Here is a 72,089-nt window from a genome sequence, read left to right as displayed (position 1 = left end):
GACGACCTCTACACCAGAACGAAAACGTTGAAACCATCGTTTTGCGGTGGAAATGGAAACTGTATCGGGTCCATAAACTGCACAAATTTTATTGGCAGTTTGAGATGCAGATGCATTTGAGTAGTACTGTAAAATATGTCGGATTTTCTCTTTATTTTGCTCCATATTTGCGACACTATAACTCACGAACGACTTAACCAAACAAAACACTGTCAAGGACTATATTATAGCGCGCAAAAATACCTTTCCAACAAGCTATAGTATGACTCAACAATGAATACAACTAGAATTACGCGCTTACAACGACACCTCGCGGAAATACCGCAGGACTTTTTTGACAGCCTAATATAATTAAATATGTAGATTTGTAAGAAATTTCATCACACAATTTTATAAATCTTTGTTTTCCTGTGGACGTTTACGGTGAACATCCTCCATCGAATAAAACTCGCAAATATTGTTTAGAAAAGATAATTTTGACATGAAGGACAAAAATATTCAACACACACCCAAGAAATTTGAAGAAGCCGAATTCGAATAATTATTGATAGAAGATTGTAATCAAACCCAATCAAAATTAGGAACAATATGATAGGTCGATTGATTCAGTGAATCCCCATGTAATAAAAATTATTCTGAAAAGTTCAGAACTGTTCAGGATGATGTTCCAGATCCTGACGGAAGATCGATTCACTTTTGACGAAAGCCTCATAGCCTGGCGTGATAATTGGATCACCCCGAAAGAGTAGGATTTCAAGCAATGAATCCAAAATCTTTTCATTTTCTAAATGAACGAATGTGTTTGAAAAGAATAAATATATAGTGCAGGAACTTTCCTTCCAATCAATGGAATTGATACAAACAAAATTTGTAGCTCGCGACTATTTGTTGTTCGAGTAAATTCCGGAAAAAAAACCTAAGAACTTCCCTGATTACTGAATCCCCGTGTCCTTGAATATATGATGATTGAACTATTCCAACAAACTTTTTAGTTATTTGATGTATCTTTCAAAAATATTCATTCGCTTATTGCCCTTGCTGGCAATATAGAAGAGAAGAGTTGTTTTGAACTATGATGTATATTATTACCAGATGAATTGTGACTTTTAATGGAAGAGCTCACGTCTAGTCACACAAGTCTCACATACATACACACACAAACCCTGAAAAAATAGACCGTGTAAGATGCGATTAGCGGCGACAACAAAGAAGAACTCTCGACACCAGCGAAACTCCAACTCACCCTGCACAAATCGCGCTGCAATCAGAATCGATTTTGTGCACTTCTCCTATGCTCTTTGTATGATTTTCCCACTGTCAGCAAGATATAGTCAGAACTGAACAAGTGACAGGAAAATAAGACTAACGAAAAAGAAAACCAGCGAAAGAAAATATGGCTGGCCGACTGACTGTTCAAAAGAGCCCCTAGTGTTCCTGGTTGTTCGAGTCCGGTTCCGAACGGGGACATACTCAATGATTCCATACGTGACTTATTGGGTTGTTACAAATAGTGCCTGAAAAGGTGCACTTTACAAACCTACAGATAAATCGAAGCACTTACCACAACAGTGAATTAGTTGAAATCCCAGCTTTCGTTCCTAATCGAGAAAGGTTTTGGCACTTGGAATTAGGAGGGTAACAAACTTTCTAGACGTCGAGAAGGGCAGCAACCAAAACAAAAAATATATAAATCACTAGCAGCCATATGTAATATTTTTTTCGCTTTAATAATAATACTCTACCTTTCTGTAACTGCTCCTACTCGCTTTATTAGTCCTCCTACTCCTCTTCGCTGCTGCAGTTTCTAATGTATTAATAATACTACACTGACGGCAGAAGCAACTACGACAACGGTACACGATCAACTGCTAGAAAAAAAAAATACGCTCTACTACTTCACAGCTGATCAGGGTCAACAATGTATTGGTGAATACGTCAGGTCATCCACGCAAACATCTACGTAACAGCACTATTAGTTTCCGCTGGAATCACTCAGCCCATTCAACAATACAGTCCTTGTTTTTACAAGCCCAGCTCGTTCGCCTCCGTCTGTTTGTGTGTCGAAAATATTCACGACCTGTCAAATTCAAATAGTCGGCTCTGTGGCTAACAGATGTCACTTTCAATTCTTTGTCCACAATATTCTCACTCACACCAGCTAAATGCAATACACTCTTGTTGTGTTATTATTGCCAGCGCAAGTTTTTCATCTCCTTTGTGTTTCTATGAATTTTATGTTTTTGTTTACGTTCTTCGTTTACTTTCTCCTTATACCAGTTCCAGTCTTGGGGAGGCTTCTTTTTCTTCTCGCCACCAGTATGTCTGGCAATCAATGAACCTTTCGCCCTCTGGCAAACGAATTCTCTTAACAATATTTTTTTTTCTAGAGCGTGCAACCAATTTTCAATCTTGGATCGATAAAATCACTAATTAGAAGATGTTGTCATTATTCTCTCCTTGATTTTTACAGTGGGGCATCGGTCGAAGAAAAAAAAAACCAAAAACTACGCACTGTTCTCACTTGAAATGTACGAAATCTTGTTTCGTTCCACAGCACTTGGAAAAATGTTCAAGTATTTGAAATATATGTTCGATTTCACGACAAATCCCAAGGCTTATCCTGGTTTATGTGAAAAATTGTCCCGTCTTTCTCAACACTATAATACGACACCACAGTTGCTAGTTGTGGAAAGGCAGAAACAATAATGACGACGTATGAGCCGTGTCGACACTCATGAAACCAGTGCAGGTATTCAATGATGGAAGCGAGAAATAAAGCTTCAACCGTGATGGCGATGCCACACCACTACAGTTTAACGGGCCTGTAAGGATGACGAGAGAAGTGCATTTAATTGTAAATTATTCAGACCAAGGAACTCTAGCGAGAGGCCATGAATAGTTTCATTAGCAAGTATGCGTGCTCTGTAAGCTCAACGGTTCGTTTAGTGATTTATCAAAAATAATGAATAGATTGCAGTATTGACATTTTCGAGCTGACGCTATTGGCGTACTGTATCAATTGTCACATATGAATTACGGCAAATCACGGATCATCTAATGTGAAGTACTGAACGGTGGGACGTACTGTAGACGGAAGTTGGAAATGTTGCAAGTATTTTGGACATCTACACAAGGAGATCGATTATTCTAAATAATCCTAATGGCGCCAAGATAAAAGCACGACGTTCATTCAAATCAATTATTTTCATTGAGATTGAGAACAAACTTACAACTGTTAGTCTGAGAGGGGATACTCTTACATCACTACAAATCGAAATTATTATGACAAATTCATTAATTTGAAGACTCAACAACCGTTAGACTTGGTGGAGAAGTGCGTTGGGCTTTTATATATTCGAGGAAATTCCACATGTTCCTGCATCAGAAACGTATTTGGATAAGGACGATACTGCACAAAGAACACCGAACTTACTTCGTATGAGAACATCTTTAAACGCTGGAGATGTCGTTTCAACTACCTGGAAGATCAAAATTATCTGATTGCAACCTTTTTACCCGAGGTTCAGGTCAGACCATGTAGGTGTTCTCGAAAGCAGACAGACAAAAAATCATTAAAATCAAAATCATCTTACAAAAATATCTTGAGACGAATCTTCTGAGAACAACAGCTCATTGCCGTCTCCAACGAAACGTTAAGCGAAAGCTATGGAGTTGAATAAAACTTTGATCATATGAGATGATAATAATTCAATTTCAACATTGTGACATGTCAGTAACTACACCTTATTTTTAATCACGTGTGAATGTGTTATAATTTAATTTATGTTATTAAAAAATATATTTTTTTTTCAAATATCCGGTATCCGTCCTGATAGAACATGTTGGCCGGATGGGCCGGATACTGGATAGTTACCGGATATCCGTTTCATCTCTATGTGTACACAGTTTTATTTTCGATTTTTTTCTGAACATTTTTATGTCAAAGACCAACTTTGCTCTGGTCGGTCACTGAAACAGTCGAAGAAATTTTGGGAACGGTCGTGCTTGCATGTCAGAAGATAGCCAGTGTACTAAAAATCAACCATGTGATAGTTTGGATTCATTTGAGGATAGCTGGCTACGCAAGGTTACGAATCGTTCAGTTCGAGGATACGCATCGAATTTTGTAGTTACGGTACAGTTTGCGATGAAGTGTTCCTCTAATTTACTCCAAACTTAGATTGATCGGCTAAAAAATGGCCGAACGTATCAATATGAAACGTTCACAGGTGTTTAGGAGATACACTAGGCTAAACATTTACCTGCAGACATTAGAGCTTACTTCGTGCTCTATTTTCGCAAAACATGGGAGTTTTAAAAAATAGAGACGAAATAGTCTTTACTTTGGACGCGTCTTCATCTTTCATTTTCATCAATGACTCTCGAAAACAACTGAAAGTCGATCGCTCTCAGTTAATATACGCTATTCCCAGAATACACACTTAGGAAAGAAGTTCAATGATATGCAAAAAAGTCACAGAAGGGTTGTGTCCAAGACACGACCGCATATTTGACGTAGGATTCCGTTAGGCTATCTGTTGATTTTGGATATCTTTGAAGAATTACATCGTTAAACTCTCTGATAATGATTTGGTGGCCCTGAAAAGGGCCGTTTCGTTTGGTTGTTGGGTATTGTTTGTTCACTCCACCAGTGTTTACCGAGTGATGATGACAGAAAGATGATAAACATTCGTTGGATGGCGAGTATCAGATAAAAAAATACCGAAGTGGAACGAGATATGATGAAAACCGCCCTCTGTGATCCTAGACGAGATGCCCCCTGTGATATGTATGGATGAAATAAAGAAAGAAAAGCTCACCAATGTAATATAAGATAATTACCAATACCGAACAAAATTATTTGTTTTTCTCATCAGTAAAAACATGTTACTTTAATATAGAGAAAACATATTTCAAATGGAAAAGGTAATTTTATTTTATAATTTTTACTTTCTGAGTGTTTATTCAACCCAATATGAATTTTAATTGGACTAACAACACCTAATACTATATGTAGTTCATATGGGAAATCATTTTTTCTAATATTTCTTCGCTTGTCCAATTTTTCTCGCTGTATAAATTTTCCTTGGGTGAAATGAACACAAAAAAAAAACAGACAGCTTAAACCAAATGACCTGTTCTCGGGCGGGAACATACCTTGGTTTTTATTTATGAAAATTGAAATAAATCGTTTCATATATCAAGTCATTTTCAACACAACTGCTACCATATACAATTTTACATTTACACTTGTGCTAAATTTTTCAGAATACACGATCGATCATTGATATGAAATTTCACGAAGGAACCAACACTAAAGTTCCAAATTTAAATTTTATTTGCTAGAATTAACCGTATCACTCACCTTACTTGCAATGTAAAAATGCCCCCGACTTGCATATATTTACAATGCCGATTTCCCCCAGTCAGCTTGGTTTTGATGTCTCTGTTAGGGAACACATTTTGGCAGGAACGAAAGTTCCACCTTCTTTCATGTATTTGCAATGCCGATTTCCCTCAGGCAGCTTGGTTTTGATGTCTCTGCTAGGAACCCGCCGCACGTGTCTTCAATTTAGACCAATTAGAAGTGGGTATTTCCGTTAGGATAAGGGTTGAGATTTTTCAATTGTTCGATAGTTAGTTTCACGACATATATTATTTTCTTCAATATAAAAAATTGTTATGGAATGCCGAAATCGATTGACGCAAAAATTTCATCAATCCATCATGAAATGACTGAGCAATAAGCGTTTGAAATTGGACAATTTTCACGATGTACTCGATTTTCGATTTTCAATTTGTACCCCAATATGTTCCCGAAAGACGTAATCCTACGTCAAAAAATATGGATGTTCGACTATCAGAAGTTCAACCCTGTCATTGATAAATATGGCTTTTCTTGTAAAAAATTCAAGTATTGTTTAATACAGAAGTGATGTTTTTTAATATTCATTTAATGTGTCCACGTGGCCATTATTTATACCCCCTCCCCAATCAACATGGACAAGCGTGGACATTTTCGTAACCCCTACTCTCCCTAAACTGCCCATGTTTGTATAGGGGACGTAAACAAAATGAACAAAATCGTTCGCTCAACATGCAAACAAACATTTTTTGTTCGAAAACATTTGAGCAATTTTGAAAAAACGTTTCCGAAAAATCACTGTTTGTCCGCATAGCAGACGTAATTCCATACAGCTTTCATACATCGTTCGAAAATCAACAATTGTCAGTATTATGTGCTGTAAGCTAAATCCACATTTGAATCACATTATCTGTAGAGTCCAAACATGTCAGTCACGATAGTGTCTTATTACTTAATGTTTCCTAATAGATAAATATAAGAAACCATTGAAACGCTGCTCATATAAATACTATTTTCTGTACACAGCACTGCGATGAACAAAGAGAAACACTTATAAGACGCGACGCGAAACAAGACATAACACTTATTGTTCTTATTGCACAGCAATTAAAAATAATAAGTGAAAGAGAAGCAATTGTGTTTTTTCAATGTTATAATTACATAAATTTCTGCATTTGAATCGTCGAGTAGATAATGAAACAATCAGATCAGTAGTAAAATTAAAATAATATTGGTTCTTCGCATTATAACTCCTCGGATTCAACATTGAATTATTCCACATATTAAGCATTTACTCATACCGTTGAAGTAAGTCACTCCACCATCTTTATGCGGTTGATCGTGATATCGGTAAATCATATTGCTAAAATTACCAACATTGCAGATAACCTTTACAAATTCAATTAATTGGAAAAACACGAACCTGCTGTTCGTATTATATCCCAGAGTATTCTTCAGGAAAAAAGTACTATCATAAATAGAGATGGGCAAATCAGCTCATCATGGTGAGCGGCTCAGAGCCGTTCAGCTCATACAAGTGAGCTGCTCATTTGGAACAGCTCTTCAGCTCAATTGTCCACACAATTGCATATGAAACGTAACTACCATGGGACATTTTATAGTGTGCATTTTCTTAATAGACGGAAAGCAAAAAAAAAATAAACGAATTTAATTTGTAATTGTACACAAACTAAAACTAATATGAATTCTAATAATATAATATACAACAAATATTGAATGCTGAAATCCAACATAGAAAATGCTTAGAACCAGTAGTAGCCAAATAAAATGCCTTCAGAAATATTGGACAACGAGACAAAGTTAGAGATGAACCAGTCTTTGGCTGAAAATCTCTTTAATAAAGAAAGAAAAAAAAAACGAGACAACGTTTTTTGATAAAACTACCGATATATTGTTTTTGCATCCAAGGATATAAAAATGAATTCACTAATAGGCGCAACGAGAAATAATTATTCGCGATGACAAAGGTAACAAAGGGACCATTATCAATCATCAGCATTTATGCCGGGTGGTTTTCTGAATTGTTTTGATTCAGCAAGCGGAAATAAATTTATGTGTTTCTACAGTCATGTTTAAATATCAATGTTAGCTGGAACCCAACATCAATAGACAGCTATTAATTAATATCGTTGGATTGGATAGTGTACGTATGGGATTTATATTTTTGAAATTTAGTGGGGAAAGATAAGCTGCTTCTTCTTTAAAAGTCGCAAACTGTATGTGAAAATATGTTTATCGGTCGACAAAAGTTTATGTAATAATTTGATGTGCACAAAATATGTGCAATTTTTCATATTCTCTTTTTGGACAACACACAGGTTCCATGTAAGATCATATTTCATAATGTTCATTCAGGGGAAAAAATCAGCAGCGATTTTCACTAACAATCAATCATACAAACAATCACGATAACACGTATATGCAATAGGCCAAACAATGGATTGAAAGCAACGAAAAAACTTTGCCCTCACTATACGATTTTATGTTTACCTAATCCATGAATCGCCCCAGCTTCCCCCAGATTTTTTTTCTGATGATCAGGAAATATATGAATGTTACGCGGAATTGAAAGAATACATGTAATTGAAAATATAATTTTACTTTTAAAACTACGAAAAACTAATTTAATTTTTAACACAAAATTGAGTATACAAATACAAAATAAACCCTGCGTTAGATGCATTTTGCTCATCATGACAGTATCGTTTTATTTTCCTTACAAACGTTCTCGTTATATTTGTCCATTCCGTCCAGCGCAAATCAGTTCAGCTGCACTAGTTCGTTCTCAAACAGTTCGCCCACAAACACTTCATTCTCAAACAGTTCGTTCCCAAACAGTTCACTCTCAATCAGTTCTTTCCCATACAGTTCACTCGCAAACAGTTCGTTCTGAACCAGTTCGTTCACAAGCAGTTCACTCTCCATCGGTTCACTCTCATACAATTCACTCGCAAACCGTTCTTTCGGAATCAGTTCGTTCACAAACCGTTCGCTCGCAATCAGTTCGTGGGGAGAACTACCGTTCTTTGAAAAAGAACGACCGTTCGTTCACTCTTTTCGGCGAACTAGTTCGTTCGTACTGTTCGTGAACGGTTTGCCCATCTCTACTACAAACAGAGCAACCTGGTGATTACGTCTTTTTCCGATTTTCCAAATGGAAAAAATACGTTATAATCCGCAAAATCACCTAGGCCCTCTTTTTGCCGATAATATGCTTGAACTGGACAGATCACTACATCGAAAATTTGCATGGTTATGCTTGTAGCTCAAAAAACAACAAAAAATGCGTTTTCCCAACACTAATTGTTGTGCGGTCACAAATGAATCCTAAATTTGTCAATTTATTAGAACATCCGTGCAGTGTATTCAAAAATGGTAATTACAAATTTCCTGAGAAATACATAGGTTACTTCAGTAATCATACTATATAAATATAAAATAGAGGGAACTCACTTTTAGTGATTCGTTACCGCACTATTCTGTACAGCCAGTTTTTACTCGCTGAGATTTTAATCAATCTTCAAATAAACTTCAAATTATAATTCAATATTTTGATTACTAATTCTGAAAATCTACCTGGTAATCGCTCTATCAATAAATGAATAGTTTTAAGTTCTATTCAGCTTCAATTTATACCAATAAGAAATACAATATAAAATAGGTTCAATTTGATCACTCTCGCTATTCACAACCATCTATCCTTTTTATTGTTTATATTTACTACTGTTGACAACTCCATGTCCGGTACGCGGTTAACAGTAGTAGTTGGGGCAGTAGTAGCAGTGATAAACAGCAATTGGGCAGTAGTGGCAACAACACCAGTAGGAGAGTTGTGGTTTGACGGGTCCGTAGACGTGGCGGGATTAACACTAATGGTGTTGTCGATTTCGTCTCCTATGCAATCATGAGCAGTAAAGTTGTCCACGTGGTATGTGGACAGCCCCCTAATAGGAAAGCGCACTAGAATTGTGAATATGCTTTTTTTTCTTTATCTGAGAGGCTTTCAACCTTCTGCGCTGGTTCACCATATGTTATGAAGAGATTTTTTTTAAATCATTTATCTTACTTCACATTCAAATAAATCTCATATTTTCTTAATGGAAAACCATGAAGGTCACATTCATGTGATATTTATCAGCGACAAAAATGTATACAGATATGTTGCGTAAATTTTATGTGATTTCTCTCCTGATGCAGTTATCTCTATAAAACTTGTTTGACGGAGTAAAAATCGGGAGGCGTTTTGATGAGGTATTCGACACCTCACACCAAAAGCTTTTCAATTTTAGTTAACCTGTATTTGGTACCGTTGACCACCCACTAAACCTACAAAGCCAAATAAATAAATGCACAGATCCTTGATACATTCTGGGACAATGTTGCCAGTCCAGATAACAGTGTTATATTTTTCCTTAAATTTATTGTTTCGATACTAAATTATGTCTAAACTGATGCTATCATTATACTATTACTTTGAGATTGTTTTCAAAATCCGCAAACAAAAACCTTTTCCATTCCTTGAGGTCTATGGCTTTGGCATCCCGGTACATCTATGCTAGTCAAAATAAACATGTTTCACTGAATGCTGCACTAATACACTGTCATCCACGGTTAACTCAACTTGCGTGCAAACCTGATCGCTCTGACGAATAACCACACAATCTACCCTCTGCTGCATAGCACAAGAAGGTGAAAGGAGAGCACCAGTTGAACAAGTTGCACGATTTCGTACGCACGGTTGAGTGAAATCACTTCGGTCTATCGTATGTAGAAAGCTCTGTGACTGCTGCTGTGTCAAATAAACATGGTCGTATCGAAAGCCTTTACGTGGCATACGGCATGCGGCGCGTTCGTACTTTTCATCGTTTTTGGAAGCTATTTGCTGCAGCAGGTAGGAACACAGGATGTTGACACACGACCCTGGTACGAGAAGCTGCCAGCGGTCGCCATGGACTATAAGGTACACATCGAGGCTGGGAAGGAGGATTGTTACTTCCAGTATGTTCAGCCGGGGAGCACATTCTACGTTAGTTTTCAGGTGGGTGTATTTCTATAGAGATTGCTGGGCTGTTTTTCTGGAGAAGTGTATGTCGTCCCATTTCAGGTAATTCGCGGAGGTGATGGAATGGCCGGATTCGCAGTGAGAAACCCCCGAGGAGAGATCGTTCATCCATATCAGTGGCAAGCATCGAGTGATTACACCGATGCATCGTCGATGGGAGGTTATTATGCTGTCTGTGTGGACAATCAGTTCGCGAAGTTCGCCAGCAAAATGGTTAATCTGTATTTAACGGTGATCCGATACGACGAGTGGGAGAAATACACGAAAGAGATCGAGGAATTGAATGTCAACATGGATAATTTCACGGTAAGCTGCGTTTCCAATCGTTATTAACATACTGACTACTGCACGTTTTGGGGCGAGCTTGTACGCTTCATTTGTTCGGATTCCACGAATGGGATCGTTTCCTTCGGTGTGGATGAGACGAAGGCGAGCCATCGGTAGGCCTTGTTATATTCTTGGCAAACCAAGCATTTAACCATCAAGTGTAGAAAACACGGGTTATTTCGGGATCCATCCATAACAGACGGAATGCGGAACAAGAGAAAACTCGTGAGCCGTCCGTAATGTGTTAAGCTACGGCAAATATTTTCAAAACGATTCTCAAAGCTATATTTAATTTTGGGTGACTAGCGTGGATGGAATAATATCCTTTTGTCAGTGGCGTCTGGTCCATATGTGCATCTGGTGCACTGCACTGGTGCTTTTTAGCACAGACTATAGTTCAAATAAGAAATGTATGGAAAGTATGAAAATCATACGGCTCTCTCAGTCCGCGCACCCTGCAGAATTAGTATATTGGTTTCTATTTCTATTTTACGTAGGGTAGATAGGGGCAATATGGTCCCCCTAAGAACGAAACGTCCTATACCATGTAGGAACATTTATAAATTATGCTACATGTTAAAACCTCACGATTTGAAACCTTATTGATCGATGTACATTGTATGAATACGCTTTAAAAAAGATTTATGTGGAAAAATCACACTTTTAAAAATGTGTTCCATTTCCGTGGATCGAAAGCACTACGGGGCAAAATGAGCATTAGAGTGCCAATGAAAATGGCCATCTCGAATTTTCAAAGCGAACTTGATAAAAAATGTTGATTTCCACGAAAAACTGCCCTATGCAAAATATCAGCTCAATCGGACTTCATTTACTAGTGTCGCACAGTGGTCATAGTTTGCGTTTTTTTGAAAACCGAAAAATCACCCAAGTAAAGGTAACATAAAGGAAATCGGGGTTTTCGAAAAAAAAAAAGTTTGATGCCAAATGTCTAAAAATTGCATGAAACATCGAGATCTACTGTCATCTCGAAATTGTTTTTTGTCAAAAATCGACACTCTGGGTCGTTTTTTCGGAATACGAAGCAAAACGTATGGTATGGTATTTTTCATACCAGACTCCCTGTGAAATGTTGATTTGCACAATAAAATACCATCTGCAAAATATCAGCACAATCAGACTTCATTTACTAGTGTCGCAGATCTCAAAATTTTAGTTTATTGAAAATCGAAAAATCACGCAAGGAGCAAAGGAAAACGGGGTTTGAGAAAAAAATGGATGCCAAATGTCTTAAAATCGCATGAAACATCAGAATTTACTGTTATCTCGAAAAAAATTTCGTCAAAAATCGACTTTTCCGACAAAAGCGACCGAAAAGTCAATTTTTGACAAGAAATTTTTTTCGGGTTAACATTAAATCTCGACGTTTTATGCAATTCTAAAACATTTGGCATCAAAAATTTTTTTTGAAGACCCCGATTTTCCCCTTGGGTGATTTTTCGGTTTTCAAAAAACTCAAACTTTGACCGCTGTGCGACACTATTCAATGAAGTCCGATTGAGCTGATATTTTGCACAGGGTAGTTTTTCGTGGAAATCAACATTTTTAATCAAGTTCGCTTTGAAAATTCGAGGGTCAGTTTTTCCCATACATCTATTGGCACTCTAATGACCATGTTAGTTGATTCAATCACTTAAGCATGTTTTCGTTAGGAACGAACGTAATAAGCTCCTAAAACGAAAGTTTATTCTTTTTTGCAACTTTCACGTGTATCTCATTGGATTTCATCCAGTTCACATGTACAAAAATAACAATATGACCAAAGTGATCGGACTGCAATTTTACGTTACTCAAAGCAGGAACAGGGAATAGCATTGGTTCCATCCATCGCCGCCCGTAGAGAAACCGAATTGTGCCCCCACGGTAGCTACATAGGGTGTCCTGTGAAAGCTTCTATAATCCTTATTTCGGGCTCAGTACCCATCGCCATTTTCTCCGCATTGCTAGGATTTTGGAATTTTTGGTCTGCACCTGTTGAATGAAGATAGTAATTTTTAGTTTACCTGCTGCTCCTATGGAAAAAAGGTAGATACTGGAATCACTGATGTTTCCTCGACGTTGAATTGTCTTTCAGGTGGAATGTTGTATTTCTGCTGTACGTCCTCTAGTAAATCGTAGAATTTCCCAACTGTAACGCGATTGAACCCCTGGCGGCGGAGGATGCTTCCGGTGTCGGAAGTGAGAGTTGTGGGTCACACTTTCGAAAACCAGCCAGCCAATCTATTCCGGCTAATTACCTTTTGCTATTGAAAGGGTGAGAAATACCAATACCATTTCTTTAGGACAAATTATACGGCAGTTTTCGGATTTCTTTCGTCGTAACACCATAGAGAGATTCCATAGAGAGAATATAATCTACAAGCTCGTTCTCTTGCTCCGTCGTAAAAACATTACTAAATGATCCGAGCAGCTGGAGCTGCAAAGGATCTGCTCAACTGTAAATAACGTTTAAGTGTTTCTCGTGGGACACAATGCACTAAGACTGCATGTCACACTGATGTACCACTCTTCACTGCTTCGGTGGCCGCGTTCAAGCTGGTTTGTTACCTCTTTTTACAATCGGATGTTCTGGTATAATTTCGCACCATGATTCCACATCTTACTATTTCCAACAAATTTTGACAGCTGTATTTACAGGTTATGTTGGAAAAATGCCTGGTCATACTGTCCCAAGCAGGTATGACCATTCTGCCTCGTACATTTAAGTTCAATAAAAATGAACTGATCTTCTACATGAAACGGCAAAGAAGCGCAATAAATCAGTGGAAATTTGCAGGAATAATACCAGTACGAATTGATATAAAGAGCAGAGTCACAAATTTCAGTATGAAGCGTACAGAGCTTATTGTGTTGACTACTTTTTTATATGTTTTTCGTGATAATTAGTCAGTGTGAGATTTCTTTCAATATCTTTATAAAACAGTTGGGTTTGAATACGGGTTTCACTGAGATACTGAATAAGAATATTTTTAACACAATTGTTGGAAAATAAGTGTTATTGGTTCAATAACAAGCCCAAACGAAGGGTGGCCCATTTCGCCCCGCCTGGTAATATTGCTCCTATCTACTCTATATCTACACACAGATTGATAACAATGTGTTGGAGCTCCGGTTAACTAAACTGCTAATGGGCCTGATCACGAACGTCACTTCACGGTGAAAACGAAGTGAGTTGTATACAACGTTATTACGGCTGCCACCGTGTGTGTAGAATCCGGAAGAATTCATCCGTCGTGACAACTTTGATGAACTCGGTGTTATTATGAATACCACGATACTGTCACGTGACGGGGAAAAACAAGTATATTTGTCACTTGTGTTTTAGATGGTGAAAGCTAGTCACGCGGAATGGAGTAAGTTTTATTCCGGATTTATTTAGCTTTTTTGCTAACATTTTGAATCTTGTCTTGCTTTATAAGAAAGAAAAGATAAACAAACAGCAATTTACCTGCTTGGTGGGAAATTCTGACGAATCCAAAGGATGTAAATTTGTTTATTTGGCCTCGATAAATGAACTATGGGATGCAATTGAGGACTAAAAATGTAGCTCCCGTAGACCGATTGAAACATGGCGAAAGGTCTAATTTCGATTGTCCTAAATGAGTAGAATTTTTTTGTTTCTATTTTAAGGATTAGACTAACAGAGAGTTGCAACCCCATAAAATGGCAATGAAGGTCACTGGCCCAAAACGATCATTATGATTGATTATGTATAATATTGATTTGTTCATATTTTGAATACAAAATAATAACTGTAATGTTTTTCCAACATTGCAGAGCTGGTTTTTGTAATTCAAACATTCGCAATTGGTGGGCAAGGCCCGAATCAGGACGATAGCTAAATCGAATAAGGTCATTGATCTGTTGTTTTCCGTAATAGATATTTTCAACGATATTGTTTTGAAGACATACTTTGAATGAAAGAATATTTAAGTTTCAAATAAGGAAAATGTGAATCTATCATTGCAAAGCTTTCAAATTAATATTTTTAAAATTACTCTCTAGTTCTTTTTCCATAATTTTAATATCCTTCTAAAGAAAATCTGAATCGTTTTCTGCTTTTGGCAAATTCCTTGAAACTCATCAGATGTTTCATATGAAAATTATGCTTCTGACCGACGCTACTGACGAGTTTCTGTTTAAACAATTATATCAAACCGCATGTCACGTATATCAAATTACACGAGAATGGGAAGGATAAGAGGATTAAACATCAGAATACCAATAAAAATAAAAAATAAAATAGCTCAGATTATACTGATCATGAGATGGATAAATTCGGCTTTATTCTGAGATACAGAATATATTAGAAAATATAAATTGTAGAAATGGTTCTTAAAAAAGAATTCTAACGTTAACCTATACTCAATACTTCTCACTATTCAAACGAGTAAGACAAACGAGTTGAACCAGCGTTTGATTCAGCAAACTAACGCAACCAGCAAATGATTCATGGAATGAGTCCGAATAGTTGGATTGAAATGCCGATTCATTGAGGTATAATCGCAAACTTGTCATTCTAAAACATACGTTCAATTAAATGGAATATTATCTCATACACTTATTAATTTTACATACACAAAGTTCAAACGTCCGAAATTATGCCACCGACATAACGTTCAAACGCCCGATATTATGCAACCGACATGTCTGTTATAAATGGGAATGAACTCTTTCACTTCACGGAGTTTATTTTTACACGCAACTGTCCGTGACAATGATAATAGACACAAAAAGATTAAGTGAAGTGTAAGTGACGTGAAAGCGTTTGCGACAGTGATGTTCGTGATCAGGTCCAATGTGTTGGCAACGATTTCGTGCAGTGGACTTTGTGCACAAGAGAAGAGAACGGTTGTGGGTTCAATCAGATCTCCTCATCGTGAGTCTCTCTTAATTCTCTCCCGAACTTAGCTAACCATGCACGCTCCGGATTCGCCATCGATGCGCTTGTGCCGAATGTAAGGTGATATAGCAGTTCTCTGAAAGCTCACTTGGTGCCGATTATTTATCACGACATCGACATCAGTCTCTGTGCACTTTTTCGGTGGACAGATAGAGCAGCGCTCACACGCTCTAGTAAATTGTCAATGTTTTAGCGTATGTTTCGTGCATATTTTTCATTGCATGTGAGGAGATCCACGCTTTAGTTTCACAGTCGAATTGGCGCACTCCAGATGACTAAATTTCATCCAGTTTTTTCTGGTGTACCGATTGAGATTCGCGATATATCATAACAAATTTAAAGTAAATATAGTTACTGTTGGGCAGGATATGGTCGATGAGCTTTTGAAAAGGCCGTTTGCGAAAAGGACTGTGGGAGAGAAATTACTTTTTGCGCAAATGGATTTTCCGCGGCCAAAATTGGAAAAGTTGAAAACGACTTTTAAACGGTAAAATAGTTACACGGAACTTCAATGCTACTGCTTACAACGCGAAGTGGCTATGTGGTTCAGAGACAAGAGTAAAGCTATTTTGTCGGCCTTGTTTGCTGTTTCAGAACCCAGCAAAACAGATAACAGAAAAGGCATGCAGGCATGAGTTAGTTTCTCGGCTCACATGGGTTGAGCTTCCGAGGTCACGATGAAAGCCCAACGTCTGTAAGTAGAGAAACCTATAAGGACACTAGCTTGCCCGGCAAACTTCGTCCCGCCCAAAATTGGTTTTTTGTTATCAATACCTTTAAACATTCACGTTTTCTTACTAAGCGCAAGTTCATGAGTCCAATCGCAGAACTGTTCATTGATTGAACTTCTAATCGACCCCGTTGAATTTATCTTTTACTAAAAAAATCCTAGTACTTCTACCAAAACTCATCATTATAATATCAGATTATTTTCAGACACAATTCTCGTTCAAGATTTTTCAACCATTTGCAAATAACATGTTTCTCCGTTACATGGAATAAATGTTTGATACAGGAAATATGATAGAACAAAGATAGACCCCTCCCCTCTTCTCCCCTTAAAGAGGGGGGAGGAGTGTCTATTCACCATAGAAAAGTTTCGTGCCCCCTAAAATCTTCACATGTCAAATTTGGCTCCATTTGCTTGATTAGTTTTCGAGTTATGCAGAAGTTTGTTTTTCATTTGTATGACAGCCTACCCTAAGAGAGGGGGGAGGAGTGTCGAGCCACCATAGAAATGTTTCTTCTTCATAAAACCTCCACATGCCAAATTTGGTTTCGTTTGCTTGATTGGTTCTAGAGTTAGGCAGAAATTTGTGTTTCATTTGTATGGGAGACCCCCTCCCCCCTCAGAGAGACGGTGTTCCGTCTGCTGGGAACTAGGGGTGGACTGTATGTAGGATGTGTTGATCCACTCTTGGACACAACGGGTGCGTGGAAGGAACGCTCGTGTTCCTCACGCCTTAATCGCCGGGTGGGAGCCCCATTGGCTCCGCTCCGTGCATGGAAAACTCTCTACATGCTCTGAAAAGATGGATGGACTTTATGGATTTTGGGTTTGAGTAGTGCTAGATGGAGACATGGGTTATGCTTTATTTACACTGCTTTCATTGTAATTATTCTCACTGAATTGTTCAGATACGTTCAAATTCACTCGCTGCTGCTGCTGATGTTATATTTCTCCCGCTGCTGCTGATGCAGTATAGCCGCTGATGCAATGCTGCTTCTTCGTATTTTTCTTCTTCTGCCACTACTGCTGACGTAACACTGGATCTGATGTAATGCTGTTGCGACGCAATACAGCTGCTGACGCAATGCTGCTTCTTATTCTTCTTGCTCTGCCACTGCTGCTGACATCATAATGCTGCTGGTTCAATGCTGCTGCTATTTATTCCGCTACTGTTGATGGTGTTCACTTTTCCTTGTTGCTTGTCACACGGTCGAGATAAAACTGAATGAAGTTCGCGGTTAGTGCATCGCCTTATATACCCTCATTTGGGCAAGTGCATCTCGACAAAACTAAAGTGGGCGTGGCTTACGGAGCGAATACTTTTCAGTGCGTTTTTCGGACTGAACAGACGGAAGGAGTGTCTATTCGTCATGGCAGCTCCCTAAGAGAGGGAGGAGGAGTATCTAACCACCATAGAATCATTTATTGCACCCTGAACCCTCCACATGCCAAATTTGGTTTCGTTTGCTTGATTAATTCTCGAGTAATGCAGAAATTTGTGTTTCATTTGTATGGCCCCTGAGAGAGGGGGAGGAGTATCTAACCACCGTAAAAACATTTATTGCACCCTAAAACCTTCACATGCCAAATTTCGTTTCATTTGGTTAATTAATTCTAGAGTAATGTAGAAATTTGTGTTTCGTTTGTATGGCATAATAGATTGAACCTAGATAAATTTTCATTAAGACTTCGAAACTCTCGATTATTATAAGAGAAAAAAACTTATTTTTTTATCATTTCAGAACACAATTTCCACGGTGGAGCACAACCTGAACGCCATGTTCCAATACCAGTCGTACTCGAGGAACACGGAAGCGCGCGACTATGCGCTCATTCTGGACAACAACTCGTATGTGCAGAAGTGGTCCATCCTTCAGATAGTTGTCATCATGGTGACCACATCGATCCAGGTGTATTTCGTGCGGAAGCTGTTCGACGTGAAAACAAGCGGTAGCAGTAAGATGAGGATTTAGGCGGGCTGTTGCGTGTCATCTGGCAGCAAACGGGAGAATAAGAGACCGGTTGTGAAAGACGCATGTGAGAGAATCATGTATATCATTCCACCACCAGGAAGCAAGCATTATTTAGCATAATCAGAACATGGTATAGCATTTGGTCTGATTTGGTCGATAAAAATATTCCAAGTGATTCCAATTAGAGAAATTGTTTTCGTGATGACTCAAAGTCTATCAGTTTTTGTTCTTTTCATAGTATTCCAGTCTTTATCATTGAAATAATTTACTTATTGTATTTGATAAAGGCGTTCTCAACTGTCAAATTCAATAACGAAACATATAGTTTGTTATAATCAGTGTTCATTTTACCAATAAAATGATAATTATTAGTGAATGTGGTACATCTTTGTAATTTTTACACAACAAGTCATTAACCCTCATTTGGCCCACCTCAAATAAGATGGGATATGTCCATGGAGAGCCGTTTAAAAATCGACCATCAATACAAATCCTTGATCAGATCTGTTCGCACGACAATCCAGCAGCTCGCAGTGAGTATGATTTCACACGGTGTGATTATATAGGCTCGTTGGATTGGACAGAATTTCTTGACCTATCTGGCATGTATGCAGACGTCGCTGCCTTCCACGACGACATATAGCGAATAATACAAGGTACTTCTATATTCAGTGCGCAAATAACGTGAGATGGCTCAAGTTACGGTGTTCCCGCAGGCCAGCTATGCTCAACTTGCGGACCGCGGACACTTTTGGTTGGCCCATCTGGCGTTACTTTTTTACACTATTTTGTATGTGTAACAATAACGGAACCCTAAAACTTCATTACCTGTTTTTCATAAATAGCAAATGCAGCCTTCGTTGTGCGGACAGTGTGGATAGAGAAAATATTGCAATGTAAGCTCCGCCCGTTTTGAATCTATCGAGTATAAACAAAATTTCACAATATTCACCGTTCACCAGTCATCCAGCTAGCGATCAAACGGCAGCGAGGTTTTCCAAATGGCCTTTTCAAGACTAGAGGCAAATGAGCTGAGAAATTTTAAAGCCTCTATAATACAAACCATGATCATCATTATTCAAGTTACAGTCTCGGTCCATCCTGCAGACTTTTTGGAAGCTGCTGAATAGATATTGCACACAGTGATGCAATTTGGTTCGTTGGAGGCACCGCGTCGATTTTCATCCCGTCTGGTGGAGAATGGTTCTGTATTTTTGCACCACATCATTTCTGCACGTGTAACTTTAAAATTTTAGAAAACGAGAGCGTTACATTCGGAGTTCAAGGATTTGAGCGTTAATAGTTCTTTTTCGGCCCAGGTACGGTACGGTATGACGTACAGTGTCGAACAAAACATTAAGATCGTCCCGGTACTTTTTCAAGGCTTTGAGGGGATCTTTTTTGGAGGTTCGCTTTATGGCAGAGTCATCCTTCGCGGTCGTTTTCCTTGGGTGTCCAGTCGTTTCAAATTTTTTGCGTTCGGTGAGGGCATTTAACACGAAGGTTTTGGATTGTCCCAAGTACTCTGCGATTTCGTGTTGGCTGCTGCCTGTCTTGAACATTTTGCGGATGACCATCACTGTGTTTCCGTGCAATTATGCGCGCGACCCCTAATTCTTTGACTGCAACTAGAATTCAAAGTTTTGTCACTTTCTTAATCAATTGTTCGACACTGTAGATAACGGAGATAGGGAGAGGAACAAATATGTAATTGTCTCGGGCCGCACTGAGTTGAGCACGAGAAAATATTCACGATGCAAACTACATGCGCTACGTGCGTTGGCAGTAGGGACACAAATCTCGTATTGTTCTCGCGAAAACAAGAATCAATTAATATATTGTCCCTAAATCGGACAATTCCTTTCTCGAGTTTTGCTCTTATCAACACATTCGGTGATCCATTTTTGTTTATATAAATAGAAGAAGATATAGGAATTCCTTTTTATCACATTAAAAAAAAATCAATTGTCATGTTTGGTAGAAATGTGCGTATGATTTTTACGGGACCTCCTCTCCATTTTATAGGAGGGAGGGGTGTCATACCATCATCGAAACATTTCTCATATTCCAAAAACTTCACATGCCAAATTTGGCTCCATTTGATTGATTAGTTTTCGAGTTATGTAGAAATTTGTTTTTCATTTGTATGAAACGTTTATCGATCCCTAAAACCTCTATATGCTAAGTTTAATTCTATTTGTTTAATAAAAATATTTATTGCTCCCTAAAACCTCCATATGCTAAATTTGTTTCCAATTGCTTGATTAATTTCCGATTGATACAGAAATTTGTGTTTCATTTGTTTTGTATTTGAGAGGTGTCAAGTTGTAAATACAATGGTCTTTCATTGGGAATACTGACGCGCCATTAACACATTAAAATATAATTTATTATTGTAAAAGAACACGAGGTATTACATTGGCAGACCTTACAATTAACGATTGAAACGGAAGTGTCTAGACAATATGACAACTGTCATCACACACATCTATGCGCCATACAGCATCGTCAGAGTAACAGGCAACTGTCACTCGAGAGCCCCGCGTCGTAGGGAGCCGCTCATAGGTGGAGCCACTCCAACAGAATACAGTTGTCTCCAACAATTTGTATGGCAGCCCCCCGTTAGAGAGGGAAGTGGGGTATCTAACCACCATAGAAACATTCATTGCACCCTAAAACCTCCATATGCTTAATTTGATTTTATTTGCTTGATTAATTCTCGAGTAATGCAGAAATTTCTGTTTCTTCTGTATGGCAGACCCCCCCAAGAGAAGGGGGAGGAATATCATAGAATCATTTATTACACCCTGACACCTCCACAGGCCAAATTTGGTTTCATATGCTTGATTAATTCCCAAGTAATGCAGAAAATTGTGTTTCATTTGTACGACCCCAAAAACCCCTACATACCAATTTTCATGTCGATCGGTTCAATAGTTTTTGAGTCCTTAAGAATCAGACAGACAGAAAGACAGACAGACATCACTCCATTTCTATATATTGGGTTGGGGAAAAAGAAATGTCGTACATTGTCAATATATAGCAACACTTAAACATATCTTGTGTTGTACTTATTGCATCGGGTCATACTATACGGCTATTTAAAGATGTCTGTGCTACAAGTGTATTTTTGACAGTGTTGTGATTGTCCTTTTCAGTCTCGAGTTATAGCGCGTCAAAGATGGAGTCCACCAAGCAAGAAATTCTCCATATTTTACGTTTTTACTACCTGCGACGAAGGCGGCCGAAAAAATTAGTGTAGTTTATGGACCCGATACTGTAACGATTCGCACAGCACAGCGTTGTTTTGATCGATTTCGTTCTGGTGTAGTGGCTGACGAAGATACACCCCGTACTGGTAGGCCAATCGTCGTGGAAACCGGTAAAATCGCATAAAACCGTTTGGAACCATTTGCAGAAGACTGATTCCAAAAAAAAACTGGATGTATGGGTGCCACACGAGTTGACGCAATAAAAACTTTTAGACCGAATCAACGCCTGTGATGCACTGCTGAAACAGAACGAACTCGATCCATTTTTGAAAAAGAGTGACTGGTGATGAAAAGTGGACGTACAACAACATAAAGCGAAAAAAGTCGTGGTCGAAGCGCGGTGAGCCGGCCCAAACCATCGCCCAGCCGGGATTGAAGGCCAGGAAGGTTTTGCTGTGTGTTTGATGGGATTGGAAGGGAATCATCCACTATGAGCTGCTCAACTATGGCCAGACCTGAACTCGGTTCTCTACTGTGAGTAGCTTGACCGTTTGAAGCAGGCGATTGACCAGAAGCGGCCAGAAATGATCAATAGGAATGGTGTTGTTTTCCACCAGGACAACGCTCGGCCTCACACATCTTTGATGACCCGCCAGAAGCTACGGAAGTTCGGATGGGATGTCCTATTGCACGCACTGTATCCTGTCCGGACCTGGCTCCAAGTGATTATCATCTCTTCCGGTCCATACAAAACGCTCTTGGTGATACTAAGTGGGCCTCAAAAGAGGATTGCGAAAACTGGCTGTCTGAGTTTTTTGCAAATAAGGAGTAGGTGGGGGGAGTTTTATAAGGGGGGGATAATGAAGTTGCCTTCTAAATGGCAACAATTGGCGAAAAAACGGCGCATATTTGTCTTTAATTGGATAATTTTAAGTATGCTAAATAAAGCGTCAAATTTCGATCAGAAAAACGATATTTCTTTTTCCCCAACCCAATATATATATATATATATGTATATATATATATATATATATATATATATATATATATATATATATATATATATATATATATATATATATATATATATATATATATATATAGGTTTTAGGGAGCAATAAATATTTTTATTAAACAAATTGAATTAAACTTAGCATATAGAGGTTCTAGGGATCGATAAATGTTTCTATGGCGGTTCGACACTCCTCCCTCCTCTCTAAGGGGAGGCTACCATACAAATGAAAAAAAACAAATTTCTACATAATTCGAAAACTAATCAATCAAATGGAGCCAAATTTGGCATGTGAAGTTATTGGAATTTGTTTGAGTTTTTGGATATTTGTCTTTAATTGAATAATTTTAAGTATGCTAAATAAAGCGTCAAATTTCGATCAGAAATACGATATTTCTTTTTCCCCAACCCAATATATATATATATATATATATATATATATATATATATATATATATATATATATATATATATATATATAGATTGATTTACATAAATAAAAATGATTTGGTGTCCGTTCCACACAATTTAACCCAAGAACGAGAACGAAGCAACGGATTTGAACAGTCAGTATTAGGATTGAAGTGTGTCAGCTCGTGTCAGGTGTGCATGCCAAGAAAGAAATTATATACTGCGAATATAGATCGCGCACAGAAAAACGATTTTCGGGGAACGTGAGTGTTCGAAATTATTTAAATCAGAAAAGCAGTTGTGGGCGGGACGAAGTTTGCCGGGTCAGCTAGTAAGATTTTTTTTTTCAAATATCCGGTATCCGACCGGGTAGTAAATATTGGCCGGATAGGCCGGATCCCGGATAGTTACCGAATATCCGTTTCATCTCTAATAATTACCATCAGGTTTGCCAATATTATTTAGAAAATAATGGAAGATTGATCTTTAAAACAAACTGGAAGAAAACTGGATCCTGCGAAATCGTTTTATGTTGAGAATTTCGGCTTTCATTTATCTAAAATCATTTTTTAACTAATTCCAATGCCCGAGAAATAGTTTTTCCTTCGAAGCGTATACGGTTTATAAAAAAGCGAAATAACCCATAATTTACCATTCGAGCAGATCAAAATAACCATTCCCACCACTCAAACATTACTGTAAAACCATATTTCAGGATCTTTTCTTCTAGAATCTCTAGAAAATACGGTTTTATTTGGATAAAACTTGAAAATCTAATTTTTTTGCTCGACAATGTGATTAATTGACATACACGATTTCTGGTTATAGATCACTGCATAAAACCTAACTTCAATCCTCTGTTCTTTTCCTTCTCGAGTTTTGACATTTCTGTAGTGTTTTTCTATCATCTTCGTAGCTATCTGTTTCGCATTCACGAAGAATATGGAATAAAAAAAACTCCGACTGCGAATGATGGATCTCCATGTCCAAAAACTTGAAATTATTGAGAACCAGAGCAGAGGATCCAAAGCCCCTAAGGAGAACGGCTGCAAGTTGTTATTCGTGACTATTACCTAAAGAAAGATAACTCTCCTCAGTCGCGATTGAAGTTCGATACAGAGTACGCGCGATTGATAACGGAACAATCGGCGGGAATATTGGTTTTAGAGGTATTCTCTCGATTACCTTCTCAAGATAAAAGATAACTCCCCTCCGTCACGATGAAATTTCGAGAAAGAGTACGCGCGATGCATAATGGAACCTATCTTCGGGTTTCTAGAAGAGTTCTCTCGGCTTCTCAGATTTCCACTTCGAGATTGAAGTTCGAAATATCACCGGTCCGATTAGTTATATAGTACTTCCGGTTATCTTTCCAGGTTTCCCAATAATAACTCTCCGCCGTCACGAATGGAGTTTTATAGAGTGTATAAGCTACGAATAACATAAGATATCGCCGGGATGATTGATTTTAGAGGAGTTCTCTCAGTAAGTAACTTTTCAGGTTTACCACAGTTAACTTTCCATCGTTGCGATTGGATTTCGATTGGAATAGATGCGATAAATAATAGAATATATAGCCGGTTCAATTTATTCTACAGGTTTTCCTTCTCGGGTTACCTAAAAATAACCTTTCCCGCCATGTTGTGACACATGAATTTTTCGGATTTCCATTTCGTTGATTGGTCGATTGATGTAAACGAATGTAAACGGAAGAAAGTTTACTTGTTTTTAAATTCATATCAATTAAAGTCAATGGAGCACATTGACCCTATGATCTTCTGAGCTTTAGAATGGTTTAGAGCAGGGTTTCTTAAAGCGGTCGATATCGACCCCCTGGGGTCGATTTCGGTTTTTAAGGGGTCGACATAAACGAAAATTGATTTTGAGGGTCGACGAGGTTTGAAAATCGACCCTTATTAACAATAGGTTTACGGGACGCATCATTTTGACGCATTTCGAATTTTATAAGGAAAATTACCAAAATCGTCTGCATTTTTTTCCATCTCTTATAATGACTATAGATTATTCGAGGTAAATATATATTTTCTTTCAAAGCGTTGAAATATTGAATTTATCTATGTGGTATACCTATCTCGCATATCGTCGTCAATTTGACGCGATCTTAATGTAGACAAAATTTTTCGTAAACATGCAAACATCACAACAATAAAAAATAGGAATGTACCGACAATATTTCGATCCGTTGTCGTCGTTATGTCAAATGAAACATGCAGTAAACAACTGTTGCCGAGATGGCACAATAAAAAAACGAATATCAATATGAAGTCAGAGTGCGAAGAGAATGTAATTTGCTTAGTTCGAGTATTGGAAAATGAAATACTAGAATATTTTTTGAATCAGTATCACTCATTATGTTATTGTGAACCTCAATTATACAATTATTCATTTTTACTTATAGCATACTTAGTGTTGTTGTATGTATTCGTCCACGCGTCAAATTAAGATAGGTATACAGCCATTCCATGTCAAACCAATATGGTAGATCTCAAATTTTCGTGAAAACTGGTATATTTTTTCTTTATCGCGAAATATTACACCCGAATTTTTTACTTTTTCATTAGGGTGCTCATTTCCATTGTAGGGGCTAATCAATTTTTCCCTTTTTTTCCAAAAAAGCCTTTTTTGAAAAAAAAATTACAATCTATAGAAACATAAACATATGTACATGTACAAGATTAAAACCCGGCTCTGTTACAGATAAAATGCTAATGAGCCTAATAAATAAATAAATGGAATAAAAAAAATTCGGTTGACTTTGAAAAATCAAAACTTCAAAACGACGAACATTTTTGGATATGTTATGTGAAAACCTCAGTTTTTAAGAAAAAATATAAAAAAATATAGCGCCTGTCTAGCCATGAAAACTTCAAAAATCAAATACAATAAAAAATGACGGAAACAAAATACAATTTTTTGCAAGTCTAATTTTTTTCTAAAAATACGAACTAATTGTCTTTAATTTGATATGTCGATCATCCGAAATCGGTCCAGTAGTTCAAAAGTAGTTCGAAAAAAATTTAAAAAAAACGAAAAATTTAATTTTTCGGACCACCCAGAAACGCAAATGGGCACCCTAATGAAAAAATAAACAACATACGGGTCTAATATTTGGCGATAAAGAACAAATCTACCGCTTTTCACGAAAATATGAGAACCACCATATCGGTTTGACATGGAATGGTTGCATATAAGACACGTCCGTAAACCTAGTGTTAGAAAACACACGTTCTTATTTGAAACTTTTCTGATGCTGCATAAGTAGTTTGAACTACCCTGTTAGAAGAATGACTAATATTTTAGTAGAAAATATTATTGCTGTACATTTTAGAAATTGAACAAGACGATGATGTTTGAGCTTACAGATATTCCAGGCACGTTTTAAATTTCTCTGTTTTTTAAACATACACTATTTAACATGAAAAAAATCATTATCATATGTTACTCACTTGGACGTATTACACAATGATTTTACTAAGATCTTTTAGGATCTTTAATATTTTGAAATTCCTCAGAGGATAATGAATCCGTAATATATTACAGCCTTGGAATGAGCCAAGGTTCTAATGCAAGAAAAGTTGATTATCATCAGCACAGATGAGGAGCTCAAGCAGGAGTACAACCAAGGTTGTCATAAGTTCTAGTTACAACGCAATATTGAAACACAGTATCTTGCGTTGTGGGACATTCCTGAAAAATATCTTCTCATTTTTCCATCATGATACCTTGTCGAAAAGGCTTCATTATGGTTACAAACAACGCGAAACCAAAGGAACCATTTTGAAATCAACGAACGCTGGGATTTAAGGCTTTAACTAACCAATATAGAATCGTGTTTTTGATATTTTGCTAGTTGTGGATAGATTGGTTTGCGATTTGAATGTTTTTATAGTTTGTGAGTAATTTGTATTGGATAGCAATTTTATTTTTCCCTCGGGCACTCAGTTATCTTTTGTATTGTTGGTGCCTTGCTGTTTGCACTGTTTTGTAGTTTGGGATAGTTTGTATATGGGATTTACAGAAATACGTGTGAACGCCACTGGAGCTCCACATTACACGTCACGTTTAAGAGTAAAAATTAACTGTTGCGCCATTTTTTGCAAACAACTGAAGGATCATCTTCTATGTTTAAAACTAACCAGGCGGAGGGTCGGCGGTCGACTCGGATTGCGTCACCATGGCGGCTTGGGGCCGCCTCGGTTCCTTATCTTCGTTAGATGGATACTTCGTCACCATTACATTAACCTTGAATAAATTTCATTACGAAAAAGTAAATTCATTACGAACATTGTGCTCCGGTAGCGTTCAAACGTAAATACCGCAAATCCCAAAATACGCTTTTTCGTAGCACTTAAAAATAATAAACACTGCAAGCAACACGGCAACCACAATACAAAAAATAACTGAGTGTACGTACAAACAATAAAAGGCGAGTGGGTAATGTCGTGGACATAACCGGAGAGACGTGGGACCTTCTCATTCCCTTCCTCCACTTTTAATTCGGCGGAAATATCTCGATGCTAATGATGATGGGCACCATAGCCGCCGCCGGCAACTAGTTGCTAGCGGACTGACTATGGAATTGTTATTGATACTAAAAATTTGATCCACAGAACGGACAACGTATACATCTATTTCTCTCAATGCAACTTATTCTATTTCTAGTTCCCAGGCACATTGATTTGAAGTCCGTGTTAGGGAAACACAGCTCGGGGGAAACAAAAATACCCCCTACTTGCATGTATATTTGCAAAGCGGATTCCCACAGGTACATGATTTTGAAGTCTGTGTTGGGGAAACAGTAAGGCGGACCAATCAAAACTTGGCGGTTAGGGCGTTTAGATAACGCTTGACATTATTCAACTGTTTGTCTCATGGAAAATAACATTTTATCTATTGTGATAGACGCGTAGATATTTTTCCTATCAATTGATGGAAACATCTTTCCGATCTATTGAGAAATGTTCGTGTTATAAGCATTCGGAATCTTTCATTTTTTCCTGCTTGTTCTGTGTTTAGGTTTTCATTTCACCCCCATATACTCCGGTTAGACGTAGTCCCACGTCAAAATTGCTATCTATTGAATTTCGACTCCGGTGACGCTGATACGTAATCACCGAAATTTAGCTATAGGGGGTCTGAGGAAAAGGGGTCTCTTGCTCAAAATAGTTTGAGAACCCCTGGTTTAGAGGAACTATAACTGATGTTTATATAATTTCAAAGCCAGCATAGTACGCGGGCTCTAGGAACCATTCTGGGTAAAATTTCTTGTTATGAACATTGCACCAGTCGTGGTTGAAATGATAGATTAATTAGTCTGAACTTCAGAACGTTCTGGAGGAACTAGAACATATTATATTCATATAAACTCAAAGACATTGTAGCACGTTGCACTGCGCGCTAACCTATTGAAATTCGGCTGACACTTCCGAGTTCCGGAGAAAAATATCGATCCAAGGTAAATACACCTTGGATCGATTGAGAGAAAATGTCAACAAACAAAATTGGTCAAGGAATAGGAACAGTGAGAGAGGGATAATTACTATGCATCGTGAATTAATTTTACAAAAACTTGGTAAAATGAAGCAACTATATAACAAACAGGATAAAACTGGACTATATTCAAAAAGAACTGGAAGATTCTAGGGTTTAACTGTTTGACTGGATCGAGGGAAAAAATGGAAGAATCCAGTTTCAACTGGAACATTGGCAACGCTGGTTACCATCGTGTACTGACACGACTGCCTCTTTATATACATGTATTTTGTTCATTCGACCACGACAGTCTCGGTTGTTCAGTCATAATTCTGACGTAGATTCGGAATGTAATCGTTGTATGATCATTGCGTTGATGCTGTCGTTAATGATTTTTTCCTTGTACTGGTAATGTCGGGTATCTTCGTATATATCATATAATTCATACTCGATAGAAGTGTTGCCAGTGGAAGTAGCGTGTGTAGAAACACGCATTCCAATAGTACAGTCTTCTCCCACCAGTCGGTGTGAAGTTGAGCCGGCTGTCCCTGTGTGTGCGCGGTTGATATTTCACGCATCGTAAACGCTGTATTTACGATTACTGCTTGCTCGTGGCAGCCTTTCAATTTCATTAGATTTCATTTTACCAAACCATGCACGAACGAAGTAAAAGTCGATAGAAATGGAAGCGCTCGAACGATTTTCGATTGATGTTGACAGAGAAACTTGCAATCTTCTTCTCCATTGTCTACAGATTGCAGTTGAGCTGATACTCCACTTACACTAATTGCAGAGCGTCTGCGTCCTCTGTCTGCGACACAGTAACCCCGGTCAAGCGCGTTTTGGTTGACGCGTTATGCAAAGTACGCGTGTATGACTACACGCAACAACAAGCAACAAATAGTGCAGAAAAGTCATGATAGTGCATTCCAGCATTTCTGAATGCTTTTCTCTTCCTTTTCTCATAATCTTCTAGGTCAATTTTGCTCCGTTTAACCACTCCAACATTGAAGGTAAGCGGGAGAATCTCGAAGGTGTTGATCGTCGGTTCCTTGTTCCCCAAGTTCTTGAGAGTCTTCGGGATACAGTTCTTTGGACTCAAGAACTTATCTCTCAGCTCCGTCATGTTGTCGGTGTGGAAAATATCAGTAAGCTGCTAGAATTCAAGTTTTTTTTTTAAGATTTGCACGGCTAATATCTCCGCCGTCGTTAACCGCGTAGCCCTCGGATTCGATCAGTTGCCCTTCGTTGTTCGATAATAAGCCTTTTCAGCAACTGGACCGAACTCCATGTCGATGTCTCAGATTATACCTCCGAATAGCACCTAGACGCACGAGTCGTGGTAGACGTCGTAGAGCATCCATGTAAGAGGTTTGGGTTACTCCTTTGTTGGCGCCGTCGTCATACCTTTTTTATAGTCATGTTTCTCTAGAGCTTTCTACTGAGGGGGTTAAGTGCCAAACAAAACCAATGCGGGGTGCAGAGACGTGTGTCACTGCCTCACCGCATGCTGCAGAATTTTTCACGGCGGTACAATTTGATAGATCTTCAATATCCAAACGAGAAACGAGTGGGATGTGGAGTCATAAAGTCGACATAGGTCACATCAATGTTCCACTGATTATAAACTGCTTACCCGAGACTATAGCAGATCGATGACGGCCTGGTGTTTGCAGCCCCTTACTGTTCGCAGTGAGCAAAAGCTTTGTATTGTGGTATTGAAGGTAGGACATTTCGAAGACTCTCAAATAAAATTCCCAAACAACCCAGTATATTATTCTATGCATGGCAACGTTATATTCATAATCAGTAAAACATGTCTCTGTTTGTTTATTCTTTTTTTCTAATCGCTACCATCCACCTCATATTCCATTGTTCCACCGTATTATTTCTCTTGCACGATTGGCTTAGGTCCTGATTTCTCCAACAATGAGTCAGTATAAAATGCAACTTACATATAGGCATTGCTTAACAGGTTCAAATTCACTTTTTATATGTCGCCCAGTCTTATGCAGTTATGTTTTTTCTTCATCTTTCCCACATTCTTGTTGTCTCATTGTTTTATGTTACAGATTTACTCTCTCTCTCTTTCTCTCGTGTTTGTTTGGTTCTGAGGTCCATCATTTTTTTTCTCATCGATATTGTTGAGTGATTTTTGTTTGTATATTTTCTTTTGCAGTTATCAATAAAATTTAAATAACTTCAATTGTGATCAACTTTAAATGTGGGCCAAAGATTAATTTAATAATTTGCGAATGAGTATATTTTTTCCGAGCACCAACAAAATTATGACCCATACGTGTCTCTAGAGAGTTCAAGTTGCTTTTTCCCCGGGGTGAACAAAATTTGGCATCCATCGAATTGACTTGGAGAAGAGAAGGAGATTCTTAAAGGGCGGTGTCGGTGGTGATATGGTTCAATCCGAAAGCCAGCTTGTTATCTCTGGACGGAACATGAATTAATGGAGAAAAAAACCGCTATTGGGCTGTTGGGAGAGGGGAGCCTTATTTTGTTTCCTTTTATGAGATGATAATGTTGACATCCTCATTGATAAATGTATAACTTTCATTGCTATTTTAGATTAGGGTTATAAATTCGAAAGATCTACTTTACGTCATAAATTAACTTTATTTCACTAAAATGCTTTGCGTTCTCTTCATTTAGGCAGCGGGAAGGGGTGGGTGAAAGGCGAATGATTGCTCACTATTCTCAGAGTAGAGGATAGAGCTTAACTGTATAAATATATACTTTCGAACACAATATCAGATACTTGGTGTGTATGGTGTGGAAACCGCAACTGAAAATGCCTTTCATTTTTTGAAATAATGAAAATATACGCGCGGAAACTGATAAAAATGTACGCCTTTTCTAAGCAACAGAGACCGATTTGGAGAGCTACTCACGCGCCACAGATTATAGCTGGTAGCGCGAAGGTTCTCGCTCAAATCATAGGGGTGTTAAAATTGATACTAAGATCTTGCAAAATATGAAACTAGGATATATAAAAGATCATACTTTTCCAGCGAAGGGTGGTTGATGTGAAAGAATTCACAGCACAGCAGAGCACAATTCAAAATTCCTCCAACTTCTGTTGTCGCTTCTGCTGTTTTGCTTCGATCGCATCGATGATGGGCTTCCGCTTGGCATGATAGCGTTTGTTCGTCTCGGCTAGTTCCTTTTCCATTTCCTTGTCGATGCTGGCCAACCGTTGCTCGAGTTGTTCGTAGTTGAGGAATTTAAGCTGAAAATAAGGTGAGTGGGAGTTGGTGAGTTTGTGTAAATATAAGGTTGGGGAAAAAATCCATTATTTTGAATGTCGATAAAATCACAGAAATGACCGAAGATGACCGGTATGTTAGTAGTCGTAGCATACCCCATGAGTTAAAGATCGACCATAAAGCAGTTTTAAACCATTTGCGTAAAGTTGGGCTCCAAAAGAAGCTCAACGTTTGGGTGCTACACCAATTAGCACGAAAACACATAATTGATCGTATTTTCTATCTGCGAAGCCTTGACCAAACGGAATGAAATCGACCCAAACGGATGGTCTGGGGATGTAAAATGGGTTAGACAATATTGTGCCAAAAAATTTGGGGGTCAGAGCGTTGTATGGTTCCTTCCCTGATCTCATCCAAGAATGACGAGTTTTTCTATCGCTCCAGAATGGAAATGAAGTATCAGGTTAGTTTCCTGCTATATTGCTACACACTATTCAAATTTCACAGGTATAGGTATAGAGTTACATACTCTCCAGCGTTCAGGATCTAAATGGTGCATCCGTCGACTACCTGCACGTATATCAATATCATCACCTGCTTTCAGACAGCTTGTTGGAGATACTTTTCGGAAACTGGTAGGCTAAGATGTTTTCTGATACCCACTTTTTGCTTTTTCTGTTTTTACTGTCCGCATAAATGAGAAACTTATTTCCTGCCTTCACAATGGAAGTGGATGTTACTGAACACCACTGCTCCTTTGCGACTCCCGTCCTCAATAATAACCAAATTATCCCAGAGTCGGGGAACCCTGCTTCTCAATTGAAAATAGTTCCTCACATAACCTCTACCTTGAATATGACAATTCGCCCCGCCAGAAAACTGCGAATTTTAACAATAGCCAGAGAATCGAAAAAGAATTTTAGTTCGGATGATTCGATAAAACAAATTAGGCAGAACAAGCTTCGCGTCTAACATGTGATGAAATATTACCCGATGGAAAAGTCGATTCAAGGATCCAATCTTGATCCTATGAAGATACTCGATTGTAAAAAATAGCATTCAGTGCAATTTTCATAACATTTCAAATTACATTCGAATGCCCCTCACAGCAAATTCTTCATTGGAATATGGCGTCGATTGTTTACGAAATTACGCTTTTCAACTGGTCCAAGGACCAGTTAACGTTCGCCTAGTTAAACAGCAGACCAGTTGAACCAGGACCAGTTAGCGAACGATTACTGTATCTTCTTAAATGGTCTCAAATGGCTCCAATGGAACTTTTGCCATCTCAACGTGAATATTAACTAGAGTCCACAGCAATTGGGATTTTTTTTGACTCGAGTGTAACTTTTGAAAAAGGCGTATCGATTTTAGTAAGATAAATCTTTGATAATTTATATCTCAAAAATTATGAGTCCTACCGGAATAGTGTCTTAAAAAGGGTTATAGAGTATTGATGTTAAAATGTGAAAAGAATATACACTGAGAAAAAAATTAGCAGTCTTTTTCATTTACAAAAAAAATAGTCCTCTACAACCTCGCATTTAGACGGGTTTCACGGTTTTTTTTAAAATTATTCACAGACTATTTTCAATGTCCACCCACACTAACACGTCTCTAAAATACATTCATCTATCATTCAAACACATTGGTTTTATTTTATGTCGAAAGTGGGAAATTCGAGATAAAAGAGGAAAAAAATAATTCGATTTCGGTCGTGCATCCCAAACGAAAAACAAACACACTTTTTGAACATATCATTGGTGGAAACATTGTTCGGTAGGATTAGTATTTTTCGGTTTTGATTAGTATTTTCTTTTGACATCAAGTTTTGTTGTTATGGTAACAAAAAACTACAGTTTTTCGGTAAAAACAATAACCCGTCTTGAGGTGGTTTTGGGTAGTTGAGCGAAAAAAACCGACTCCTGCTAAAGTGTAACCTACTGAAAATTAACATCGGATACTGTTTTGCAGAATTTGGGTCTATTTTTGTGTTTTTACGGTATGGGAACATGACGAAGTAGATCCTGAAGATGACTTCGGGAGCGATGGTGAATACTACAAATACCAGAAAATTGAAGAACAAAAAAAGATACTTTCCGCTGACAAAACTGATCCGAAGTCTACTGAATTTAAAAACATAAAAATATCAGTTTTTTTGAATCCTCATTAAAATATTCATTTACCGAACTTTCAATGCTCCCGGTCGACAACGTATGATCACCTCAAGGAAACCATCCACTTCGAAGTGAGCGTATTGTCCACCCTCTGATGTCAGGCATGATAGAATGGATCGTTTTCAAGATACTCCGAAAAGAGGACTTGCAAAAACCCGAGATGCACATCAGAAACGCAAGTCATAGACGAATTTCATGCCAACTTGACCGACCGTTGGCAGCACCATCTCAGATAGCAGTGAAACGTTGTGGGTGTAAAGACATGGACCATTGAGGCAACTTTGCATACTTGAAATATTCGAAAAAGAAGTAGACTACTTTTTGGAAAAAGCCAAATTATTTTTTTCTAATTTTTTTACAAAAAAATTAAAACTTGAAAACTTATACCTACAAAATTCTTGTCAAAAGATGAAATGTAGGAATTTTTTTAATTTTCACAATAAAATAGTTATTTAAAAAAATTAAAATTCATTTTTCTCAAAAACGTATTTTTTTGAATTCCCAAGAATTCCCTTCTTTCTAAAAAAATTCTGGTATATATATATATATATATATATATATATATATATATATATATATATATATATATATATATATATATATATAGCCCTCACAATTTCCAACAAGTTGTCCATACATCGGAAGATGGGCACTTTTACGGGGAAAGTTTTTCTAACTACAATTTTTTCATGTTTTCTTTGAAAAAAAATACAACTAATCCTAATGTTGTGTAAAGTCAAGATAGCGATATACTGTATTCGACAAAGTTTCAGATCTTAGTAAAATATGAAGTCGAAGACATCAACTTTCTATCTTTTATAGTTTTTGGAATATAAGTCATTGTTGTATGAAGACTCCTGAAAAAAGTAATGTTTTGCTCGTTACATTTTTGTATGTAAATTCTCACGTTTGACATGTTTTTGACATGTTTCTAAATAGAGAAAAATAAAATGTAAATTGCAATACTTTATACATAAAAATATTGGTAATTAAATATTAATAGTATAATAAAAAAAAAAAGAAAAATATATTTTGAAAATTAAAAATCATTTTTCTCGAAAACATTTGTTTTTAAAATTCTGAAAAAATAGATATAAACAGCCCTTAAAATTTCCGACAAGTTTTCCATACATCGGACGATGGGAGCATTTACATGGAAAAAGTTTTTCGAACAACAACTTTTTATTTTTTTCTTTGAAAAAATACTTTTAATGTTTAATTCGTAACATTTTTATGTATAAATTATCGCAATTTACATGCTCTGCTAACTTTTCTCTATTTAGAAACATGTCAAGAACATTTCAATCGTGCATTTACATACAAAAATGTTTTTTTAAAGAAAACATGAAAAAGTTGTTGTTAGAAAAACTTTTTCCCTGTAAAAGAGCCATCTTCCGATGTATGGACGACTTGTTGGAAATTGTAAGGGCCATTCATATATATATTTTTGAGAATTAAAAAAAACGGTTTTGAGAAAGATGAATTTTAATTTTTTTAAATTTAATTTAAAATAACTTTTTTATCAGCAAAACTTCTTTCTAAAAAAATTCTGGTATTTTTTTGTGAAAATTCAAACAATTCCCTACATTTCATCCTTCGACAAGGATTTCATACTTTTTAAGTTATAAAATTTTGTAAAAAATAAAGAAAAAAAATTCACTTTTGTCAAAAAATAGTCTGATTCTTTTTCGAATATTTCAAGTATGCAAAGTTGCTTAAATGACCCATGTTTTTACACTCACAACGTCTCACTACTATCAGAGATGGTGCTGCCAACTCCTAAGACGAGTTGGCATGAAATTCGTCCATATGCCTTAAATGCGACATCAATTTACACCTGCAGACAAACCAGAATTGTTTTTGTGCTTTCCATCATAAGGAATAACTACTACGAGCAGTTGAAAAGAAAAATGATTTTTCGACCAGATACCCAACCCTGTTTTACTGTTTTTGTGGTATAAATGAGAAAATCCGTGACTTTAAAAAATTGCTGTTATGTTTTTCGATTTTCTCATCAAAAATATGATCTACTATAGTTTTTTCACGCAAATAAAAAAATGGGCTTTAGAGGGTTAATTTGCAGTATCTAAAATATATATTTTTTAATTTTTTTCATATAAAATAGAAGTTAAAATGTAGAAAATTTAAAAAATGAGTCCAAGATGGTAAAACTATTTTTGACGAAGTTTGTGGAACATCGAATTTTTATGAATTTTCGAAACTTGGAATTTTTGTATGGTAACAATCATTTTTAGCCACAAATTATGAAAAGCTCTCTATCAATCTCCTTCTAAATGCAGCCATTCTCGAGATATTTAAAAATATATTTCTAATTTATTGTCTTTTTATAGTAAATGGGCTCTTTAAATATGTTTGTTGTGTTATACAGTCTTTTTTATGAAATTTTATGAATTTGCTTATAATTTTCAACAGCTTTTCCGAATACATCATTATGGTAAAATATGTCTAGGAGTTACGTTGAAAAACATTTGAAGACATGTGGGTTTTAACAAAATGTTATTTAACGTAATTCCTAAACAATTTTGAACACTCGGCTCATTGGAGCCAAAACACCCAAACCATTAACTAATCGCCACAGTAACTGGCGGTGAAATGTTGATGGTTTGTCAAGGGAAACATCTATGAGCACTAGGGTGCCAATGAATGTATGGGAAAAAATCGACCCCAAAATTTCAAAAAGTTACCCTATACAAAATGTTCACCACCTCGAAAAAACACTCTATGCAAAATATCAGCTCAATCGAACTTAAGGGAGAGTGGCACAAAGCGGTCAAAGTTTGAGTTTTTTGAAAATCGAAAAATCACCCAAGGGGAAATCGGGGTTTTGGAAAAAAATGTTTGATGCCAAATGTCTTAAAATTACTTGAAACGTCGAGATCTTGTGTCATCTCAAAAAAATTGTTTTTTTGTAAAATATCGGCAGTCTGGGACTTTTTTGAGTTTTTCTTCGGAGTACGAAACGAAAAGTATAGTTTTGGGTGCCAATAAAAATCGTTATCTCGATTTCTCATACGGAACTTGCTACGAAATGTTGATTTACACGATAATATGCCCTATGCAAACTATTAGCTCATTCGGACTTCATTTACTGGTGTCACAAATGTTAAAATTTGAGTTTTTTGAAAACCGAAAATCACCGGAAATCGGGCTTTTTAACAAAAACTTTTGATGCCAAATGTCTTAAAATTGCATGACACGTCGAGATTTCCAGTTATCTGAAAAAAAAATTGTCAAAAAATGATTTTCCGGGCGGAAAAAACGACCAAGTGGCAAAAAAAAATCGAGATAACTGTAAATCTCGACGAGTAATGCAATTTTAAGACCTTTGACATCGAATTTTTTTTGAAAACCTCGATTTTCGGTAATTTATCGTTTTTCAAAAAAATTCAAATTTTAACTTTGTGACACCAGTAAATGAAGTCCGAATAAGCTAATATTTTGCATACATTTCAACATTTCGTAGTAAGTTCCGAATGAAAAATCGAGATAACTATTTTTATTGGCACCCAAAACCATACTTTTCGTCTGTACTCCCAAGAAAAACTAAGTCCCAGAGTGCCGATTTTTGATAAAAAAAAATTCGAGATGACACTAGATCTCGACGTTTCATGCAATTTTAAGACATTTGTAATCAAATTTTTTTCTTCGAAAACCCCGATTTCCTTTACTCCCCCCTTGGGTGATTTTTCGATTTTCAAAAAACTTAAACTTTGACCGCTTTGTGCCACTCTCCCTTAAGTTCGATTGAGCTGTTATTTTGCATAGGGTGTTTCTTCGTGGTGGTGAACATTTTTTATGGGGTAACTTTTTGAAATTCGAGATGACCATTTTCATTGGCACCCTAATGAGCACTATTTAGAACACGGCAAGGCGTATGCGAGGCAAAACTTATACAAACGAAAAAAACGAGTATTCCGACCGATGGGTTCTGGGTGTTGCCAAAAAAAGTATGTCCGGATATCGTCCCTGCAAAAGACATATTTCGTAATCTCGTAATACAATTGTATTCAATGACTGAATGTAATAATTCAGCTCCTGGTTCCGATGAAATCAAATTTTATCTTTTGAAGAACCTTCTGAACATCGCTAAAAATGCGTTTATTGAGGCTATTCAATAAATTTATTAAACAAAATATTGTCCCTAACGAATGGAGACAAGTGAGAGCGATATATTTTCAAGAACTGAATAAAACAGCTTCCCACCATAATTCATACAGACCAATTGCAATACTATCTTGCATCCGTGAGTCATTGGCGAATGGGTCGCAACGGATAGCTTTTTATCAGATACGCAGTTCGATTTCCGGAAGGGCAAAGGGACAAATGATTGTCTCGCGATACTTGCTTCCGAAATTCAGACAACATTTGATCATAAAAATCAGTTGGCTTCTGTTTTCTTGGACATTAAAGGGGCAAGCCACAACTTACCGAATCATATTCGCTGTCAATCAGATTGATCCTATTGTTGTATATCCGATTGTGGGCTTCCATTCCGCCGCCACCGCCTCCCAACCCCTCGGGGGTTATCGCAACCGGTGACTGTTGGTACTGCATTTGATGCACATTTGGACTGACGGCTGAGATCTGATTGAGCTGCAGTTGCAGGTGGGACTGAAACCGTTGTCGTTCTTCGTTGAGTTGTTGCTCTTCGAGACTTTGCGTAAGAGGGGGAGCGGAAGGGTTTGGCTGTTTGCTGGGAGTTTGCACTTGGGGTTGCGGTTGCTGAGGCGACGCATCCTGGTGAATTTCTTCCGGCGAGGAGCTCTCATCTTCGTAACTGTGTTGGTTGTTGGTTTTAGTCACGAAACTGGCTACCTCCGCTTCTTTCCTGTCGAAATGCTCGAGGAAAAGGGGCCGGTACTTCGGTTTATCCGGGTTGGTGTCGTGTCCTGAAATTCACCAACAAAAAAGTATTAATTTATTCTCGAGATACGATTACGCTAGTCTTACTCTTCATCGTGGACTCCTCCGAGTCCGAGTTGATCACCATAGTTCCGAGATTCGATTGCAATTCCACCATCGTCGCACTGTCCGGAACGAGCGTCCCACAGTCTGTGTGGGCAATCATCGTACCATCACCGTCATCCCGTCCGGGCACAAGTGTCCCACAGTCTCCGGGAAACTCTTTCATTGTTCGCGAATTAACATCCTCATCATCCGAATCGACTTCCTGGCTGTTGTTGTTACTGTTTTGTAATTGTTTGTTTGCCTGGCTGATCGCGGCGGCATGTCTAAAGCTTTGATTTTCCCTAATTTCCTTGGCTTCGGCAATCATCACACTGAGAATGCTGCACGGTTTAGCGTTTCCTGAATGTAACACAAACCAATCATAACAATCTATGTAAAAATGAGGACTTCCGATTACTTACTGATAAATTCATGCGTCAGAAGATCCGTCGCCGTGGCTCGCTCCTCCGGGTTCTTTACTAGGCACAAGCTGACGAAATCAATAAACTCCGGACTCCAGATGTCCGGGTCTCGAAACGACGGTGGGGGTTTCGTAGGTATCATGAAGATGGCCCGCATCGGATGTATATCACCGTAAGGGGGTTTCCCCTCGGCCATCTCCAGTGCCGTAATACCCAGTGACCAAATGTCCGCTACGCAATCGTATCCAATTTCCTCTATTACCTCGGGAGCCATCCAGAAAGGCGTTCCAATCACAGTGTTTCGTTTGGCCATCGTATCCGTTAGCTGGCCAGCCACTCCAAAATCGGCCAGCTTGGCGTGACCTTCGGAGTTCAGTAGAATATTGCCAGCCTTAATGTCTCTGTGTATCTTCCTTCGTAAATGCAAATACTCTAGCCCCTTCAAGGTATCACTGAGGATCGTCGCGATCTCATCCTCCGAGAGTGTCTTCTTTCGCAATCGCATTATATCGGATACGCTACCCGCCCCGCAGTACTCCATCACAATCCAAAGATCGGTATTTTTGAAATAGCTCCCGTAGTATTTCACTACGAAGGGCGAATCGCACTGCTGCATGATGGAAATCTCTTTGATGATTTCCTGCAGGTCCGTATCGACCGGGACCTGTTTGATGGCGAGAACCTGCTCGCTTTCCTTGTGTACTGCCTTGTAGACCGACCCATAGCTTCCCTCGCCCAGCTTGCAGATGATGTCGAACACTTCCTCCGGCTGGCGGGTCAAGCTCTCTTCCGAGAGCTTTTTCAGTTCGCTGAAAGATGGGACGGAGAAAAAAAAAAGATTATAACGCTGGTACAAGCTATGAATATATATGTATGAGAAAGACTGTCAGTAAGTGAAAGCATACATTCTATATTTTTCCGAGCTTTTATCCTTACTGCGAGATTGGAAATATTATTGAGAATACAACTTCAAAATCTGCATTTTCGAAAGATGTAACACCGCGGATCATCCGTGGATAATCGGGGTTCCACTGTAATTCGTATTTCATCAGAGTGGGTGTTATTCATTATGAACTGGTGAAATCGGATTCAAAAAATCTTGGAATAACCAAATACAATCAAATAACAGGATAAATGTTTAACAATTTGACGATTTAAATCGGTATGTTTTCTTTGGATTGCCCTACGCAGCAAACATTAAATCGTATAATTTTGCACGTGCCAAGTCTTACAAGAAATCCGAATAAATCATAATCGCATATAATATCAATCAAAGTATGTATCGTGTATATTTGAAATCGCATAAAATGTAAAAACTCGATTTAATATACCAAATCAAATTAAGTCGCAATTCGGTATAATAAACATCAATTTTATGATGTACATTGTCGTAAAATATATTTAATCCTCATCATATGCGTATATTACGCTGATGCAGTTTGTGTGTCGTATTAGCGGTTAATTTAAATCGATTAAGTACTGTAGTCAATCGTGTTGCATGCTGAAGGAAATCATGAAACAGTAAATCATATTAGATCCTAATAAAGAACATATTACATCATATTGAAATGTCAATGAAATGCTGATGCACGCGAAAGTTTTAACCGCTGTTGAATTAATTTTCAGATAGCCGCGCGAGATAGCTGGTGGATGATGATCCAGACGACCGGAGTTCAAACCCACATCGGAGCAGTTTTCACCAAACATCAATCTGTGCCATTTTAAACATTCATATTCCACTCCCAACACAAGTCAATCAAACAATTATTATTTCTACAAACATAAATACTCATATATAAAAATGGCGATTCGTGAGCCTATAATAAACATTTTACGAAAATATTTTGCGCCATTTGTTTTTTTTTCTATGTCTGTAATAAATCGTATATGATTATGGCAAAAGTCGTATTTAGTGCTTTGACAATTCATGAATATATTCATATTAGATCGCAATTCAATTTCAACATAATCGCTATTATAGCCGGTCAAAGTTGCATATTCATCCAAACAAATTCGGTAAGTATTTGCCATGTATGTATATGCCAGTTAGGCGCATTATATGTCAACCAAATTTTAGGACATATGATGTTATATATACGCTTGTTATGCGATTTAATGTTTGCTGGGTAACCACTTGCTTTTCTCCCTGACGCAACGAGCAATCTTTTTGCCTAAATTCGGGCCCTAGCTCACAGTGAGAGTTGACGCATATGATGAATTATTCTCCATTTACCGATAATAGGCATTTATCAATTAATCGTGTAAGTCTTGCTACTAAAAATTTATGTAATTCTGATTCAGGATGTCATAATATCGAGCATGTTGTTTGGTTATGTAAAAAATGCAATTAATGAATTTAACTGGATGCTGATTTAGAAGATCGAAAGGGTATGCTCACGCATATCAAATTATGACAGCTTGAGCAGTCGCGATCTTATTATTATGCTCCCCATATATTTCTTCCTAAGAAATCGGCTTCACTACCTCGAATGTACTTGCCCATTCTCCTTTCTCTGTCTTGTACATAAGCAGAACATAGCACCCAATGATATCAATTCACTACAGCAGTTACACGAACTTCCCAAGAGAGCACTCATGGCCATAGAATACTCAATATACATCATTGGGCTATAAAGTTATTACAAACAATGTTCTGGATGAACGACGAACGTGGCGACGAAGGAGAAAATGTTATTTTTATCTATAATGGATTTCTGTAGTCAAAGATTTATTTGACTTAGGATTATATTTATGTAGATTTAACTAATAACTATTCAGACTTGTGTTTAAAAATGATACATGACTCTTTGTCTTCTTCTGCATAATTGAATAAACCGAAGAAAAGAATAGTAATGGCTTTAATGGTATTTTTGTGAACATTTTTGAACAGAATGTGGTTCCAGATTCTATCACGTTAACTCATCTAACCCGTTAAAGGGAACAAGTTCATACAGGAACCGCCTTCCATTCAGGGCTTCCATTTGATCTAGCAAAAGAAAAAAAAAATAGATTTTGAACAAAGAAAAAACTCAAATCAAATGCAATTACTACACACAATCACAGTCCTATGTCAAGATTCCATCCGTGCCCCGAGGCCCAGGCCCATCAACTTTTTTTTCCACAATAACAAAAGTTGCTTCACTCTCAATGCTGTAACTCACGAAACAGTCGAACGATTGCTGTCAAATTTTAACACGTATCCATTGAATTGTGGTGTTTTGTGATAGTCAAGCAGATTTTCGCAAGAGGCGCCATCTAGATGTCAACCTTATGAACTTTTTCAGCCGAACTGTTACCAATTTATTGGTTTAAAAAATCATCAACTGAACTCAGTCCTAGTACGGTGGCACGGTCAATAGGAGTTTGTACTGCTGTATACATTAGGACGCAGAATAATTTAACGAAAAAAAAGAGGCCACTTGAGTAAGACTCCATTTGACGTAGAACTACGTCTTTCATTAAGGGTGCCAAATCAGAAAACAGGTCACGTTTTTATGAAATAAAGTTAATGTTAATAACTATTTTTGGCGTGAACGGATTCTGACGAGCAACGAAGGGAAAATCGTAAGATGTAAAATCTCCGTGAAAACGAAAAGAAGAAGAACGAAGGGGAATATTTGCCTAGAGTATAAACAGTGGATCTTGCTGAGGTAAACTTCATTCTTCGTGAGGACACCGATTGGACAACACCGTTGCAGGGCGAGCTGGACGGGGAGGGATCGAATGGTTTTCTCAAGGCAATGGGGATGGAAGAACAATATGAGGAAAGAGTAGTTTTCCAAGGGCCTTTTTGAAGGCTAGAGGCGAATGAACTGAAGAAGTTTAAAGTCTCTTAAATTTAAGAAGGAAAGGTAGAAAAGGCAAACTTTCAATATCGGTCAAAATTTTCGTAGCATTAAAAAATAATATCCGCAGTTATAAACAAGCGACTTAAATCAAACTACAGCGTAGTTCTACGTCAACAATGCGGCCGTGTCTTGAACACACCTCCTATAATTTTTTCTTGACTACGGAACTGTTCTTTCTTCTGTCACGTTTGCACTATACGAATCACATAAAGTTGTTTTCGCTCTCGTAGCGCTGGAATGTTTTTGTTCTTGCCAGTTGCAATTGCAATTCTTGTCCGTCTCAATTTACTCTTTACTCTTAAACTTAAACTCTTACTTACTCTTAAACTTTGTCTAAATCCGCGATTGATTTTATTTGTCGCATTTTTTTTACCCTCTTGTGTCATATTTTGTTTAATACGAGAAACAGGGGAATGATAACCAGCACAAAAATGATGTTTAGCTTCATCGAGTGTTCCAGATGGTACTCGCTCTGCACCTCCTGATTGTACATAATGGTAACATCTTTATCTCCTGACACTGATGTACTTGATTTTGAATTAAAGATAGCCATTTTCCATGTGTTTATTGACATCCGATAGTTCGATGAAATGGACGCGCTTTTTGCGCTATACATTTAAATGGACGCGCTTTTTGCGCTATACATTTAAATGGACTTGCAATTTCTTATTTTTATTTGATTACTATTTACATTTTAGCGATGCAGGCGCTGTGTTCACAAAGATAAAATTGTTCTTTCGTTGAGAAAAATATTTATTCTCGTCCTGTCACGGTCGCCATGTCACGTTTAGATTTTAAGGATTATAATAACCAGCTGAATTATCGCCATTACATTACCAAAAGTATCCCGCATTTGCATTCGCAACAGCATGACTCACGGCGTCTTCGTGGAGGACGGTGTGTAAAAGAACCCCAGCCTGCTTCTTTCCAATGATGAGTTATACCAGGGGTTCTCAAAGTGGTCAATATCGACTATATCGACAGTGGTCGACATAAAGAAAAACTGTTTTTGGGAGTCAACGTGGTCTAAAATCGATCTCTATTAATTAACACAAGTTGTTATTTGAAACTTTCAAAATACTGTATAAGTTTTGTTGCGTGAATCAACTTGTTATTAGAATGACTATTGTTTGAGTAGAAAGTATTATTGTTGTGATTTTTATTAATAGCTGGCTGACCCGGCAAACGTTGTTCTGCCATATAAATTATCGCTAGTGGATATGTTGTTTGTCAAATTAAAAAATAATCAACATACTGATTATCTCTTATCTTAAAATCGATCGAAGATCAATTTCTCTTCACAGAAATGAAACATGAAGCTCTAGGTAGTCTATGTCGAATTGTATGGCAAGCTTGCACCCTTTGCACAACCCAATTGGATTTGAGCAGAACGGATTGCAGAATGCAATATTGCGGTCATTCTGACTCGGTCGGATTTCAGAACATAGAAGAGTAGGTGATAAGTAGGATCAATAATTTCAGAGTAAACAACGCTACCGATTTCCTCAGAGCGTATTTTCCGACTAACCAAAGTAAAAATGTGCGTATGGGGTAATCCTCGCTTTTACCTTTCAATATCATACATCCAGCAACGTCTGGAACCGAATACGTGTTATGTGGTAATGGTGCTCATTAAAGCGTTAATTTTTTGTTTGCCAAGGCTGTGTCGGTTTTGCTTATGATAGCGTCTCGTAAGTGAATGTATTCTCCTTTAGAATGACGTTGCCCTGATCACGTCGAATCGTCATACGATACATATGAAAACTCACACATTGTTTGTTTCGTTTCCTTTAACCATATGTCCTTAAATATTAATACAAAATGAGTAATGATGTTCATAATGAATGAAGTGTCTGTGGTGGGATCTCGTTTTTTCAAAGTTTGTGTAATATCCGTGATGTCCTTTCAGAACGACCAATGGATTTTCGTTAAAGAGATTTCTTGTCACTTGCACGGTGGTCACGCGTATTGTAGAGTTTGTCACTATCTTGAGACGGCAAACGTTAGGAACTTTAGTACCATCGAAGGAGATAGAAAGCATCAGAGTTTTTTTTTTTAAATTTTAATTGTCATGATTGGTTAAAATATGTTTGATTGAAAGATGTGCATTATTTTTATGGGACCCACCCTTTAGAGAGGGGGAGGAGTGTCGAACTACCATAGAAACGTTTATCGATCCCTAAAATCTCTATATGCTAAGTCTGATTCCATTTGTTTGATCAGATCTCGAGTTGTTCAGCACTCTTTCTCCACCCCCCCCCCCTCTTTAGAGAGGGGAAAGCAGTGCCAAACCACCATAAAAAACATTTCTTGCTACCTAAAACCTCCATATAACAAATTTGGTTCCATTTGCTTGATATTAGTTCTCGAGTTATGCAGAAATTTGTGTTTCATTTCTATGGCAGTCCGCACCCCCCCCCATAGGAACGAACGTGGGAGGAGTGTTGAACCACCTTAGAATTGTTTCTTTCCCCCTAAGCTTGATTTGTTCTTGAATTATGCAGAAATGTATGCTTCATTTGCATGGCATCCCCACCCCCCACTCACAGAGAGAGCGAAGGAGTGTCTATTCACTATAGAAACGTTTCGTGTCGCTTGAAACCTTCGCATGCCAAATTTGGCTCGATTTGCTTGATTAGTTTTCGTGTTATGCAGAAATTTGACTTTCATTTGTATGGCGGCTCCCCCTTAGAGAAGGGGGTGGAGTGTCTAACCACCGTAAAAACATCTATTGCATGCTAAAAACTCTACATGCCAAATTAGGTTTCATTTGCTTGATTAATTCTCAAATAATGCAGAAATTTATGTTTCATTTGTATGGCAGCTCCCCCTTAGAGAGTGGTGAGGGGTCTCGAACTATCATGAAAACCTTCCCCGGCACAAAAAACCCTACATACCAATTTTTATGTCGATCGATTCAGTAGTTTCCGAGTCCGTAAGAATCAGACAGACAGACAGACAGACAAACAGACAGAAATCCATTTTTAAAGATACAGTAGAACCCCGATTATCCGCGAAACAGTCGGGCTAAGCCATCGCATATAACGGAAATCGCGGATAATGCAATACAAGACTAAAGATTAGGTACAAACACGAAAAATATATATTTTAGCATGAAAACTATGTTTCATCAATACAGAAATTATTGAACTATCAATCTGTAAGGCCGTGTACATCACTGATCAGATAATGTGAAAGCCATGAAATTCGCCGGGCATGAATCCGGCCTTATAATTTCCCACAAACCAGCTTATTATTGACGACCAGCTGACCCGGCGAACTTCATTCCGCCCAAATTCGATTTTTTCATATGACTTTCAAAAATTCACGTCTTTTTACTTCTTATTTAACACAGAAAATATACAGAATATCAGGGTACGTTTATGACAAGGTAGCTTGGACTCGAAGTATGTAGGACACGATTCACTTATACACCCTCAACTATGACATCTTAGCTTTGATGAAAAGCAACGATTGCAAAGCAATTCATAACAAGTGTTTTTTTTTGTTGCAAATATGACGTGTTTCGCTATTTTTTGACGTAGAACTACGTCTTTCATTAAGGGTGCCAAATCAGAAAACAGGTCACGTTTTTATGAAATAAAGTTAACGTTAATAACTATTTTTGCCGCGAACGGATTTTGGCGATTTACATACTAAAGGAATCAGAAATTCCGTAAGATTAGTTTAATATGCTAAACATTAGAATCCCTTGGTTTGTAAATGGTTAAAATTCATGAAAACTTTAAGCGTTTCTATTTTCTCATACATTTGTTCTATTCATTTGTATGCTTTCTCGAACAGAGCTGTCAATAACGAGCAACTTATCGACGATCAACGGAGGGGAAATCGTAGGATTCAAAGTCTCCGTGAGCAAAGGAAAGGTAGAAGAATGAAGGGGAATACTAGCCTAGAGTGGATCTCGCTGAGACAAACTTTCATTCGGCATCGGACTGTTGAGCAATCCAGTTCACTTTGCTTTCGCTGCGCTTCGATCTAAAATTGGACCCCACCAGTGTTAATCTTAATCAACTTGGATATCGTCGTTTGGTTTTTCTGTTTTTCGCGTTATTCGTATCGTGTTTTTTTCCGCGTCATAAATTGGACGCTTCGCGTAGTGTGTGATGAGTAAGAAGAAGAGGAATTCAGACTCGAGCCCTGCAAAAAACGAACGCATTGCCAGGGACAATAAAATTTCGAGGCAAGCGTCATCTAATGATGCACGCGATGTTGGTGCAGTGAAAAGCGCTCATACTGAACCGAACCCTCGCGAGTGGGACACCGCATCGAATAACAGTGGAGTAGGCGATTTCGGCGCGTCGGTCGAAAATGTAAACGCCGTTACCCAGGCAGCAACCAAAATCAAGCTCCCACCGCTGGTGGTGAAGGCGATCGCTCTTGACAAACTCATCAGCGAATTCGCATTGATGGGTGTTACAGCAGAATACAAGCTGTGTGGCATAATCCAGTCTTTTTTCCAAGCAATTAACATAGTTTGTTTTCCGTTATCATAAAGGCTTCGTTGGTGCCTTTGAGAATGCATCAATGCATTAAACTGACGTTATGGCGAAGCAAGCGTTAAGGTTGTGCGCCGAAAAATTATTTGGGGAATACCAAGCATCTTGAATGTCTTACTGGAATGTTATAAGTTATTTGGGTTCGCGTGCCAGTCGCAAAACAGCCTTCAACTAGGATTGCATTTGCGCTAATATTGACCATAATGAAGCATTGCTACTGTCACTACTCGAAAAGGTTGTTATTAACAAAAAGAGTTTATTTCACTTGTTTAGTCACCAAGAAAGTGAATGACGTTCAGGAATTTTGTATGTGATTAGGTTTCGCTTGCCAGTAGCAAAACTTCCTCCACTAAGGGTGACAGCTGCGCTTCTCTCGAGCATAAGAAAGTAATGCAACTTTTTTCGATGCCAGTAATATTAACAGAAGCGTTTCTTTTGAGAATAGCGTAAAATGATGAGAAGTGTTTATATTCCTAGTAGTTTCAAGCCACCAATGTATGGCTCTGTATGCATGCTATGGCGAACGCTTGTTTGGCGCTTGGTTTACGTTGTACGAACGATGCCTAGAGGTGCGATTCCTTTGAGGCAATACTAAATAACATGTAGCATGATATTTGATACTTGCAAGTGTTGTCATTGTTGTTGTTTCCATGCGGTGCCAAAGATATATTGATGTAATTATGAGATGTGGAATAATGGTGCTGGTGCAACATGTATATAATCGAGTCTATTTCAATTGCGAAAAAGGCCACCGGAATAACGTTCGAGATATGAAATAAATTGCGACATACGATCAGCTAGTATATTGTTTTGCGAGGGCATGGATGAATCATCAATCAATTATCGTCAACTGATTCTACAATAAAAAATCCATTTCAGAGATTGTTCTACTAAGTAGTTGTTTCTAAAATTTCACAACACCATAGAATAATATCCGAAGGTATGAACAAGCGACTTATATAAAATAACAGTGTAGTTCTACGTCAACAATGCGGTCGTATCTTGGACACAACCTCCTATTTTTTTTTTTAAATACGTTAATAATATGTGAGATAGAGAAGTTAGTGAACCATTAACGTTAAAGAATTTCGGAATAAGTACCCTGAATGTGTTGTTTCTGTGCTGCTTTTTGAAACTGGTCTTTATACGACGGCTAGACTGCGACGGAATATATATATATAAAACTAGCTGACCAGGCAAACGTTGTTCTGCCAAATAAATTATTTCTAGTGAATATTTTGCGTGTTGAATAAAACACACTAATGTATTGTAAGTGTGTTTGAATATTTTAACGATCTTTAAAATAAATCGAATGTGACCGATAAAAAAACGAATTAAATTATTTGAACGAAAGGTTATATGATGTCTCTTGGTGTATTTCATTAACGTAACTGACATGTTTGATCTCTTAAAAGTTAAACGTCAACTGACAAAAGTAATATAAGTTTGTCGTAAAGTAGAAAAAATGAAATATAGAAAATCAATATTTATTGCTGTGAAAATACGTGCATGTGATTTTCAACATGACTTAGTTTATAACAGCTTGGTCTCGTTCATAAATTGGAAAACAGCGATATGCCAGCTAACTTCAATGGAGCTGATTAATCGGCCTGTTTGGAATCGCGTTATTTTATCGTTGTCATTCAATCGAGGAGTATTCACATCGGTAATCTAAGTTTGAAACACAGCCATATTGCTTCCTTTATTCATGGATGTTTTTATTACTCTTCACCGATTTGTAGAACTCAATATTCATATATGCATATGAGTGATCGGATTTTACAATTCGATCGAAATCGAATTTTACTCTCTAAAATTCGTTCGCCTTGTCGCGAATCAATGGTCAAAATAAGTCATCCGTATTTGTGGTTCAATTTACTCTCTATCTGATCGGCATAATTCCGGAAATAATTCTAAATTGTAGTAATTTGAATGAAAATTATTATTCGATTTCATTTGGATGCTAAATTTGTTTTGAATGTGTTTGAATGCTAAATTTTGCGTGTTTATTCCACCCGAAAAACCAATACTATTTTTGCTTCATAGAAATGGAACATGGAGACCAATGTTATTTACGTCGAATTGCGTGGCAAGGTTGTTACATTTGCTCAACTCGATTGGACTTGAGCTTGAACAGAATGCAAAATTGCGCTTTTTCCATTCAACAGAATACAACCAACAATATGTGGGGACGAATACGATCGAACTTCATTTTGTGTTTGAACACACGCGCAATATCATGACAATGCATTGCGCTTTGGCCTGGCTATAACTAAAGCTGTGTCGGCGTTGCTCATGATAGTGTCTCGCAAGTGAATGTATTATTCCTCGCACCGCTTTTGTTGATTGTGTAGTAAGAATTGCAGTCGTTCAATCTCTACCTTCGCGTATATGTCGACCATAAATTGTCAAATCACCATATGATAAACATAAAAATCCTTCGAGCGCGCCCTCTGTTTGATTCGTCGCATGTTCATAAATATTAAATCAAAATGAGAAATGATGTTCATAATGAATTAAGTATCTGTGACGGGGTCTCGTTGGTCTAATGTTTATGCAAGAGACTTTTCGTTAAAGAAACCCTTCTGACTTGCACTGTAGTCACACGTATTCTTGAGCTTGCCACTCCAGAATACATTCAAGGCGTATTGTTCGTCATAGAAATCTCAACTATTTACTAATAAAAATGACGCAAGTAGTACTACGTTGAGAAGGCAAACCTTGGGAACGTTAGTGCCATTGAAGAAGAACATAGCGAGGGTCGTATGAACGGTGTGTGTCAACGATGAATTCCAGATTATTGTTTTTTCTTCGCATTAAATTTCTCGTGTCACCGTGCCATCATGATTCCAGCAGCGCTTGTGCTTTGGATCTACACACGTGCTCTCCAGCTGATGTTTTATCAGGGTTGATGGCAATAGCGTGATTGTCATTTTGTAATCCGAGCAAATGTGATTTGAAGAATTTCGATAACTGTGCTCATTCAAAAAGGCTTCCAGCTCGTCGGAGATGCTCCCTGCTTTAGATGAATTGATGTTACTAGTGTATTTGTAGATGGATGTTCAATGAAGCGGGCGTTACGCCATCAGTCATTGAACAACTTAAATGAATTCGTTCTGTTGAAAAAACGAACAACGGTTAAATTATTAGAATATTTTTGACACAAAAGTATCAAAACCGCAATTAAAAATAGGGAATTGGGGTCAAAATTTAAGGTTATATGTATGGTATGAAGTCAAATTTTTGAAAAAAAATATCCAGATCTTTTTTTCTGCATATTCGGTATTAAATGTATGGTTATCGGTATCCTACCGGTATCATATATAGTTTACAACCTATTCTCATACCTACCAAGTATTTTGAGTATAATTTCATCAAAATCGGTCGAGCCGTTTCGGAGGAGTTCGGCAACAAACACTGTGACACGAGATTTTTATATATAGACTAGATATTCCCATTTTTAGACAACTCTATGGTTCGATGAGTGGCACCCGGGACGAGTCCAACTCGAATTATGAAAACATATCCCACAGATTATCATTTCATCAAATCCCGATGGATATGACCATTCGGAAGAAATGGCTTAGATTCTTCGGACAGGACCTAAACAGCAATACCAAAAACATGTACATTTGCTCGCTTCACTTCAGATCAGATTGTCCGTGATTGTTTCGATGGCTTGGAAGAACAATATCGTCGAAAACAGATACCCACAGGTAAATTTAAACAAATCCAGATTATACAATTAATACACAAAACAGTTTATTTTTAGCTGTTCCTACTGTCAGTAAGGCCAACGATTCTCATGCCTCGGGAAATCAAAACCGGAAGGCTCGCCGAAAGGTCTTGATTGACATAAAGCAAGAGTTGAATCTATTAAAAAACATCAGTAACATTTGCAGAATCAGTCTAGTTTTCAAATGGGAGGAGACATGATTATCACGAGAAAGATATTCGGTCAAAGGAAATCGGGAGCAGCACCATCAACATCTCTAATGAGAAACCTGGCGATTCGGCCGGTTATGATAGTTTAATTCAAACACTGCGGCAAGAAATATCGAAGAGCTACAGAAAGCTTCAGGAAGCTAAAATCCAAATTGCCGAACCACAATTTCCCCTAGGTTTTGATTAGAAAGAAAACCTAATTCGATTATCTTTACGCTGCAATGAATACATATATACATTAAGCTAAAATACAGTAGAAATAAAATAATTTAGACAAATTTATAATACCGTCCTATGATACTTGCAAAGCTAACACGTCACAGCCTCACTACTATTGATGCACTAGTCAGTCCAGACTACTCATAAACGTACCTAAAGACGTCGGTTAATCGTTCGATTAATTCAAATAATCGAATTATAATCGAGTAATTTTGTATCGAATAATTTAAAATCAAAATATGAATACATCGAACAATTGTCACTGTAATCGCGATTAATGTAAGAAGGAATCTTTCTCAATGTTAATGCATTTTTAGGTTAAGAATTAGGCTATATAATTGTTCTCTTCAACATTTTTATATCCAATCATCTAACATCGACAACCCGATAGTCCACGCGACCAGAATGACAACGTGATACGTGATTATTACAAGAAATAAATATTCGCTCGATTAATCGAATATTGAAAGACAATTATTCGAATGAATCGAATATTGAAAAATTCCCCAACGATTAATCGATAATCGAATAAATGAAGAATTTAGACATCACTAAACGTACCCTGACAGAATATATTGATACAGAAAATATATTAAAATAAAGACAGCTCAAATCGGATAATTCCTTTTTCGAGTTTTGCGCTCATCAACACATTCGGCGATCCATTTTTATTTATATAGGTAGATGATATAGGAGTACATTTCATCACATAAAAATCCATTTTTACTTTCAAATTCAAACTACTCTCGAATCAATTTCATTAGTACAAACATTGAAAGGACTGAACGCTTATAACGATGTAATTATAGGATATGTGGGAATTCAATGTTTCCCATTTTCCTTCTCCTTTCCCATTTCCAATTTTCCGAAATTTTTCAATCGTCATGTGCGGTTGGAATGTGTTTCATTTGTATGTGAAAAACACACCGTTGTTTATTGTTTGGAGTCAATGTTGATGGAAATATGTTCAACGTTTGTATTGACCTGTATCCAATAATTATGTTGGATTGTTCTTAGATGTTTGGATATCCATCCGGAAGCTTTATTCTGCGATTTGCGATCAAAATGTTGCAGCAGGATCGTACGAAGCACTTTATGTTTAATTTTAGGTTATGATTTCTATGCTCATGATTTTCTAGAGGACTGAAACGTCAGACTGATGCAAGAACGGACACGCTAATTATCCGGGATGTAAAGAAAACCCCACTAACGATCATTCAGACGATTAAAGAAATATTGAATCTGGACCTTCCAAATCGCACCATTCGACGACACTGGAACGGGACCTGAAAAACTACTTCACCAGAAAGCAACCGATGTTCAGTAAAACCAATGAAAAAGGAAAGGAGTTGTATCAAGGACATGACCGCCTTTTCGACGTAGAATTACGGAATTATATTATTCAATCCGTTCACTGCAGAAATTATTCTAGAATGCATCGACATTTTTTAAATATTTTTTTTTGTTTTTTAGTCGTTCTTACTAAGAATTTTCATTTTTTCATTTTCTTAGTAAGAATTTTCATCTGAAATCTGAACAATTTGAAATTACCTCCGAGACTGGTGAACTGATAAAGAACAATATACCTCCCTAAATGGATATCGCTACCAGACGTCGACACTGTAGATCTACATACACTCTGTCCAAATTCTATAAGACCAGGTGATGATCACGATAAATACAATACGGTAGCGCGACTTATGAAATAGGCCTTTCAGCCATCTTGGATTTTGTATGTAAACAATCTGCAATATTTTGCAATACGTTTTTTTGCTTCTTGTGTGTGAATTTGAGGAAGTCTCTGATTACACTAAAGCAAATTACCAATCAATTAGGTGTAAGCTTAACTATATCAACTGGCAGGATTTATTTAGAAGTGTGGAAAACATTGAAGTAGCAGTGACGACTTTTTACTCGATGATCAATGAAATTATAGAGCAGGAGATACCAAGAAGACGAAAAAGGAGAAATATGAACACAAAATATCCGATTTGGTTTAATCAAAGCATAAAGAATCTAAAAAATAAAAAACAGAAGGCACATAAATTTTATAAGAAATACAAATCTGACGCTAATCTCCAAAAATATCTGAACATTTGCGAACAGCTCAACTCAACTGTTAAAAGCGCTTTTGAAGATAACAGCTCCTGACGGAATTCCACCAGGTCCTGACGGAATTCCACCGGTTTTTATAAAAAATTTGGCATCTGAATTAACTCATCCACTTTTATGGCTTTTCAATACGTCATTGGAATCAGAAAGGTTCCCAAAAATATGGAAAAACTCTTTTCTTGTACCAATATTCAAATCCGGTAATAGATCCGATGTAAGAAATTATCGTGGAGTAGCAATTGTTCCTTGCATTCCAAAACTATTTGAAGCCATAATAAACCAACAACTAAAGACACGAATTACGAATAAGCAACACGGTTTTTTCAAAGGACGATCAACAACAACAAATTAGCTGGAATTTGTCACATTCACTTTGAATGCAATGGATAATGGTAATCAAGTTGAAGCTCTATACACTGACTTTAGTAAGGCTTTCGATCGTGTTGATATACCCATACCCCTTCTTAAACTTCAAAAAATAGGGATAGAAGTCAAGCTATTGAAATGGCTAGAATCATATTTGACTGACCGCACCCAAATGGTAAGATTTAATGGGAAAATTTCAAAACCAATATTTGTTACATCCGGAGTTCCTCAAGGCTCTCATTTGGGGCCACTTTTGTTCATTTGACGTTAATGACGTTTGCGTTTTTCTTAACAGTGTTAAGGCACTTATCTACGCAGATGATATGAAACTGTATATGGAAATAAAGAATGAAGAAGACTCTCAAACATTCAAAAATGAAGTTGACATAGTTTATAATTGGTGCACTAAGAGTTTATTACAGCTCAATGTTAGGAAATGCACTTTGATTACTTTTACAAGAAGAACACCATTGAACAATGGTGTTATACTGGGTAATCAACCCATCAGTAGATGTCAACGAGTAAGAGATTTAGGTGTGATCTTAGATTCGAAACTAACATTCGTGGATCATTATAATACAATCATCCATAGGTATGGTCCCCCTACATAACTTCACACGAAGACAGAATTGAATCTGTACAAAAACAATTTTTGTTATTTGCACTTCGTAAACTAGGCTGGTCTTCTATCATCTACCACCATATGAAGCACGCTGTAGGCTAATCAATATTAAAAGCCTAAAAGAACGTCGGAACTCTGCCATGATTCTATTTATTATTGATATCATATCACAACGAGTGGACTCAGAAGAAATATTAGGAAACCTGAATTTTTACGCACCGATTAGGAACCTGAGAAACCCTAACATTTTTTACATAGATTATCGAAGAACGAATTATGCCAAATATAGTCCTATTAATCGTATGATGAGCCTCTGTAACGAACACAGTGAAACAATTGATGTAACCATGTCAAGATCAATGCTCAAAGACTATCTGAATAGCATAAGATATCGTTAAATTTCACTGTAATATTTGGGCAGCATATTTAGTCTACGCTGGTTTGATGAAATAAATAAATAAAAAAAAATTGATTCTGTAACTTGTTAAAATCGTCTTATAAATTAAACGAATAAATTATCCAGCCAGCTCTCTTTAGATTTTTAGTTTTAAGTAAGTAGTTTTAAGTAGTATTAAGAATGTATCGGTCTACAATTTAGATTGACGACAATAAAATAAAAATAAATTGTTCTGGTGGCAATAAGAGCATTGAAAAGTTGAAATGTAAGTCTTTTACGGTTAAAACTAAGTTTGCACTATACTCTATCTTATTTTATGTTTCAGCTCAAGAGAATAAATCGACTCTCGGTGTCGGTTGGTGATGGAATTTTTTTTCCCGCGTTTTTCAATGCTTTGGTCATACGAAATAAAAACGATACAAAATACAGAACAAGTCATCTATGAATGAGTCGTCTATAAAAGGTGTCCGATGAGATATTGAAGTCAAATAAGTCGAAAATTTCGTTGAAACGGACTGACAAGAAACGGACAGGATTATGCAACGCATAGTTCACACTGCGTCCTTCGAGATACAGGAAGTTTCTGACACGAAGAGTACGTTCAGGCGCATAAATATTGATTTGTGTCAACAGTGCATGGCAGTCGATTCCTCCGGTCAAAAGTTTAGCGACAAACATAGCATGAGCGTTGAAACGCCTTCTTTCCAGCGTCTCCAGTCCCAAAAGTTGACAACGCGCCTCGTATGGTGGCAAGTTTAGAGGATCCCGCCACGGAAGGTTCCAGAGAGCATGTTGTACGAATTTCCGTTGAACAGACTCAATCCTTGAAATCCAATTTGCTTGAAATGGGCACCATACAACTGCGCTAAACTCCAGTATGGATCGAACTAGGGAGCAGTAGAGAGATCGGAGACAGTGTGGATCACGGAATTCCCTTGTAGTTTTAAGGATGAATCCTAACTGCCGGTTGGCTTTAGCGATTATTTCACTGAAGTGTAGTCGAAAGCTGAGTGCATTAACGAGTGTCACTCCAAGGTCTCCGATATGGCTTACTCGCGACAGAACTTGGCCACAGATGGAGTAGCCAAACACAATTGTTCTGAAGTCTAAAGCAATCAAGAGTGTTCCTGATAACCCTATAAATTTTCACATCATCGGCGTAAAATAAGCGGCAGCCAGATGGAAGTAGTAAGGACACTTCATTGATGAACAATGAGAACAACAGTGGACCTAGTTTGCTTCCTTTAGGCACTCCCGAAAGACTGGAGAAACTCGCAGATTGCGCAGATCCAATTTCGACACACATCCACCGATCTGTTAGATAAGAGTTCAACCATATCGTGAATCTCGAGGAAAGGCCTAGTTTGTTCAGCCTTGCTATCACGGTCGAAAGCAGCCTTAAGGTCTGTGTACACTGCGTCCACCTGAGTGCCTTGCTCCATGCTGCGCAGACAGAAAGAAACAAAGTCGACCAAATTGGTAGCAACTGACCTTTTTGGGAAGAATCCATGCTGATCTTGTGATAGATAGTTCTTGCAACAGGAAAACACAGCATCATTGACGATGATTTCGAAAACTTTCGAGCAGGCGCAAAGTGGTGTGATTCCTCGGTAGTTTTCTATGTTCCATTTATCTCCTTTCTTGTGCACTGGGAACATTATTGACTGCTTCCATACCGAGGGAAACGTGCTCTTGTGTAGAGAGGTGTCGAAGAGGACCGATAAAGGGTACGCAAGGCACGAAGCGCATTTTTTCAGCACACAAGAAGGGATACCGTCCGGCCCGGGGGTCGTAGAATACTTTAATTTACGGATCGCTGTCTCCACAACCTCACTGCTAACTCGAAAGATGTCGAAATTCAATGCGTTGAGTCGAGTGTCTCTAACACTAATATATGAATACATCGTATAATTATCAAAGTAATCGCGATTAATGAAAAAGGGAACCATTTTTACAAAAAATACAATGCGCAATTTGTTTAACCATTCTGTACTCGCGTGCATAATCAGAACACATATACCGCGCACGGTGTCACAGACCGAAAGTTGAACTTCTCTGTAATATTGCTATTGTATATTTTTGTAGCTTTATTGGTATTTATTTGAAGAAGAGGTTATAATTGAATGAAAAATGTCCAGAAAAAATGTTTTCTTCATCTTCATTCAGTTTAAATACTATCTAATTCAGCCTCTTCAAAACAATCAAATTTTTGATACTCCAACACAAATAACGAAATTCGACTTTTTTCATGTTATGAATTGTAAGTAAGCAACTGAATATAATTCATGAAAGTATAAAGAGCTATTAAATAACATAAAAACGTATTTATCGATTTAGATTTCATTAGTAAAAGAGTCAGACATATGCGCGAGTATAGGTGTGTTAACCATCATTGTGTTTCGTCGAAATTCATCGAATATGCTAAACCATTTACGGTTGAAAAATAGAAATGATTCCCTGGTGGTGGAGGAGACTGGGAAGAATTCAGGGTCTGCATGTGTAAAATGCGGATTTGAAGAAGGTGGTCTCAGCTCTCGTTCTAAAATAGTAGTATTCAAATTCAGATTGCCAAGGAAAATATACCATACTAGTGATCAATGATTCTATAAATATACTTCTTTTGAACTAGTAGCTATAGGGACCAAGCAGAAATATTCAAACAAATCAGCTATTTCAACAAAATTCACAGAACAGGTAATTTTGAACAGAAAAAAATTAATGTTGGTACAATAATAATATTGTGCATCATTTTTATGGTGCGCTTTTTTTCAATCGTCCTCAAAAAATCATGAAAGGGTAAATTTATCAATATACTGAAATACCATTCCATTCAAAAACAATTATTCTGCACCATGTTTATTTCAAAATTATATTTAATGTAATTTTTAAAATTATTACATCATACTTTTTTATTATAAATATGTCTGTTCTTTTTGATTACGAGAAATAAATATTCGCTAGATTAATCGAATACTGAAAGACAATAATTCGAATGAATCGAATATTTGAAAATGCCTTTCCACAGTCCTCTGTATATTTATACCGTTTCCCATCGCGAACTTATTGACGACACGGTCACACCTTCAGTCCACACATCTTGGTTATGATCTTGTTGCTTTGAGTCATTATAAATAAACAATGTTCAACTTATATTCTAGTGTGTTGGTATTGGTGACTACCATACACTGCATGATTTTCATATGTGTGTGTGCAAGCGCTGAGCGTAAACCAAAGGTTTTGTATTTTCCACGTGTCAAGTTCCTATAAGACAAGTTAAATTTTTCCGTTGTTTTAGTTGTTTTGATCAATAAATCTGGAAAATGCCGAAGGGAAAAGTGCTCACGGAGAGAAAAGAAAGACAAATCGATGCATTTCACCAAGAAAATGTAGATATCAGAGAAAATGTAGGTATCAGAGAAAATGTAGGTATCAGAGAAAAGAATTTGGTATGTTGTGACAAAGAATGTTTCCAAAAGAATACATTTTGCTATAAAGCATAACGAAAAGTTCTTCAATGTATAGGTTATTTTCACTGACGAAAAAAAGTCCAATTAGGATGATCTTGATGGTTTCAACGGGTACTGGCGTGATTTACGGAAGAAGGAACGGCACTTTCGTATTAGCGTCACCGGAGCCGAAATACAATAGATAGCATTTTTATTGTTCGCACTGGCATTCAAATATTATTTGTATTTTTGTTGCTTTGTTGTATGCAGTGTTTTGTCGTTTTGCTTTGAAATATATCATTTATATTTCAGTGCAAAACTTAACCGGGCAAATGCTCGCTAACATTTCAGAGCAAAAATTAACCGGGCAAAGGCTCGCTAACGCTCGGTCGGACCTAACTAAAGGATCATCTCCTATGTTTCAAACTAACCGGTCAATCGATGGAACACAGGTTTGCTTGCGAAAGGCCGCCGCTTCCGACGGCGGGTCGGCTCGTGCTTGGTTTGGGCGGGATTCTGTGCAACCGGAAAGCTCAAGACAGCTTTCATATCACTCAAGGATTACATACATGTCCTGGAATCCTCTCTCCTACCGTTTTTGCGTGGATATCATATAAAAAAAATTCACATTCCAGTAATACAATGCTACTATTCATATCAGCAAGGAAACTAAACAATGGATTAAGGACCAAAAACTAAATTTTTTGGACTGGTCGGCTCACTCTCCAGATTTGAAAATTACGCAGAATCTACATTGAGGGGAAATGGTACACCACGATTGAAGAGCTCAAGGTCGCAATTCCGGAAACATGGATAATATAGAGAAATTCGTTCAGCAGCATTTGGTAAACAGTTTTCCAACACGAATTTTCAAGGTTATTAGCCGAAATGGCAAGGTTGCCAATTATTGACATGTAAATCAGCCGATCGTTTTTAATTTTTCATTGATAATCCATATGAATTCTGAAATGGTCTTATAGAAACTGGACAGCTGAAATTATAATATTTAAGCACAATAAATAAACAAACGAAATTGATGTTAAATATACTTTTTTTTTTCTAAGCATTCTACAATGTATGAATGTATTTTGTTGAAATTCTATTTGTTTGTGTTGTAACGAAATAGAATTAGGATGGTCTTATAGAAGTTGGACAGAGTGTATTAGATATAGACCATTGTTATGAGATCAAATGAGATCATATTGATTATTATTTGTTTTTATTTTCTTTTAATAAACCATGAAGTTGACTTTTTTATATACAAGGTGAATACCGAAAAGTTGGAAGAAATGTTTAATATTGGAACACTTTGATTTCAAATGAGAGTGGATTTTTTTTGTACCCATCACTGTACATCGAGCTCACAGGAAATATTCCTCAAAATGTACCCAAAAAACGCGTATATTTAACGCGTCATTATCTAATTACGGTCTTAACCTTCTACATATCACTACGGTATGTAGCGAACATCGCTTCGTAGGAAAATGAATTAAAGCTTATCTTTTGCACCTTTCGTTAGCCACCCCAAAGGTGGGGGAGAACCCTTCAGCAGTTTGCCGCCGCACGGGAAATCGTGCCATTCCCAGGAAAAAAATAAACCGAACAGGATAAGGTGTAGTTATGTTTATTATAGACCGCTCGCGCCACAAAAACGCATATATGTATGCACGTAACGTATTATATTGATTATTTTTGCGTCTATTTATAATCCTAGGTTTTTTGCAAGTTCGACGTTTTCTGAGCTATTTTTTGTGCGTTTTTCTTTATCGGGACTAGCGGCCCAATTCTATGTTTTAATAAGTTTACCGCAAAGTCATTGGAATAGCTTTGCTGTTGCACTCAGACTCTCGCAACAACGCAGACGCACACACTCTCTCACACAAAAAACGCATCGCAGCTGCTCACTCTCTCACTATGTTTGTGTTTACGTCAAGAATACGAACATTTACGACCGTTTACGACTGTTCACGACGACCGCGCTTTATTTTTTAGCGATTTTATTTATAGTAAGACTAGCGGCCCAATTCTATGTTTTAATAAGTTTACCGCAAAGTCATTGGAATAGCTTTGCTGTTGCACTCAAACAGACTCTCGCAACAACGCAGACGCACACACTCTCTCACACAAAAAACGCATCGCAGCTGCTCACTGCTCACTCTCTCACTATGTTTGTGTTTACGTCAAGAATACGAACATTTACGACCGTTTACGACTGTTCACGACGACCGCGCTTTATTTTTTAGCGATTTTATTTATAGTAATATAAGAAGACTTCTACAATGTTCCCCGCTATACGTAACGGGCAAGTGAATTTGGAAAATGTTGGCTCAAGCTAATGTTGCTAGCATACGAATACTTACTTTTTGGAAGACATTTCTCGTTGGTTGCTTCCGGTACTGCGAGCCGCCGCTGATAAACTCTCGTTCTGCTCTGGCCGGTTATCTCCCCCAGCGTGCCACTACTATTTTAGGGCACTTGTATAACTTTGTTATTCTCTGGTATTTACACACGATGCACAACAATCACAATCACATGCAGCTATTTGTTTAGGCTCTGCGGTTCCAATTCAACATAATCGCACACAGCATAAAATCTGACATTGGACAGACGAACAGGCACATTGAAACAGACTGCCACAAATGAATGGCAGGGAAATCTTCCTTCTTTTCGACCAGCCAGCCGCCACTGAAAACGTTTTTGATTAAAGCCTTGTTTTTTCTTCTCTGTACACTCGTGGCTCACTCACTTCCACACATGGTCATTTCCCTTTTCATTCACTGCTTCTTGACTTTGGTTATGACGTTCCGGTTTCAAGGCCAATTTGAATAAATGATGGATAAACACGAAAATGATAATAACAATAACACACCAACATCGAACAGGAGAAATGGAGATATGATGACGTCCTGCTTGCGAGTGATAACAACACAACCGGCTTCCGAAGTGTGGGATGATTCAAGATTTACGATGGACTGAATGTTTTATGCTTGTGAACCACTAATTAGTTTGAACAATCTCACACAGACCACTGGGTCTAGCTCCTAGATCGCCCGACTAGGGATTGGGAAGAAACTGGCTCTCGTCAATCAACCGCAGTACATTTTTCGCACAAATGAATGAAGGAAAGCCAGCAGTGCAGACATATGTATGCGATATGTGTACATGTTGAACATTGTAGGGTGAACTGCTGTATACTTGACGGTGCAATTTATGTCACTGATGGTGTTTCTGAGATTTCGAGATTTTTAAAGTATGAAGTAATAAAAATTGCGTTGAATTCCATTACAAATATTTGCCTCTCAATATTTTGTTGACGTATATGTCCTTCAAATTAAATGAGCTTATTCTTCAATGCAAACCCCAGAAACCAACACAGGAAGTTGTAAAATGTTTGATTAATTATTTTCTTTTCTTCCTTTCCGGAATGTTTTGTCTCTTTGTCTTGTATGCATGTAAACCGCTGTGAGCCAACGGAATTAATCATCAAATCAAACGAAGCATGTTCTTTCGAAACAGAGATTTGTTCATTCAAATTATCTATCGACCATAGTTATTTCACTTCTTGGCATTTGTGCAGACCGCCATGCGTTTGTCTAATGCTTCCTTTACAATGCAGGTTTTTAATCGTCTGCGATATACTCACGCGCGACATTTTTCAGAGAAGCTCTTTACAATGGGGCGCGGTATCGCGCGACAATCTGTCATAATCTGTCTGTCAAACCTGCATCCCTCTAATCAAGACGGGTCTATGGTACTAGGTGAGGCCGTTTCGTCACTAAGTTGGGTAGGGGAGCGGTATATGAAAGCAGTACGGAAGAAAGCAGAAGGGGAATTATTTGCTTGTAGCGTGAAAGAGACAGACTGATCAGGAGCGAGATTCGGCACTAGCGTATTGTGTTTTGTTTACAAACAAAACACAGTAGACTTCCAAGATGGCTGAAGAGTGGTTTTAGCAAGTTGGCCCACCTTAGGATATACTTCTAGGCGCCTTGCCTCTAACCACACTGCCATTTTTGTTATGGACAAGGTCGTACTAGATTGGTGGAACAAAATTATATCGTTGGAAGTGTGTATGCAAGTATTTCAGATAATTAATAATTGAAAAACTAGCTAATTCAATAGGATATTAACAAAAATATGTAAAAATAATTTTGATTATGCAGCAATATGCTTGCATTAGTTGATCGACTTAGTTCTCACTTATTGAAGCGGTTCATATGTATATAGCTGAACATTCATTTCGATATATCATTCCTCTTATCTAGCATATCTTGTTCCACCTCTCTGATGTATGTAGCGTCTCCTGTCAAAGCAACGCGATTTTCGCAGCAAAAGCTTGGAGAGTTCTATCTTTTTTCGCACTGTCATGGGTGATTTCGCGCTTTGCTCTGATTGGTTGGCGAATAAAAATCGTTATTAAAGAAAAAAAATCGCGCTCAATGTGAATGATTGTAAATCCGGCATAACACGTAGGCGACAAATATCGCAATGTAATCATGCCTCAACTATGCCGTTATGTCCCGAACACAAGGGAGCACTAAAGTTAGTCTTAATTTTCATACAGTCGTCATCGTTTCTTGCCAACGTGGGGTCGGGAGTTCAATATTTTGACAATTTTTCTTATCATTTTTGTTAGTAATATGTAACCGATAACTCGGGTTGGCTTGAGTTTAGTATTACAAAATGTTCTCATAATTGAGATGTTGAAGTCTCCAATGTTCTGTAAGTGTGTCCGACACGGGATTCTTCCTATCGGGATGCAGCTGATCATTAATCAGCAATGCCCCCTAGTCTGTACCCTATATCTAGCGTGGTGCGTCTTTCTCGACTTGAGGAATCCAGGATTGTACCGCTCATGGCAACTCTACACGAGCTGATGATTCTGCCGGCTAGTGACCATTCTATCCTGGATTCCTCGAGTCGAGAAAGATGCACCACGCTAGACATGGGGTACAGACTAGGGGGGGGCGTTGCTGATTAATGGTCAGCTTCATCCCCATAGGAAGTATCTCGTTGTCGGGTACACGTACAGAACATTGTAGACTGCAACATCCCAATTATGAGAACACTTGTAAGGCTAGGCGCAAATTGAGAAGCGTATAGCGCTCGTAAGCTAACACGAGACGACAAACACGACTCATATGTACCACAAACGAAACGTGACAGTGCGCATATTGAGACGCAGTTTGATGTAAATGCCGTGGCACTCGCATATAATATCTGATTCACACAGAGTTTCGCGATAGATTTATTTACTAATACAACCACCCGACCGACACAACCACACAGCCAGACTCACGGCACTATATGATTGTTAACCAACACAACCACCATAGCCGGCACGACAAGCACGAGAAACTGTGGTTCAAATACAGCGTCACGCGAGGCGTGCCTCACGAGCGCTGCACCATCTCGCGTCTCCTCGCCAATTTGCGCCGTTCTATCTGTTTTCATTAGCCACAAAAACAGGCGCTATATCGCGCCAAGCTACTCGTGCTATACGCGTCTCAATTTGCGCCTGGCCTAATACTAACCTCGAGCCAACCGCGAGTAATCGGTTACATATTACTAACACAGTTGTAAGGCAAACATTGTCGAAATACTGAAAGCGCGGCCCCGTCAGGCTGACGCCATATGAGCCGTAATAAAAAAAAGAAGTGGGTTATATATATGATATAACCGTAAGGTTGACGTGGGACTACCTTAGCTTAGTATTGTTTGTATTGATTAAATTTTTGATTGAATGAAACAATTTCCGAATTCAATTGAATATATTTGCGTTATGAGACCGTGTTAGGGAAACGCACTCTAGTCTGCACAAAGGCAAGCGAGTACAAAAGTATTCGCAGTTTGCATGTATTTGCAACACCTTGGTTTAGAGGTCTTTATAGGTAAACAGATTTCAGTCGGAACAAAAATACTCCCGACCTGCATGAATTTGCAATCCCAACTTCCCTAGACACCTTGGTTCTGAAGCCTGTGTTGAGGAAACATATTTTAGTCGGAACAAAAATGCCCCCGACTTGCATGAATTTGCAATGCCAACTTCCCCACGCTCCTTGGATTTAAAGTCTGTGTTAGGAAAACACATTTCGGAGGGAACAAAAGCTCCCACTACATGTATTTGCAATGTCGATTTCTCCAAGGCTGCTTGGTTTTAAAGTCTGAGTTAGGGAAACCGTAAAGCGGGCCAATCAAAACGAGACAGTTAGGGCGTTTAGATAACGCTTAACATTTTACAGTTATTCAATTATTTATCTAATGAAAAATAACATTTCATTAATTGTGATAGATGTGTAGAATAATTCCCTATCAATTGATGCAAACATCTCACCGATCCAGTAGAAAATGTTCGAGTTATAAGCATTCGAAATCTTGCATTTTTTTCCTGCATGTTCAGTGTTTATGTTTTCATTTTACCCCCCATATACTCCGGTTAGACGTAGTCCCACGTCAATATATATTTTGGATAAAAAAAAAACGATGAAAATAGTCAAAACTCCATACTTTTGCTTCAGTTGACAGTATCTCTCTTTCTGCTTCCGCGATCATATCTGCTAAAAGCCAGCAAAAGCAGTGCGAATGTAAAAGTCGTCTACTTTTGCACTGTCGAGTCCACCTACAGGTAAAAACAAATGACATACTGCAAAACCCCTAAAAATCAAACTAGTTAAATCCTTTTTTTTTTTTTGGTATCATTAACTTGCTTATTGCTGCAATAATCAAAATTCTAATTGGCGGAATTCCATTTTTTCCAGATTGGTGACGAAATTCCCTGATTTTCAAAGTTTGTCAAGGTAGTCGATACCCTGCGTAATAATTGTGTACAGAAGGAGATCAAATTCCAATGTACTAACAGATCGTCCACACACAACGTGGAACACTAATCACTATACCTAATGCAGCTGTTAAAATCTCTTTGTTTACTGCTCTGTTAAAATAGGACTGAAAATAAATTTGAAACAATTCAAACAGATAACGAATTTAAAGAATTTTGAGTCGAGTTACTGGCTCCACTAAAATATAGGAAAACGAACACTATCTAGTTTAATTCCAGGACCAAGGAGTAACGCACTGTGACTTTTATCAAAATGGTCATGTCCCCTCCGTAACCATAGTTCATGTAGATCCTAGAGCTGGGATCTATAGGTTTCTCTCGAAACGCGTTCTGCTAGTCATATTTCGGGTGCTATAATAAAAAGCACAAACTTGAGATTTACAAAAAAAAATTATTTTTTTACAATCAACTGAAAATGGATGCGATAATTTTCATGCGTTTATGGGTGTTTGTTTGATACCCATAAATGCATGAATATGATCGCATCCCTTTTTAGTTGATTGTTAATTTTTTTTTGTAAATCTCAAGTTTTATAGCAATATAGCACCCGAAATATGACTAGCAGAACGCGTTTCGAGAATGCAAAAATGAAAACATTGACATTATTCCTAGTACATTTTATTATAAGTATAAGTGCTCCTCGTAATTAATCAAAATTTCAACTGAAAGAAGAATATAAAATTTTGGAGGATATTTTTCGCGGAATATACTAAACTAAAAAAAAATATAAAAAAAAAAAAATAAAAATAAAAATATTTTATTAGACCGCAAAAGCTTAAAAAATAGAAATTCGAAATAAAGTATACCATGTCAGGTTCACATTTGATTGAATACGACCTTTCCAAAAATCACAAAAATCTCAATGTTGTCACTCAAGTTTCTCTGTCGAGTGTATTTTTTTATTTCTACCACCCTTTATCATTTTTAAAATTAGAACTTTCAGAACTAAGGGGTCTGTTAACAATTCGAAGATTATTACTGTGGCAAGATACGTGTAAAACATAAGAAGAGTTTGAAAAATGATTGGGCGTGTTTCGATCAGCAAACTCCAAAAGCCAGAAATCATTAGAATTCAACTAAAAGCAAGGAGATTAAGTGTTATGCGAAATGGAGCTGAGAGACTGAATTGCTACTTAAGCATCCAAAACCAGAAGTCGCTTAGAGGTAAATTGCTACTTGTGATGAAAACAGGATTATTACAACTCGAAGTGGAAAAAAACTTATTCGAAGACTAAGATAAAATCATTATTAATATGATTTTATCTATTTAGTAGAATCAAAGAAGCATTATGTGTTATTTATAAGAACAATGGAGCAAAAACGACCACACAAGTGCACCAATCGTAATTGCTTTAACAGCGGCCATGAGCAGTGTTGCCACATATACATAATATTCTGTGTTTTACAGATCTTTGGCCAAATTTCAGATACAGAATTTGTATATACAGAATTACAGATTTTCAGCAAAGGTACAGAATTTAGAGATTTTTTTTTCTAATTCTAATTTAAATATTAAATTAATTACAGCGCATTTACTCTGTCCCCCTTACTACTAAGTCTTATTAAGAAATTTTGTTTTTTTTTTCATGAAGAAAACTTGATTTATGAAAATGTTGAACCATATGAAATGTCACCTCACCTCTCCACTTCGGCTAGGGTCGTTTGTGGGACACTTTTTAATAATTCTACGTTCATAAGCGTGTGTTGGGTGGATATTCTCGCTTTACAATGCCAAAAAAACAATGTTCAGAAATTGGTTGACTCCCACAAATATGGATTCTATATTGGAAACGAAGAACTATGTACTGGCTCAAGGAGGAGCGTCAAAGATTAAATTGACGGGAAATTTTAAGGCAAAGTTCAACAAAAACATGTATAAACATCATACAATATATCATGAGAAAACCTTTTCATGATTTATTTTGTTGTATTGTTAACGACATTGACAAACCATAAACAAGAAAAATAAATTCAAAATGACAACAAACCTCTCTCTAAATTTATTTTCGTTTCGTTAGATCCTTGCATTAGTATTGCTAGAAAATGTTTATTTTTGTACTAAAGTGATGATGTGTGCTCTCGTGGCCGTGTGATTGACGTCACACATTATCGCACCGGGGGTTTGGGATCAACTTCCGTTCTGGTCGGCAGATTTTTCTCCAAAGAAATTTTCTCCGACTTGCACTGTGGTCACTAGTATTCAAGAGATTGGAAATCAGAATACATTCAAGGCGTGTTATTTAGCATAAGAGGTCTCAACTAAGCACTACTATTTAAGATGACACAAATAATAGATACGCTGAGACGATGAAAGTTCCACTGGGAACGCTAGTGGCATTCGAAGAGAAAATTTTGGTATTTCTGAGATTTAGTGAAGGATTGAAGAATGTTTTTTTCTAATGAAGTTCCATATAAACTCCGAAACTATATTATATGAAAATACCATGAATCAGATTATATTTGTGCAGAATGTGTGCAATTTATTCATGCTTTCTGTTGGATGAATTGTTACTAAATGTATTTTTTGTAGAATTTTGTGTTAAAACAATTAGCAACCACTAATTTAAACCGCAATTTGGCTTCGATGTTTTTAGCCTTGCTACCAACAACACATATATAGCAACTTAAACGATAAATCTCGCGAAATTTTTGAAAAGGATCTTCATCGATTCTCTTCTTTAACATCTTTTTTTTTCGTTTATAACTTAAACCTCGTTTATCGAACTTTGTGGCCGAACTGGCGCAATCATTTTTGAACCTGCATGGCCGTGATTATTGAAAAAGAGAAAAGTCAATGAAAAGAATCGATCAAAGCGGATAAGTCCAAAAATTACACGAGAAATCATTCCGGAGCAAAATATGCAAAAAATGTATTATCCTTTTTCTAAATTGTAAACCCATCTACAATAAGCAAATATGTAGTCAATTCATCAGCTACACTTACCATCAATTTAATTTAGTTTTGTATAACTTTATTGGACAATAAATTCGGTTTTAAGAAAATATGTGAAAAATTTTAAAGCAAAAATATGCAAACTTTCTATAGTGTGTAATATTTTTATAAAAGAACACACATTGTGATGCATGATAAAAACTATTCGATTGAACCTCCTATAGGATAATGTATGTTTTGACCAGTGTTCGATTTCTCGAACAACCTATTTCCCGGAAAATGGATTCGAAAAAATAATTCTTGAATATTAGGGTTATATTTGGCTGCCAGAAATCAAAATTATACCAATGGTTCTTGGAAAAAAAAATTTAGTGTTAATGGATTAACATACAAAAAAAACAATGAAAAACACCCCCATGTCTAGCGTCCACTATACACAACCCGCCCCTATTCAGCCGAAGGCAAAACAACAATGGGTATCGTAGTGTCCTTCGCCTGTGTTGGTGTCATATGCGGCGTTAATGAAATTAGAAAAATAAAAGCATATCCCGAGCACACCGCTACCGCCCGCTCCTTCTCGTTTCATGTGACCTGTCGCACGATTATCTACAGACACGGATAGCGGTCCATAAATGGTTAAACACAAATGGTACACCAAAGAATGCATTTTCGGCACAATCACTTCTGGGATGCATTATTCAAGGGTCACCACGAACCATCATAATCACAAACACTTCTGGGCCACTGTTCGTTCGGAATGGATTGACCGATTCATGCGTTCTTCCGGAATCGTTTTTATGCTACTACACCTTCGAGAGAGATCAACAGCCGTAGACTATTGACAGCCTAAACGAGTCAATGGGTAGAACAAAACTGACAAGTGGAGCATAAACTCCGGTCACAACGTACACAGTAAAAAGGTGGACGAACTTTCAGTGGTGACAGCATGTGGATTTTGGCTGCGTGCTTTTATTTTGGTTTGAATGGATTTGTCGGAGTTTAACTCAGGAAGGTATGCATCACTTCGAATGGGATAAGTTTTGCTTTGCGACTTATGTATTTTGAATCCTTGGGAAAGCAGCATGTGGCTCCAATCAATTAAGCGATTGTGTTACGGGCATTCAGATTAAATTTTTTTTTTCGTAAATGAAATTTCCATTCAAAATACAGCAAAGACGTTTTATTTGGTAAAGAAAACCGAAAAAAGTAAAAATAAAGATGGTGCAAGTTATACAACTTCATTCTTTGATAGCATTGGGCCAAAATGATAACACTGAGCCTGTCCCGTGACATGCATGATTTATTATGAAATGAAAAAAAAAACATCTTCAGACACCAAAAATTGGGAACCATCGTGAGAATATCATTGGAATCAAGTTTCTTGTTCAAAAATACTTGTGAATGTTCAGATTTTATTTAACAGCTCTTGGAATTAAACATCCACGCTTCGTATACATAGGAGTTTTTGTAAGTTTTTGAGGCGTGATGGAGGATTATGTTTAAATAAAAAAACACCCCTAGAATCGTGAAATATGTGCGCACATGAACGTCCGCGGGATAACCAGAACCCGCCCGAAGCCGAGCGATGACTGTCTGGTGAGTAGATGGTGGTGTAATGACCCGAGTGCCCAGCCCACTTCGCAATGACAGTGGCATGGTGTCGACGCCTTGTGACGACTTCCAATTAGGGGCCATAATTTGGGCCCCAAACTCGTTAGTGTGATCTCTATCAGATTAGAAGACACCAAAGCGGTTTTAAAATTTTAAAATTTGAATGAATTTTCACATCATTTTATTTAATTACTTGAAACAAGTATATCTGGCTTTTAGGCCATGCTCTCACTGCAGCGGGGCGTCAACGTGGCGTGAGCGTGGCGTGTTCACTTCTCGCCACGTTATTTTAATTCACTCACATTGCACTGTGCCAGCGGCGGGTCTTCGGCGTGTTTTATACAAATTGTCAATGCGTTTTTTTAAATGAAAGAATGAAAATTGGTTTATTTTTCAATATTTCAACATCGTAGGACGTATCTGGGAAAAAAATCGGACGGTGAAAAACGAAAAAATTAAAAAAAACGCAAAAAAATTAAAATCATGTCACTACTACAAACAAACATATGCAATAGAGAAGCGGAGAAGTACAAATATCGCCGGCGTGAAGTGTTTTCGTTTGCTGGCGTACACGCCAAAACTCCGCCCACGACACGTCAGCCTGATGTGAACACATCGGTAAGAACACACACGATTAATCGTATCACACGCCCCGCCCAAGCCACGCTGACGCCCCACTGCAGGCCTTGTTCTCGCCTTATTTAACCATGTGTATATACAATTCCAACATTGTTAATGATTGTTTTCATTATAATATAAAATTCTCTTCATAAACAATTTTCGTGTGGACTTTCTCACCATCTGCAAACGAAAATGTTTTTGATTTTAATAGAATACTAATTTGATACTGAAAAGTTAATTTTCATTCATAATTTTAATTTTAAAACCATTCCGCCTCAAAATCAGCTATTCTTTGACACTACCTTAACGAGTGAAAGAAGCTCAATGCCGTCAACGCGGCTTGATCGCTAAACTGAGGATGCCCGTGTTGCCAGAACTGAACATGCAACCAATCTTCTTTCTCCTCCAAAAAAGAAAAAAATGAATAAAAAAATGAGCTAATGTATGTATGAGCTAATTGATGGTGTTTAACTAAAAAAGTATCGAGTCTTGAACCTTCTATAAACTCACATTGCAAAATTTTACAACCATCATCACTTTCACCAACATGTTCCTTGTTGTCCGACATTCCCTTTTCAAAATAATCATTCGCAAGATTATTTTCACTTGTCTTCTCTCCGGTCTGAAGCTCGTACTTGCTCCTATTGTTCGATGATTAAATAACCAAAAGGAATTTTATGGAAAATTGAATATATCAATATCAAGCTATCAAAATGGCGCATCTGGGTTTTCTGTACGTTTCTTACAATTTTTTAGTTTGAGCAACGAAATTTGAACCAGTGATAGCAGATGTGCTTATTTTTTGAGTTTATGAAACAAATTTTCAATACAAAAACATTTTTTATATTTTTGTCTCGAGCCTTAAATTTTTGCTCTTTCTATTTATTTTACTCACGGGTCACCTCGATCGCACTTTCCTTAGAATAATTTGAATTCAAATATTTTTTATTTTGTGTAGTCGTCCCAGTTCACGTGCCCATCATTAACATTCTGTCCTCCATGTGGTCCTCCCGAGTCGTACTTGTTCTGGGCGGTCGTCCCGATCCTCAAAGAATTTTACTTCTATTTTTGCACAGCACGGTCATCCCGATCCACAATCTTATCATTATCATTTTTTCATACGATTGTCCCGGGCCGTACTTGTTTGTGCGGTCGTCCCAATCCGCATTTTTTATCCATTCAACCTCTTTACTGCACGGTCATTCCGATCCGCGCTTCTTGTGCATTTTAAGAGTATGCGTTACTGCGAAGTAATATGTATTAATGCAATGAATTTACAGGACTGGTATGCATCTGTACTTATTTTATTTTCAATATCATCTACTAAACATAGAAACATAAT

At 37.4% G+C, this 72,089-nt stretch overlaps 3 protein-coding genes across 13 annotated transcripts in view; 1 reads left to right on the top strand and 2 right to left on the bottom strand.

Annotated features, from left to right (window-relative positions):
* LOC129767516 (WD repeat-containing protein 26 homolog) overlaps window positions 1–2,773 on the bottom strand; it is a 23,268-nt gene extending 20,495 nt beyond the window's left edge. Inside the window, exons 1-3 of one of the 5 annotated variants that reach the window (XM_055768501.1) lie at window positions 2,513–2,773; window positions 1,743–1,868; window positions 1,562–1,647 (exon numbers count right to left, since the gene is read on the bottom strand). The gene's annotated coding sequence lies outside the window, so the exon portion shown is untranslated. Of the gene's footprint in view, window positions 1–1,561; window positions 1,648–1,742 lie in introns of all 5 variants that reach the window. The other 4 variants (XM_055768502.1, XM_055768503.1, XM_055768500.1 and 1 more) reach the window with 4 other exon arrangements.
* Window positions 2,774–9,978: 7,205 nt separating this feature from the next.
* LOC129771023 (transmembrane emp24 domain-containing protein 5) lies at window positions 9,979–18,775 on the top strand. Its single transcript, XM_055774265.1, has 3 exons — window positions 9,979–10,424; window positions 10,491–10,754; window positions 18,169–18,775. Exons 1-3 carry the CDS (start codon window positions 10,191–10,193, stop codon window positions 18,397–18,399), a joined length of 729 nt encoding a protein of 242 aa, XP_055630240.1. The 5' UTR covers window positions 9,979–10,190; the 3' UTR covers window positions 18,400–18,775.
* Window positions 18,776–30,297: 11,522 nt separating this feature from the next.
* Window positions 30,298–69,382, bottom strand: LOC129768324 (serine/threonine-protein kinase 3/4). Of its 7 annotated transcripts, none has more exons than XM_055769894.1 (6): window positions 69,325–69,382; window positions 61,145–61,377; window positions 39,313–40,121; window positions 38,894–39,250; window positions 38,372–38,832; window positions 30,298–31,768 (listed from the first exon to the last, which is right to left on the bottom strand). In XM_055769894.1, the coding sequence occupies exons 2-6, from the start codon at window positions 61,156–61,158 to the stop codon at window positions 31,598–31,600; spliced, it is 1,812 nt and encodes a 603-aa protein (XP_055625869.1). In that variant the 5' UTR covers window positions 61,159–61,377; window positions 69,325–69,382; the 3' UTR covers window positions 30,298–31,597. The 7 variants fall into 7 exon arrangements, with proteins under 7 accessions (XP_055625869.1, XP_055625864.1, XP_055625868.1 ...); XM_055769889.1 differs by having other exon boundaries at window positions 61,145–61,572; window positions 69,323–69,360; XM_055769893.1 differs by having other exon boundaries at window positions 61,145–61,469; window positions 69,325–69,356.
* Window positions 69,383–72,089: the final 2,707 nt, after the last annotated feature.

This window comes from Toxorhynchites rutilus, chromosome 2 (genome assembly GCF_029784135.1).
Source record: "Toxorhynchites rutilus septentrionalis strain SRP chromosome 2, ASM2978413v1, whole genome shotgun sequence".
Lineage (NCBI taxonomy): Eukaryota > Metazoa > Arthropoda > Insecta > Diptera > Culicidae > Toxorhynchites > Toxorhynchites rutilus.
Note: the sequence above shows the minus strand (reverse complement) of the source record. Positions and strands in the feature narration are given on the sequence as shown.

Bases quoted from the DNA above. Each gene is read 5' to 3' on its own strand.
- LOC129771023 (XM_055774265.1), top strand. From the start codon at position 10,191: ATGGTCGTATCGAAAGCCTTTACGTGGCATACGGCATGCGGCGCGTTC. The intron at 10,425-10,490 runs GTGGGTGTATTT...GTCCCATTTCAG, and splicing joins CATTCTACGTTAGTTTTCAG to GTAATTCGCGGAGGTGATGG. The intron at 10,755-18,168 runs GTAAGCTGCGTT...TTATCATTTCAG, and splicing joins TCAACATGGATAATTTCACG to AACACAATTTCCACGGTGGA.
- LOC129768324 (XM_055769894.1), bottom strand. The intron at 39,251-39,312 runs GTAAGTAATCGG...TGTTACATTCAG, and splicing joins TCTGACGCATGAATTTATCA to GAAACGCTAAACCGTGCAGC. The intron at 31,769-38,371 runs GTAAGTTGTGGC...CCTTATTTTCAG, and splicing joins TTGACAGCGAATATGATTCG to CTTAAATTCCTCAACTACGA.